The sequence below is a fragment of the Lytechinus pictus genome, chromosome 5, assembly GCF_037042905.1.
Source record: "Lytechinus pictus isolate F3 Inbred chromosome 5, Lp3.0, whole genome shotgun sequence".
Classification (NCBI taxonomy): domain Eukaryota; kingdom Metazoa; phylum Echinodermata; class Echinoidea; order Temnopleuroida; family Toxopneustidae; genus Lytechinus; species Lytechinus pictus.
This window is the reverse complement of record NC_087249.1, coordinates 42,873,066-42,939,426: the sequence shown is the minus strand read 5'-3', so window position 1 is coordinate 42,939,426 and position 66,361 is coordinate 42,873,066. Positions and strand designations below refer to the sequence as shown.

Here is a 66,361-nt window from a genome sequence, read left to right as displayed (position 1 = left end):
AATACTAAGGGGCAAAATTATTCTCCCGATAGATATTCCATTCAAACGATCACGTTCACGTTTGTACAATCTGTACAAGAAACATACGATATAAGGTTGGTATAAAACAAAAACATGACAAACCAAAAAAAATGCTTTATCCTCTATCCAAATTTATCCAAAATGCTGTGTCCAAATTTTTGTGTCAATTGTCGATTATGATGTTTTAGATTCTAATCATTCTGCCTTCAAGCAATATATTTTGCTTGAAGGCAGAATGATTAGAATCTAAAACATCATAATCGACAATTGACACAAAAATTTGGACACAGCATTTTGGATAAATTTGGATAGAGGATAAAGCATTTTAGAATGATATTCTAACAATGATATATCTTTTAATGGGATGGAGAAAATAGCCTGATGTCCAGTCTCGCTAGACCAATGTGTGATCCTCCGACACAAAATTTCAAAAATTCACAGGGGCGCGCGGCGCAATTTGGTTATATTGGGGATGGGGGCAGAACGACCTAGAGATGGCGTTATAATTCCCCCACCCCAGTGAGTTTTAGGGGTAAAAGAGATATTAGAGAATTACACGGTCCGCCAGACCTCCCCCTTTCATACTTTTCTTTCGTTCATTTTTTTCTTAATAATCCCCCTTCGCCCCCCCCCCCCCCCCGCTTGAAAATCATGGGAGTAATTTCCCCCAGGCCTGCCCCCTCATCTGTGGCACAGTCAACGACTATTGGATGCATTATCAATGTTTAAAATAATGTGATCTTACTTCACCCAGTGAATATATACATATATATATGTGTGAGATATCATACATGTACAACATCTTTGGCAACTCTTGTTTTAAATATGTTGTAAAAGAAATGGATGAAGAGAACAATGGTAGGCGTAGCTTAAATCAAGGTTCCCCAGAGCTTTGGAACCATTGGAAAAACTGGTGATGCCGAAAAATGCCTCTGCCTGGAATCGAACCCGGGCCCCAGCTTAGAACGTCGGTGCCTTAACCACTAGACCAAATAGACGAGTTAGTGGCTAGGGCGACCCCTATCCGATTGACCGTCAGATAAACAGATTTTCGACACCGCCAATTAAATTTATTTTGTCGGGTGTAGGTGAGATTTGAACAATGGCAAGCCGCCATGCCTCAGCTGGATCAAAGCTATTGCTGAGACAAATTATTCATGTACAACAGCTTTGGCAACTCTTGTATTTAAATATGTTGTATATATATATATAGATATATAAACAAGGTATGATAATTTTTATCAATATTTTTCGCGAGATCGTCAAGTCATGGAAGGATTAATTTTATAAATTTATAGAATATACATTTCACTTCGAATTTGATTATTTTAATAATTTTCTGTAATAATCCATGATTAGGATACTGTATTACAAAATCGTTTATTATCGAGTTTGTAAGTAATGTTTATCACGTTATCTATTTTACTAAATTATCTCAGTGGCGCATACATGAATCGAACAGAAAAGGCGAATGAAGCATTTAGAGTTTCATCGAAGCTAAAATTTTGACCTTTTTAGCATAAAATTACATTTTTTGATAGATTTTGCCATAATATTTAGAAAAATTATATATATCACTCGTTTCTTTGCTTTTTTTTTTTCTCTTATCATTTCTTGTTCGTGAAACTAAGTATGGGCAATGCCCCCGAGCCCCCCCCCCCCCCCTATATACGACATTGAATGGCTTTCTGGTCTTGCTTACTATATTTTAAGGGACATGATTAGGATATAGATGGAATCAGACATGACAAAATATTGTATGCCAATGTGGTATTAAACTCTCTAAATGCCTTTATTACTAAGCATTAAGGCTTCATTGGTTACTTACCTTCTCCCTCAAAGGCACCCTTGAGAGTCGTAGGATCCTCACGAAAACCAAACCAACCAAACTCTATAGTTTGAGATGTGAGTGTATACTTTTCTAGATGAATCCGACAGCAAAGGCTAGAATTAAACGCGATGTGATACCAAGTTGAGTTTTTTACCACCCATTCAAAATTGAATTTGTGCATGATGTGCCGCAGTCACAAAGGCAAAACGGACTCCCGATGAATAGAGGGTATTACGTTATGTCAAATGACGTACGATCGGTGGGTTACGAGTGGGTTGCGTTGGTGGAACTGTAGCAGTAAAGATGGCGGAACGTGCTCACGTCACGCGAGTGCTCCATTGATCTGTATATGCATTAACTGGATTGCCGGCCCCGATGCGCGGAATGAAGCCAGGTCAGCCATCTTAGGATCATGAACACGGCGAACATTTAGCAAATAGTGTACATCTTCCAATAAACTTGTTCCCCTTTCTTCTGTCGTTGAATGTGTCCTCTAAATTCTCTCTCCACACTCTCGTTGGTTTCTTTGTTTTGTTTTTCACTTTTTTTTTTAAATACGATAAAAGATATTTCACATAGGCGTGATGTCTGTATCACATGCTCAATAGTGATTTATAAATCTAAATATGAATCTGAATAAATATCTAAACTGCGATTTAACAATACTTAGATCTGACTTGTCAATTACTCAATACTGAAGAAAAAAAAGTCAAATATGACATAAAATAAGGTTTCTTAAATAATCTGAGGCTAAAAAGGCACTCAATATTTATTCATCTTTTTTAAATGATAGCATAGATGCGGCAATTCAGAGTACCGTAATAGGATATGCCTATGTGAAATGTGAAAAAGAGGGAGGGCAATGATTACAAATAACCTTGTATGCATGGAAATGTTGATGTTGTTGATGCACAAAGTTGTCAGATAATCATCCTTGTCCGTGTTGTGTACCATGTGACCAATCCTATAGCACCTGCAGTCATATATATATATATTTACTGATTCCTCTATAGTACTCCCATGACACTTTGCAAACAGTGTGTAGATACATGTTCATATAAGAATGCGAGAACCATTCGCCTCTGGTGCAGACAAGCATGCTGAATAAAAAAAAATCCGCAACCATTCCCACGGAAGCTTAAAGTGCCATTGACTTGTCAAGACGGCGAGACAATTTATCTCGCAAAGTCGACATAAACATGCTTATGTCAAAATAGGAAAAATTGTATGTCAACGTGGCGAGATCTCGCCACAATGACAGTTCAAAAGTTGTATGTTAAAATTGCGGGACATGTTATCTTGCCAAGTCGACAAAGAGTTGTATGTTAACAAAGCAAGACACGTTATCTCGCCAAGTCGACTTACGAAAAGTTGTAGGTCAGCCTTGCGAGATACGTGATCTCACCACAGCGGCGTACCGTGGGTCACGGCATTGGGGGGGGGGCACCAGCAAAAGTTTTGAGTCACTTAGTGAGCGCGCGAAGCGCGCTCAGTTGCCAGGTATACTGACCCAAGTGAGATATTTTAAGAACAGTGCCATTAAACGGATATGTATCTCACTGATCACATAATGCGAGCGCGATGCGCGAGCTGAAATTTTTTTATATTCAGACCTTAAAAGGGACATTATAAGCAATTTTTTGTAATCATGATACGTACCTGTCTTGCTAAACAAACAATGCGAGCGCGAAGCGCGGGCTGAAATTTGTGTATATATTGACCCCAAACAGTGGCATTTTAAGGACTATATTTTAGGAATCCATTAAGAGTATACATCTCACCATTGTCATCTAATGCGAGTGCCAACCGCTTGCTGATTTTGTTAGAATTATGTACATCTAAACACATGAAGCACCTTTTGTAGTCAATGTAATCATGATTATCACGCATCTCACAAATCAAATATTGCGAGCGCGAAGCGCGAGCTGAAAATTTAGGAACTTTAGACCTGAAGAGGGGCATTATAAGGCTTGTTTGTAGGAATTCTCGAAGACCATGCGTATTTCACTAACCAAATGATGCGAGCGCGAAGCGCAAGCTGAAATTTATGATATTCAGATTAGAAAAAGGGGCATTTCAAGGACTGATTTTAGGAATTCATGAAGAGCAGACATATCTCACCAATCCACTAATGCGAACGTAAGCACGGACAGGAAATGTTTTATATTAAGACCTTAAAATGGGGCAATCACTTTAAGTAGTCATGAAAAAAAGCATATGTCACTACATAAAACAATAATAATTCGAAGTGCGAGGATATATATATTTGGTGTATATTGACTTGAAATCGGGAGGTTTTAGTACAACAGGATTATATATCTCGTTAAACAGACAAAGCGGGCACCAGGAAAAATGAAGACATGGGCCCTGAGCAAATTATGTTTCATAAAGTTATGATTTTTTTTAATGTAATATAACATTATAATGAATAATAATTTCTTCTTTCCCACTACGCTTTTCCCCCTTTCTCCCCTCTTTTCCTCCTTTTCCCCGGTTTTTTTTTTTTGGCCAGCCGATTGGGGGGGGGGGCACGTGCTATGCCCCCCATGCCCCCCTCCCCCCCCCCCCCCGTAGTTACGCCACTGTCTCGCCAAGTTGACTTACAACTTTTACATCATGTTAACATGATAACGTTATCATGTCGGTTTGGCGAGATGAATCTATCTCGAATTACCTCGCCATTTCTTCAAGTCAATGGCACTTTAACGCTTCCAAACCATGAGTAACACAAATGATACCTTCCCCACAACGACAAAAGCTAATGCGTTTTTTAGCTATACCAATTCCATCGGTCGGTGAAATATAATTTGTATGTACCGCCTATACACATTATTTCATTAATAACAGGCATTTTAGGCACGTTAGGGGTCCTATAAAGGGCAGCAGAATATATACTTTATGGAATAGTTTCTACGCTCTATAAATTTATTATTATTACAGTGAAAATGAATAATATCAATCATTTATGTTGATCGTTCAGTTCATTTGATTTCTTCAAATGAATTGTCATTGAATCAAATTTGGATTGGCACTTTCTTTCGGTGTTGACGTATAATGATAACAAAGTATACTTTTGTTCATGATTCCATGTAGGCATCGTAGAAGGTTGGAATTTGAGAGAATTAGACTGCTCATGATATCAGACTTTTTCGTAAAAAAATTCTTTTTGAACATTTTAGGTATTACATGTTAGTAATTAGGTTGTCATTTTCATTCATTATATAGTTAAGTTTATGTATGTTCACCGACCATGCTCACATCTTAGTCTATAAGAAGGCTACCTCTTGTAATATTATAAAAATTCACGATGTAGGAAACATATTCGAATAAATCAAATAACGATTAGAAATAAATCTGATCATCTGGACTTACTGTTTTAAACGGATCGAGAGAACAGTTTCACGTCCGATCTGGGACGCTTCTTCAGCTCGTCTGAACTGGCTGAACTGGCGAGCTGAAGAAGCGTTCCGGATCGGACGGACTTTAAACCGGATCGGACGTGATACTGTTCTCTCCGTTTCAAACAGTAAGTCCAGATGATCAGATTTATTTTTAATCGTTATTTGTTTTTCTTGCTGGACGAATAAAAAAACCCAGTTTATTCGAATGAATAGTCTATTTTGAGATTTTAGTATTTTTAGTATTAAAACAAAGCTTGTTTATTTGTGACTTTTGATTTTGAAAGAAGACAATTTTATTTTAAAAAATCCATTTGCATATCTTTTGATTTCTGAAGTAAAAATTAAATGCACATGTACGGTGTTTTTAGAAGTGAGTTAACAAATTATAGTGAAACATGTAAAAGCCTCTGTATATATAAAGTTCCATGGACATATGAAAAAGTTTGAAGGCAGCGATTAACAAGAAACGCTAGGGTATTGATTCTCGCCAAGCCTTGTACAACATTTGGTGTTCTCAAACCCCCATTTTTTTAATTACATCTGATTCATTTCATATGTAAAACCCTGATTGTGTCCTTTTAATTGAACTATCTAACCATGCTAATAGTATTCAGATTAAAATCGTACTTTCAATATTCCCCATATTTAGCATATAAATTTGTTGTCAGAATTCAAATCGAAAGCGAACTTTTGGATTTGACAGAAACTATTTCCCCTCTCCACTCTTAAAAATGTTGGGCAACATACGGTCCACACAACAATTGGTTAAAACTTTATCCAATTCTGGGTAGTTTTACACCAATACTGTGTAGTTTTCACCCAAAGCACACATTATTGGTGTAAAACTACCCAGAATTGGATAAAGTTTTAACCAATTGTTGTGTGGACCGTATGTTGCCCAACATTTTTAAGAGTGTCCTTTATCTTTGATTGGATAAAAGATAAGTAGATTTAATAAACTGTCTTACTATATAATTTCATATTTACAATATCAAGAATGTCTGTACATACCCAGTGCTCCAAATAGAAAATTTGTTTTTTTATGTTTATTTGTTTTGGTCAGTAAATACTGCTGAATAAAGCTTCAAGCTTGATACAGAAAGCCCATTTTGCAGTATATTCCCAAACCATTAAATTTTAGAAAGATGTGTGTTTGTGGACCTCTCACTTTCCTTTTCGAATTTGAGAACATGTGATTTCGCTCTAAAACTAAAGTGACAGAGAAACTTGAAAATTCAATCGAATATTTTAATGATTGTTTTCAGTTTCTTATACTTTAGAGGTTTTTTTTATACATAACTTTTACCACAACAAATTATATTTTATCCCAATTTACTCGGTCCAAGTTTATCTGTTTTAAATTCATACTTCTTCTTTTCCATTATTCATAACCAAGATAACTTCATTATCTTTCTGTTATTTTCAATTAAATGATTTTGATATTTTAAGAAAAAATTTCTGTATTTTGCATTCTATTTCGTCCGTGTTAATTCCCCCTACTTTTTGATACAAAGCTTGTTATCATATTTTGTTAAAAGCGTCTTATGCACTAAAAAGATAGGGGGAAATTAATTTCGTGGGAAAATGAGCAGATCGATTTTTGCCGCGTTTTTCGGGCAATAGATACCTCTCATGGCCATTTATAGGCTCGATGAACAGATGCACTGTTGCAAGTTTTAAAAACGTGTAGTGTAAAACGAGCTCGTCTTTGGATATATGGGATATATATCGGTAAAGGATGATCATTTCATTAAGGTTGTTATAAAAATGCTGACATGCAGACAAAGAAAACTGATGACGTCACACGTTGGTCTTAGAAGAGGTCAAGATTTGGTTTTGACTAATGTGCAGCTAAGAACATGAGTGTGTGCGTGCGTGGGGTGGGTTGCGAGCGTGTGCGTGAGTTTTTCATGAACTGCTTTTGGGGTGTTTTTTTTTCTGTTTGTTTGTTTTAACATATAACCCATCAACCGGTGACGTCCCCGGTTAGGATAACCATGCCAATGAATTCATCATCTCATTGCAAACCGTTTCATATAAAAGTAAAATCATGATTTGAAATGATCCGAATCGGCCAATTAAACTCAAGTTGTGTGAGCAGGGGGTAGGAAGTATCTTCTACTACCGGACTATATGCTCACGTTGTATCCAAAAAAATATTGAGTGTATGCGACCGCACACGTCCCCTATATGCCGAATGATATTATTACAAATGTGTGTGGGCGGCATGTGTGCGTGGCCGAGTGGTCTTAGGCGCCTGACTAGAAAACATTAGAAAGTCCGAGGTTCGATCCCTGGCTACGGCACCTATGCCCGTGAGCAAGGCGTTTCATCGACAGTGCTCTTTTATCCTTCATTCTAATAAATAGAAATACTGTACTGTGTGCACTTGGTGTTTTTTTTTTTGGAGGGGTATGTGAGGGTGTGTGGGAAGGTGCATATGTATTATGTGAGTGTATCATGCATGCTTGATTGTATGCGCTGCATAGATTTGTGATCGAGGGCAAGAGGGTGATGACATTGCGCAACGTGCATCTTGCAGAAAGATATATGTACATATAAAACTATGTGTGTGTATGTGTGTGTCTAATGAATCGTGATCATCATCAATGGCATACAGGGGGCATTGCCGGGACATTTAAATGGGGGGGGGGGGGGAATGGGGGCTAAACAGCATAAATGTGACGTTATTTTTTCTCAATTAATTTCTATAGGAGTATAAGAGTGTGACCTGGCCCTGTCCTGATCACTCCTTTTTATACTAATCTTCGTTCTGCTTTTTGTGTATACTTGAAAAAAAAATCATCATGGGGGGGGGGGGGTCACACCCTACAAGCCTTCTAGCGTCCCGGTATTGCGTTGGATAATGTAGGGGAGCGAAACAACCAAATATGAAAACAGTGTAAATTCTCTCCAACTATTTTTGTGACTTTTATTATTATGAGAGAGAAGGTATTAGATGATCACAGGCAAATGCAGGATTAGACGGAACTATCATCAACCGGCGTTCAACTTGGAACGTCAAAATCACTTCAAAGCACGGGTATGTTAAAAAATATTCATGGAACGTTCTATACAAAACGTTTTTAAAAATTTACCGGACGTTCGAAAATGAAACGTGCTTTTCACACCTATTTAAAAAAAAACGTTATTAGACTTAAGTAAAGACTCTCTTGCTACTACATAAAAAATACCTTAATATCTACTTTCACAAAACTACTTTTAAACAAAATAAATATAAGAAATGGTAAGTCTTTGAAATAATCATTTTTTTTCATCTACATGATGCTTTTGTTATTTATGCTACTCCTTATATTTTAGTAAACAAACAACTTTGTGAATTTTTAATTGCTAATGATGTTTTAACAGAAGTACAGTTCGGGTTCAGACCATGTCACGCTCAAAAGCCAGTCTGCAAATAAAGACCTTTGTGAGATTTTTGAATAACAAGTTTTATATGGGACTAGTCTAGCACAAACATACGAATTGATAGGTGAAATTTAAAAAATTATTTTGAAGTTTTAAGTCCCTGTTCTGTTTGATGTGGATATAATGGTTATCGGATATTTCAAAGGCCACTTATAACCAATAACGCAGACATAGCTTGATATTACAGTCTATTTAGATAATTCCCGAACTTCCATTTAATTTTCATGTTCATTTCTCTTATTTCATTTCCAACAAAATACAAATCAGGAAAATACAGTTAGGTCAAAAGAATGAAGTCATTGCAATAAACAAAATATGTATCATCATTACACTTCAAACAGCTCAGTAGCATTATAAGAATAATATACAATCAATAACAAAAGGAGTATGACACTAAAATACAAACTTATATTTTGTGAAACTTTCGTGTGCGTTGTATGATATCGTTCATGGATTAAACAAAAACAAGGAAGAAATAAAATTCTTATTCGTGCAGACACTTTCATCATAATGCGACCGAAAATTATCTTTTGATTAATCTCCTATATTATTGTATCTCGTTGTAGTCTATGGAATAAAATTGGGACGATGTTTTCGGTCACTTTACTTTTAAATTTTTGAAGCACGTATAGTAATGGTTTTCGGGTGCAATTTTGTCAGGGCTTTACTTTAAAAAAAATTACAGGCTCTCGCGACAAAGAGGACCCTGCAGCTCAGATTTTTAAAACCAATTGTTACCAATGCCTTTAAATTTTAGGAACAGTTTAGGAGAACCAATATATAAATATACTAAAGGATTCCATGACTTTACCCCAAGCAATGGTCGATAACAACAACAACATCACATTTTACATGAGAGAATCCATTTCGAATGGATTCCAGCTCAAGTTGGATAAAGCGGAAATGATTTAAAGTGGACTACTTAGCCACAAAGATCGAGGTTATGTTGCTGAATAAACATGATGAATCAGTTACAGGGGAAGTTCACTGTGAAGAAAAGTTTGTTGTAAAATAGCAGAAAAGATGATAATAAATATTGATGAAGGTTTGAGGAAAATCGATTAAAGGTTAAGAGAGTTTTTAGAATATTAAGTTTTGGATTTGTGGCTTCCATTCTATTTTTCACTAATACTAACAAATCTGGAGGTTCTTCAACTTGATTTTGAGCTATAAACTTTTAAACTATTGGTTTATGTGTGTATCATCTTTTCACAAATCCCGATAAGTAGGGAAGAAAGACAGGAAAACCGTTCTTTTTGGAGGATCCCAATTTTCGCTCGCTCGCAACTTTGTATATAATTATTTCCACCATATGCTGTGCTGTGCCCCTCGTTTTTTGGCTCATTTCACCTCTGATATAAAAAAAAATACGTATGTGAACATACGTAAAATATTGTAAGTACAAGGTACAGTAATTAAGTAAAACAAAAAAAAAGCTTTATGAAAATACATAAAAGAAAAAGAGTTTTAAAGATTTGACTTTGTATCATATGCGAGCAGCTCTCATATACAGTGTGGCTGTAGTGAGGTCGACGAACAAATCAGGCAAATCAAAGGCTTCTACAGGATTTCAGGAAGTTTATTCTTTGATCCGATATCAGTAAATCCAATTAATCTGTTTTTAATGAATCCGTATACATAATCCGACCCCATTAATCCGTAAAAACTGTGGAATTAATGACAAAGAAAAAGACCCATAAATACTAGAGAAATGAAATATCATGAGTACTTTATCATATAGAGGCAACGTTAAATCTCTGCAATATATGCTCCACTTAAAAAGGATTTCTCAACATCTCTATTAAACATAGCCTTGCTTGTTTTAAACCAAAGATCACCAAATGAATTCACTTTTGTTCTTATTACAATTATAGAAATACAAGTTTAAGTAAAAAATCATTCTTAATGTGATATATATGTATATATATATCTTAAAGTTTCACGTGTTGGCTTCTGTAAGGTAACAAAATAATGCTGACGATAATGATTTGGTTGCCAATGAAGTTTTTATTGTTCACTCGAATTTTCGACGGTCCTCCGTCTTCTTCAGGAGTTTACAAAAACTCCTGAAGAAGACGGAGGACCGTCGAAAATTCGAGTGAACAATAAAAATATAACAATATGCTCTCCTTATACTAGGAGAGCATATTTCGCCTTTCTTAAAAAAAGACTTATTACTCTCTGTATAAGAATTCTTTTTAAACCCAGTTTAAATTGTATTCTTACAGAGAGCAATATGGCTTTTTTTTTTTGGGGGGGGGTCTTATATCATGTCATTTTTATAGTCCTTCGAGCGTGAAACCTTGCCGTGGATATCAGATTCATGTAAAAGAAAGATATATTGTGAAAATAAATGAAGGATATTTAATGAAAAAGGCCCACAGATTGCTAAGAGTTTATAGATATTTGCCTTATTCTCTTTCTACAGTGCGTATAAAAAAAAAGTTTACACTCAGAAAAAAATCCTGTAAAATTATCCATTTGTAATATCCTGAAAATTTTTCCACATTTTAACATTGATACAGATCCATTTAAGCAAATGACGATATAACTGTAGAAAAATATTTCCGCTTGAGTGAGCACCACTTACTTTTGAAAAGTTAGTGAAAAATGAATTGCGCAGAACTTTGAAATAGTTATGCAAATAAAAGTAGACCTTAATCATGAAGAACAGTTCGAATTTAGCTAGTAAAATTGATTTGAAGATATCTTTTACCTTTTTAACTTGTTTCCTTGCCCAAAACACTTCGAAGAGTGCATTGCGCCCCACCCCACTCCCCCACACACCAAGGCCATCGTGACGATATTTGCTTTACACTGAGCTGTGAATTACATGAAATGGCTTAGGCTTGATTTTCACTTTTTTTAATCATTGTCAAGCTTGGAAAAGGTGTGGAGAAACAAGTATTAAATAGAAAATGAAATGTAAACCCACTTTAAATGATAAAAACTTAGTGAAAAAATGCTGGATATGTCTGATATAAACTTTTGTTCAGATTTAGTTATGTCATCAGATCCAGCTGGCACAAAAAGGGTAAAGGTTGTGCTTACTAAGTGTTGAAATTTCAATTTGGGTGGCAAAATTGTTACAAAATGCTTAAATGAATCTGTTTTATTTCAATTGACTAAAAGTGCAAAGGAAATGTATGAAAAATGTTTCGCAGGGTATATTTGATTTTGCCCTTTCCCTTGACACAGCGTGAAAACTAGCATTTCTGCGCAGAGATTTCTGCGAGCTTTACAAAAATGAACAGTGCTCACTCAAGTGTAACATTCTGTCAAAACTTTTACTTTCATTGGATAGATGAGACCCAAACCTAAGATTATATGTGAAAAAATTACCCACATGTTGTACAATTTTTAATTCCCAGGGCTTTTTCAAAGTGTAAACTTTTTTTTGATACGCACTGTATATAGTATAACCGCTGGATCCAGTTCCTCTTGATTCCCCGTGTGTCATCTGTTGGGCATCATGGTTAAAGAAAAGATTCATATCAGCATCATGGGCGTCAATCGGTGGGGGACGGGGGGGACGTGTCCCCCCCCCCATGATTTTTTCAGGGGGGACACAATATCATATGTCCCCCCATGTTTTTGTCACAAAAGAAGTGTGACCATCTGGGGGGAATATGTGCATACCTTCTCAAGGAAATGAGAGTTGATTCCCCTTAAAAAATATAAAGAAAAAAAAAACTGTCATGTAACTTTTCGATGCAATTAACGGTGGGTAAATTCGCATTCAAAAGCAGCGCAGCTAGCCGTCTTTGAGCCGTTCCTGTACGTACGACGCCGGGGTACACGCGAGCACCCACATGGAGACCTGCACGTGCGTGGTGGGTTTTTTTTTTCATGTGAGTATGCACGGCATGACAGCATAGGAGGATCCAAGGGGGCCCGAGGGGCCCGGGCCCCCCCTATTGGCGGAGCAAAAAAAAAGAAAAAAAAGGGAAAGAAAGAAAAAAAGAGAAGAAGAAGGGAAAGGAGAGGAGAAAAAAAGAAAGGGAAACATAAAAGAAGGAAGACGAGTGAATAAGATAAGGGGAAGACTTGGAAAGTAATAATAAAAAATCTCTCATGCAGGGATATAAAATTTTTGCTCGCGCTTCGCGCTCGCAACGCCTTTTAGGTGATTTACATATCTTGCTCAATATGGAGCTTAAATATCAAATATTAAATATCAAAGTCAATATACAAAACATATTTCAGCTCGAAAATTTTACTTTCATTATTTTTTTTTATTTGCAAATTTGATTTTTTTAAAGTGTTCTGTAATTTTTTTTGTTTTATGGTCTGAATATTAACATTTTCTGCTTGCGCTGCGCGCTCGTAAAATTTGATTTGTAAGGTACCTATTATTTTCCTGTATTCCATAAAGTTATCAAAATATCCCTATTCAGGTCAGATTGTGAAAACGTATCAGCTAGCGCTGCATGCTCGCATTTTGATTGGTGAGTTATGTTGATCTCAATATTAATTCTAAAACAAACTACTTAAAATCCCCATTTGATCACATGCCGTTTATCAGAAATTTCGGCTCGCGATTTCCGCTCGCATTGATTGTTGAAATATATCAACTCATGCATCTTATTCATAATTACAAAAATGCTTTAAATGTCCAGTTTTCAGGCCATAATATTAAGAGATTTCGCGCTCTCATGCTTAGGAAGAGAAATAGGAAGATAGTCATCATTATCATATGATGACATAATGTCCCGGTTCTATATCAAAACTCAAAGTAATAATAATGAAACTTATCAGCTCTTTTTAACTGTGATCCATATCCACCTCACAATTTTCCCACAAAGTGCTTGAAAAACAGAGCTTAAATTGACCCTTTTCAGAGGGGAATATCACATATTTTTAGCTCGCGCTTTGCGCTCGCTTTATTGATTTTCATGATAAGAAATGTATTTAAATTACCCTAATTCTACATGTTCTAGGTCGAAATCTGAAACACGCGTTTATTTAGATACGCAGCTTGTTTTCTCTTTAAATCATTATCCTGTTTCAGATCACAATATAAAAATTGTCTGCTCGCGCTTTGCGCTCGCATTATTAATGTAGGAAAATTTCCAATTACTCATTTTCATGATTTACAAATCATGAATAGAGTGTCCAGAATTTTTCCCGCTTCTCGCTCGCATCAATTGTTTGGTTATATACTTATCCTTTTCACGATTACAAAAAGTGCTTGGAATTTCCATTCTTGGGGTAGAAATTTCAAAATTTCCAGCTCGCGCTTCGCGCTCGCATTATTTGGTAGTTAAAATATGTAACCTCATCATGGCTAACACGCAGCCGTTAACAGATCAGATCAAAGCGTATATCAAAAATGAATAAAACAATTTGTAGGAAGCCGATTTCTAATTACTCATCATTTTCATGATTTACAAAATATGAATAGAGTGTCCAATTTTTAGGTTTGAATCTCGAATTTTTCAGCTCGCGCTTCGCGCTCGCATTAATTATTTAGTTATATACTTAAACTTTTTCATTCTTCAGGTAAAAATGTCAAAATTTTAAGCTCGCGCTTCGCATTATTTGATAGTTGAAATATGTAACGTCTTCATGGCTAACAAGCTGCCGGTAACAGATCATTTTTTATCAGATGAAAACCTATATTAAAAATTTCTGCTCGCGCTTCGCGCTCGCAGCAATTATTTAGTTAGATACACATCTCCTTTAGGATCATAAACATTGTCCAAAATATTTGAATTTTACAACAAAATACATAAAATAAACAAAAAGCTCACACTTTTTAAATAAGGCTTATGATATAATATATTATATATAATATATTATATCATAGCGGCCGATCGGGGAAAATGTGGGTGAAAAAAAATTCCGGGCCCCCCCCCCCCCCCTCCCTATTGGCGAAGGCTGGATCCGCCCCTGTGACATACGGTACATGTAGCGGTGGAGTATGACGAAAGTGTAATGGATCTGGAAAGTATACCTATAAAAGTGACATGCTTGCATGTTGCTATTGTGTCCCCCCCCCCCCCCCATGCTCAAGTTTGGATTGACGCCCATGATCAGCATCGTGGTTGTCGGCCACGTCGACTCCGGGAAATTTACCACTACCGGTCATCTCATCTACAAATGTGGTGGAATCGACAAACGTTCCATTGAAAAGTTTGAGAAGGAAGCTGCCGAGGTATTTACCTGATTTACCTCGTTCAGTATGAAACTAGTCTTTGTACACAATGGAAAGTGTTATTACATTCAAGTTTTTTCCATTTTGTTTTATTTCTATTCAACATTCCATGTACAAATAAGTAATAATAGCAATGAAAAAAAAATGAGTAACAACATCCAAATCTAGGCTGCATGCTATTTGGGGAGCATAAAAAACTCAAATAAAACCAAATTATTTTTTGTCAATATGTCGTGTTTTATTTATACTTACACGCACATACCATCCCTCACCCACACGCACTCACCTTTATACACTTTTTTTTTCAATACGTTTTTATTAAGGATCTCATTCAAATATAACCTCCAGATAAATACAAAAAAATTGAAAATCTTCATTTTATATCAACAAGGATATGCAAAAAAAATACATATATATTTACCAAAAACTGAAGCAAATAAGGACGGAATGAAATTCCTTAAAATTATACTTTTATATCTAAAAAAAAAACTTACATAACTGAGCCCCCAACCCTCTATGTATTTTAATAATAATTAATATTAAATGACTAAATGATTTGCAGGAGAACAGAAATCAACCTACATTTATTATCATTGTATCCCATTTTACATCAAGCTTCAACATAACTTTACATAATTATACACACATACACACACCCACCCTAACACCCATACACACATGCACATACCATGCATACGTAAACAAACATATATACAAATCTGCATATGAACGTTTAACATTTAGCGAGATAGGGTACAGAAAGAAAAGAACCTGCAAATCATATTGATACAAGGGAAGGGGAAATTGAAAGGAACTAGTAAAAAGAAAAAAGAAAATAGAAAATCATCAACATTCACACCAGGATTCACACTCGCACCACACTAGACACATCCCACCTGTTCACATTCAAATCTCTTTTCACTTTCAGTTCATCCCATTTCTGTAAATGTAAACTTAACTTGCCTGACTTCGTTGCCAGGCGACTTTCTTCTTCTATACAACCCGTAATATATTTGTGTATTTTAATGAATGAAGGTACCCGGCCTTCAGCTCTGGAATTAAAAATTGCATATTTGATAAAAAGAATAACAGAATTGACACATTTAATTCTACAAGAATTTCCAGGTAATCCTAAGAATATTTCCCTCCAATTCAAAGTTCTTAATTCAGCTAAACAAAAATGATCAATACAAAATTGCCACAGAGGTTTAACTTTTAAGCAATACATGAGTATATGAAAGTACGATTCAGTGTTTGTACAACAAAACGAGCAGTAATTATCTCCCACGAAACCAAATCTTATCAAATGTTCTTTTGTATATATTGCTCCATGTAAAAGCATAAACTGAAATTCCCTTTTGTTTTCTTATAAGAGTTGTACTCCTGATATATCCAAATAATTTACAAATTTCTACATCAGTAAAATTAAAATCACTGTGACCATCCTTGAGTGTTAATTTGTATAGTTCTTGTAGATTGGTAATAAACAAGTTATAAATTGTTTTTTATTTAATTACTTCAAAAGCTGTTTCCTGTTTTCCAATATTCATACTTATCCCAAAGTCTACGAAATCCATTTTTTTAAACTTTATTGAACCATTAAAATTTTTCCAACTTGCTGGTATAACGTGTACAATATCTATTATTTGGAGAAGTTGATTTGCGGTAATACTGAGATTTTGAAAAAAAGTCACAGGCTTCAAGTGGCCACTATCAAAGATTTGATCAACGCTAAATATTCCTTTATTGAAAAGATCATTGTTAAAAATTGTTTTACCTTTTATACAAATATGTTGATTATTGAATATAATAGGGTTAACCTCCTCTTCAGAATAACGATATTTCCTTAAGTCTTGCCAAGCCTTCATCATTTCTGAATAAAATTGGGGGAATTTTATATTTAATTTTGAAGTGTCAAAGTCACATAGAAACAGAAATCTCCCCCAACTGATCGAAAACAAAAATCAAAATACAACTTTCATCCTGCATCCCGTTCTCCGTAAAGTAATCGTTTAAGCCACATTAAACGTTGAGACTTTACAAACAACTTAAAATTCATCATTTTTAAACCTCCTTGTGAGTAATCCTGGTACATTATAATTCTCTTTATCCGATCTTTTCCTGACCATAAAAATTCAAATGTGATCTTTTCAACCTCAGCATACAACCACTGAGGAACCACTATTAGTGACGAAACAAAGTTTGACCTTGACAATGCATATGTTTTTAACAAGTGAATTTTCCCCATGTGTGAGATCCCTTTGTTTCCACCATCCCAACAGTCTTTTTATTTTACTAAGTATTTCTTTGTAATTCATGTCCTCTTTTATTATAACATTAAGAGAAAAGTAAACACCTAAAATTTTAATATGCTGAACAAAATTCCCAAACAACTGTGTCTGAGGTCTGTCATTATCCCGACCCATCCACAAAATATTAGTTTTTCCTTTGTTTATTTTTAGACCACTAATTTTCTCGAATTCTTCAAAAAGGTATTGAAGACGTTCTAAAGAGTGTGTATTTTTTTTTACAAACAATGATATATCATCAGCATACAAAATTTGCTTTATTTCATGGTTCTGAAATTGAATTCCTTCAACCTTTTTGTCTTTCCTTATTGCCAGAGCAAGTATTTCAATACATAGCAGAAACAATTATGGGGAGAGGGGATCCCCCTGTCTTACCCCTCGCTTTATATTAAATTAACCGGAACACACATATACACTCTCCCTCACATACACCCACATATATATACATACACACACATATTTATATATATATATGCAATGAATGAATACAAATGTCCATGAATTAGTAATCGTAGATGGGTTGCAGCAAACGTCATTGCAAAATTACTTGATCAATTACATAAATTTACTTGAGAAATCAACTACCATGTAAAAAAAAGAAGGGGGGTATATGATACAATGAAGTTTCATGGCATGCAATATTTTTGAGGGGGTAAAGTTGACGTCATTATATTCCTAAGTATTATATGAGGTACACAATAAATTTGAAGAAAAAAAAATTCCCTTCCTCCTTATTTTCGTCTTCCTAGTTTTTACCCCCCCCCCCCCCCAACCACAACTTGAAAAATCAAGGGGGATGCCCCCCATGACGACGCCCGTGAACACGTTGAATGTAATAGACATTCCGAAAAAAAAACATTCAAGGATTTCGATTTATACCTCGGTGACTCGGTCACATTTGCTCTACGGCGGCCTTAAGGCGAGTCGAAAACAGCCGCTTTATTAATTTTTATTCAAACCACCTATGTTTAGCTGGTACAAACAATGTTAAAACGGCAGTTTTCGACTCGCCGTACGGCCGCCGTAGAGCAAATGTGACCGAGCTATTACATGACACAAGTTTTCTCGATTTTTTTTGTACTCTTAAGAATTGAAAAGTAGTTCAACCGTTCGGTAAGCTGCAGGTTATACAAGCATGGTTAGGAGATGAATAGCTTGTTGTTACAACACTTGCAGCTGAATGGAAATAAAAAAAAAAAGACTTGTATAACGAATGAAAAACTCCATACTAATGAGGATAATGGGGATGCGTACTTGACACTTCATACGCTTTCTTTCTTTCTTTGTTTTCGTCAATAACGTTTTTATAATGTGTGTCCTATCAGCACAGTTGTTATATATACATACAATACATATATATATCGCTATATGCAGATATATATATATAATCACAAAAGGTTTAGTAAATGCCGTAGAAATAAAATCGTAGATTTTAAAAGGAGCATAGCTCTCAAAAATGAAAGGTAAAGTCACACTCTTCGTCAGTGCCCATGATGTGACAAAAAAAGAGAATTCAAAATCCGTTTCTGAAACAGTCGTGAAAAACACGTATGTTTATATACCGGTATATACATATATACATAAATATATATATATATATATGTGTGTATATATATATATATATATAAATGTGTAAAGTTATACATGTACAACAGCTTTGGCAACTCTTTTATTTAAATATTGTAAAGAAATGGATGAAGAGAACAATGGTAGGCGTAGCTTAAATCAAGGTTCCCCAGAGCTATCTACCCTTTGGAAAAATTGGTGATGCCGAAAAATGTCTCTGCCGGGAATCGAACCCGGGCCCCCAGCTTTGAACGCCGGTGCCTTAACCACTAGACCACAGAGACGGGTTAGTGGCTAGGGCGACCCCGATCCGATTGACCGTCAGATAGACAGATTTTCGACACTATACCAATTATATATATATATATATATATATATACCGGTATATATATAATAAAGTCTAATGATCTGCTCGGAGATTATAAGTAGGTTCAAACAAAGAAAAGTATAAAAACTCCGTGGACAATAATTTTTTACCGAATTTTCGTCCATAGGGCTTTGTCCAGTTATGACAAATTTATTAGATTGCGTCAAAATAATGCATCATGAAGATGCGCGTATCCAAAACAGTGAGCAAAAGGAAAGAAAAGGAAAGAAAGACAAGGAAAAAAAATTAAAAGAAAAATAAAAGTAAAAGAAAAAGAAAAGAAATATCTACGTCAGACGAAATGAGTGGAAAGAAACATTTAGTCCATTGGGTTGGAGGCATCCAACTTTTCTTTTACTTTATACTTTTCTTTGTTTGAACCTATATATATATATATATATATATATACGCAGTTCCGAAATCACGCAATATTTTGTAAGCGCATGTTGGTACCAAAATTGCTCAAAATCGTGATTACGTGTACAAAGTCAATGCAAATTGTGTTTTTCAACCAAAAACCATAAATGTTAAGATTATGTTTACTTTTGTTGGTTTAGTATGTATGTATGGGTGTACGTATGTATGTATGAGCACCAACACAAACACGCCATCACCATCAACATCATCTTTCATCATCATCTTAATCATCTTAATCATCATCATCATCATCATCATCAATATCCAAAATCTTCATCACCATCACAATCATCTATCATCACCATCATCATCGTCATCATCATCATCATCTATCATCATCACAAATATCATCATCCTCACCATTATCATCATTGTCTTCATCATCATCATCACCAGTATCATCTTCATTAAACATTCCAAGTATCACCATACATACATGTATATACCAGTAATCCTAATTTCACGACATGCTATCAACATCATCAGACACCAGCACTCAGTCACCCTTATACTTATCATCAGAAATCCTTCACTACACAAATGACACATGATAACAACATTATTCTTATACATTTTTTGGAAGAAAATTATTTAAATAGGCAAACAAAATATAAATCACATAAATCACATTGCTAGTGAATATTCGAAAATACATGTAGTAAAACCTGCCCCCAAAAAATACAAATGGGATGTACATAAGTATCTTAAACAAAAAACATAGGCTTTTCAGTGGGTATTGTTTGTATGAGCCATATATACTGGACTGTACTATCTAAATATTTATTCTTTCAGATCTAAAGTAAACATTAAGAATATTTATTTGAGTAAATGAATTAAAGAATCCATTACTTCAGGCAGATATCCAAGATGCAATCCGAGTATTGGAATAACAAAAGATAATGACTTATCATTGTACAAAAAACGAAACCGAGATTTATCGATGATTTATTATAACTTAATCACAAATACAATAGACAAATTACCTACCATTTTAAAGCTTAGAATCTCCTCTCTCATCTGAAATTATCTAGATTATTTCTCATTCATGCATGATTGAGCAAAAATAATTTGAAGAGGGGATTCCAATAAGTCACTTGGCGAGCTGTATCTGGGTTTAAGAAAGAAAACCACATTTTTTTAAAGTTCGATATCTGCTAATTGATACCTCAATTACAAAAAATAGTCAAGAACTAACAAAGTTCTGGATATTTGAAATAAGGCTTGAATTTCAATACTTTCATATAATGAAGAGGTTTACAGGCTAACGTCCAGACTCACTCGACACTGTTGCAGGGTTTTAAACCATGGATAATGCTGAGAAACCACACTTACATCTAATTTAGCATATTCATCGACAAAAGATCCAAATAATGGACACTTTTGTCAGTCTTGAATTCCTTGAGCCCACAATTTTTTAATATTAAATAAACAATAATGAATCCACTATTTTCAATATAAATTAACTCAAACTTCTAGGGGTCCAGCAAAATTTACCAGCGGTCATCGCTCAACTGTCAGAAGCAGTAGGCATAATTGACCAATCACAAGAAGAAAATCTCATCCATATCTGGGTATTCAAGATACCCAATTTTTTTGTCCAGATTTGATATCCTTATAATCAAGTTCAACAATTGGCAGATATCATTATAGGACTATTCTTCATTTCTTTGTGATGTCATTCACAACTTAGACATATTTTATCAGGGAAGGTTGATTTTGACCATTCCCAAACAAATGTCAGTCATTAAAAAATTGAAAAGATCATTCAAGATACATCACATGCATATAAATCCTATACTCTGTGCTTACTTGTACCCCCTTTCCACTTTTAAGCAAGGACAAGTCTTATTCAGATTAGTACAATAAATTGCATATTACTTAAGCATGTGATTGGAATATATCAACATAATCTTTATATCCTGTTCATGATCCATTCTGCATTTTGACAATTAGTTATCACTGTCACCACACACAACCTTCTTTCAAATGCTACATAAAGTTAGCTATGTACAATTACTTCCTACAGCATAACTTAATCCTACAACATATCTTTTATCGTATTCATCATTTCAGTGTCACTTTGCAAGAACTAACAAAAACTCATGAGTATTCATTCTGCCAATCACATTTTTTTTATCATCAATATCACTTCTTTGCAAAATTAGGACTGGTAAAGCAAACTGTAACAAAAGTATTCCACCTTCATGTATCATGCCATTTCGTACTGATGGCATGGCATAATACCTCACAAACGGAAAAGTTGGTTGTTATCATCGATGATATCGGTCGCATCGCATATTTATCTTTCAAATTCCCTGGGGTCTACACAGGTTTATCAATACTGAACGGTTGCTATAAACATCAGGGGGGTGTTTCACAAAGATTTAAGTATGACTGAAGTCGCACTTAAATTCCGACGCGGACATGATATGCAACGCGCGATCTTATTGATAGGCACGCATTCGTGCGTGTACTCATGACGCGATCTGACCAATGCGGTCAAGCCTTTCATACCGTAAGCAACTCGGTATTTAAGTGCGACTCTAAGTCATACTTAAATCTTTGTGAAACACCCCACTGGGCCCCATCTCACTGATTGGTCACAACTATGGAAAGCCAGGAATGCCAACATGTAGAATGTCTATGTCTCTTGAATATACTGTACTCTTGTTTGAAGTCATGTGTAGTCATGTATCCATCACTGATTAAACCAGACAGTGTGCTCATTTGTTCCCAAATAACAGTACATTGTATATATATGTGCATTTCCTTTTATGAATTATGACATGCATGTAGATGGATTTCCATAGTAAAAGTTCTTTTTAAGATGGGGACCTGGGGAGTTTTTCATGAAAGGACGTTTTGACTGACAAGTCACATTTTATCTGACAGTTACCATGGTAACATTGCTTCTCGGCCAATCAAAATCAGGGAAAGATGTCAGATCTGACAACTTGTCGGATGAAAATGTTGATGAAACGCTCCCCAGGTAAATCCTAAGATCTCTTTAAATCTTCATGTATTCCTGAATTAAACGTACAAAATTCAATGCCCAATGCCTAGAATACTGATTAGTTATATGCTAAGACTAATGTGCATACATACACACACACAAATTATTGAAGTGTGAGGTGAGAGAGGCTAATTGGTAAACCACTCAGCACTAAATGCATGAGGCAAACTGCAATAAATTAGAACTGGGGCCACCTTCATGTACTTCCAACCAATAAAAGCAGAATCAAATTTACACTTCTAAGTTGTTTGTTTTTCTTTGAAAATTGCATGAACTACCAATAGACTCTTATGACAGAAATGTGCTTATCTCAGAAAGTTAAAAACCAAAACATGTAGGCATGTGTGAAACCTCTGTTGCACATGATAAAGTTGTCAGAACTATGTAACTTCTATAAGTACAAGGGCCATGGCAAGTACCATGGTACCAGAGCTCAGCAGCCATCTACAATCAATTTCTCCATGTTAGTTACAATGATGGCAAAATTACCATACAATAGTCTTCATGAAACAGACCTTAGGTCTGTAATTGGGCATGCTCTATCTACGAAACTAAATCATGTTAATGTACATGTAAATATGCTAATAGTGTTATGTAGAAAAAAGGAAAGAAAGTACCCCAAATTCTTGTGTAGCATTTAATTTCTTCTGTCATGAGTTCTTCCTTTACTAAGCACAACAGATATCAATGAATAAGGGCAAACAGACTTGCAGAAAATGCAAAAACTAGCACATACAAAGAGATAGACCTGTTAATCTGATATGATGGAGTGAGTGAACTGGTAAATGTAAAACTACAAAGTAAAAAGTAACATACAAAAATCATTTAGCAGTATCAAAGAGGGAAGGGATATATACAACTGATTATAAAATATATACAACATCTATCTATGTTAAGATGGATTAAGGCAGAGCTAAGCTCATCCCATCTGGCCTCCATCAATGCTCCCATTCCATCAATTCTTCTTCTGGTCCTTCCGTATCTCCCTCAAATGCTCCTCATTTCCGCAATCCACAGACTTATCTCCATAAAACTGCCAATGACATCATCGGCAATCTAATTTCCCATGGATCTCTGGTGACCTTTGACACTTAGAGAAGTAACATAAGCACCTCCAGAGTAGAGCTGTATAGCCATTTCAAATAAGCTGTGTTGGATTCAAGGTTGTGGAACAAGCTGGCCACTGCAAAAGATCACTATCTAGGGGTGTGATCATCACAGTTTGGAATTATTCTGAAGTCTCTTTCAGTTAATGTATTGTTGTATGGCATTTCTCAATCAGAGCCATTTATGAGTATTACAAACTGGTCTCTTAATCTCTCAAGGAATCTCCAGCTTGTCCTTAAGTTCAAGATGAAGATCGTTCCAAGAATGCGGGAGTAGCACTACACATGGGACATTGAACCACTTTCCTCTTCTTCACAAGCATTCTTTTCATGGCCATCTCGGAGTCACAACTATGAGGCTCTCTCTGAGGAACTAGCTATTCAACAGCGCCCTCGATGTCATTGGGTTTACAGTTTCAAAAGATCAGATCCACGAGATGGCCCAAGAGTCCAAGCGCGAGCCCGATGAAAAGGAAAAAGAGAACAGGCGAGAGACGCCCCCATGGACCCCAGGGCCAGAGGGCTGAGGCGATGGAGCGGGAGAATGGTAGTCAGGAGGGGATGTTGGTCATGCGTGTGAGACTGCGTTGGAGGACCTGGAGCCGCTCCTTCAGGCTGGTCTTGGAGAGGATGGAGAGCTGGACCCTCGGGTGGAGCGGGAGGATGGCGAGGAGCCACCAGTGCCACTGTGGACCATTGAAACTTGCCTAAAGGTACAAAAGGAAATGAGGAGTATTACAAGACTGAACAATCAAGAATTATGCATTCAGTGGCTATACAAATGTCTCTTTCTTAACTTGAGAAAATGATTTGCGTAACATATACTGAGAATGAAGATTTCAACATTATCACCATTTGCTTAGGATGGAGAACCTTACAGTAGACTATCCACCATAACACACCAATGCTATTCATTGGCAACTAAGTTCACTACTCCGAAGAAATTACCTTACAGAGAAACAGCAAACTTCAATGAACACAAGAACATTGAAGTATGAATTGAACATAGTTGATTCTTAAGAGTGATATCAGGGGGTGCATTTCATGAAACAAATAATGGTTTTTCACTGACTATTTGTTATAAGCTACTGAAATCCTTGCATCTTATTAGCTCATCGCAAAATTGTCAGTGAAAATCACAGACAAGAGGCTGCATGAAACACTCCCCTGTCAATCCTACTTCAATCTGATCTTCTTAGATTTTGTATTCAAACAAATAAAAAGAATTGTTCACACTGTTTTACTTTCTGTTTTTTAATCATAAGAGAACTACTGTTGCAACTTAGCTTACCTGAGGCTCACTGGCTTGTTGAGGCATGGGACCAAAATGATCAACAATGCGGGTCTGATGGTAGATGGGCAGATTGACAAACCATGTACGAGCCTGTTGGTAAACCGAATTATTCAAAGCCCGCAACTCGCTTCCGCCTTCACCTAGAATGCAAATAATATGAACAGGTATAAATGTGATTAGATGATAGAACAGAATGCATATCGAGAATAGAACTAATCAGGCACTGCAGCCTCTATATTTCAGCTAAGATTTGAGAGTAACTTTTGTTGATGACTGAGTGAAACTCCCACAGAGCTTCACATTGAATTTGAACACAGAAATTGTTGTAAGACTGTTCTAGTGACGTAAATGATCGGCAAATTTTACTTGAGAATATCAATTAATTGGTGGTTTGCTTGGGAGAATAAAACTTTTGTTGAAATAATTGCAACAACATAGAGTAAAAACTATAACATGAAAATTCATGTGCATTCAGATTAATGAAATTCTCACTGAGGCAACACTTCACAGTTTACTTTCCATCAAAATCTTGCTATCAGAACAAGCTTCTGAACACAGAGTAGGTGAAAGTTGTCCGATCTTCATGACATACGTTTTCAGCTCTCCCAATTTCAGTGAAATCTACAGTTTGATTGGTCAAGAAGCACTGGTCACTCACTGTTACATTGGTAAGAGTTTCAATGGGTTAGGAGAATGCCATCTTAAGGGCAAAAAGAACAGCAGTGGGCCAATCACCGAGCCCTGGGAAACCCCAAATACTGACTGTTGGAATGGGAATTGCCAGTGAAATAGTGAAATACAACCTGTCAGTGCTGACAGGCTTCATGAAAAGATGCCCTTGTAAACGTAATTCTTCTACGCTCCTTCCCATCCATCCCTGCTTCCGAACACCTTACCTTCTGCTATGGTATCCTTCAAGAACTCCACCTTGGCGGTGTTGTAGCCGTCCCTCATTCCTCGCTCCAGGACCTTGAACCTCCTACCTCCGACTGTCCCCAAGACACACCTGCCATCGGGAAGGTACTCCAGCTGGTTGATCTCCAACATGCAGCCGTATTCCGCAAATCTGGAGGATGGGAAGATGGTAAGATTCAAGGTAATGCATGAAGGCTGATTGTTTACAGTGGTTGATGCATCTGGGTCCTGGCTTGCAATATTTTGCAACTCTTCATAGGACAGGGCCCAGGGACTCATTGATTACAGAGTAACTCTTAAATGCAACACAATAAAATTAATATATTCCCCATATATGGATGTCTGATTGGTTGGAAATAAAGTTGTGATTTATTTCTTTTTTTAGTTGTGTTTGTTTGCAACAATATCTAAATTGTGTGGTCTCAGTCATTGGTTGATTGCATTAATAGTATTTTGCACAATCAATCATACAAATAGCTGCATGATCAGTCACTATACTTTGTGCACTAGGGCCCTGCAATAACTCTAGAAAGAAACCTTATTGCAATTAACATGCTTATCGCAAAATGATAAAATATTTCTCAAAAAAGAAATTCAAATCTATTTTCCTTACTCATTTTCATCATCAGAGATGCACATCCCAAACTGTCTTGCTCCAGACTCCATAGCTTGACGTATCATCAGACGGTACCGTGGCTCGAATACATGGAGAGGACAGGGAATTGTGGGTAAGGCAATGGTGCACACAAATACAGGAATTGTGCCGCCATCTTGGAATGCATGACTGTAGTTTGAAAAAAATCAAAGAAAAAACAAAAAGTTTGATTTTTGTTAAATCATGAAAATAATAATTGTGTATATTTGTATTGCATATTTGAACTGAAATAATGGGTCCACCTGAGCACTCAACCAATTTTGATGAATTTCCACCAAAAATTTGATTTAATTCAATAAAACAAAGGATTTGCTCTTTCACTTCAATTTTATACATGATAAAGTTGATTGATTATGCTAACAAGCTGGGAATGTTAACCTTGTATCTGTTGGATTGCTGTTTTCATCAATAATTCAATTCATTTCAGTCAACCCAATCAATCAAACAGTCTCTCCACTAGCAAAAAAAAAATATCAAAAGAGAAAGAGAAATATTACATAAAGGCCTACATGTACTGATCAATTATGGCTTCATCTTTTAATTAGCACGAGAGCTCCAATTCTAATTGGTGCTTGTAAGGACCCCTACATGTACATTTACTTTAGGCTTGTAAGGACAGATTCATTAAAAGAAACTGATTTCAGCAAATTGTCTTGATAAAGAATGCTCTCAAAATAATTCACAGAATAGATGATACAAAACAAAGCCTCCTTGATTCTTTTTTGTAAATGCACATGAACTTACATAACTCAACCTTACATCATCATGTTAAGCAGGGCCTTTTGGGAGAACAGTTTTCAGAATTGCTGAATTGGTTACCCTCGGTGATATAAGAAACTATTATAAACCTTTATGTTATTGTTGTTAGCAGTGGTAGGAACTGAAATCGCTACCCTCAGTCAAATATGACATTATTATTATTCTTTGTAGTAGTAGTAGAGTCATATTCACCTGCTATCCTAAGAATGTTTTCAGAATAGACAATGCAAACATGTTTACATCCTCTACATCGAATATTATTAAAAGTCAAACCGATTGCTGTGGTTCCAAAGACCATATGTATGATACAAAAAAAAAATCCTACTTGATTTAATTGTTTTCCATGAGATGATTTAAGCTCACCTGGCTACTTGGTCGAGTTCTTTTCTATGGATCTGTTGCCTCTCAGCATAATCTGACGATAGGAAGGACTCCATAAGCTCTTGCAAGATGTATGTTACTTTCTTATCTCGATTAATTGCTTGGTACTGGTGGGAGAAAAAAAAATGTATTTCTTTCATGAGGCTTGAAATATTATGTTAATGAAAAATGAATGTATATTTCGTAATACGTCTTTTTCTCATGTGCTTGACTCGTATTAGTGGAAGAAGAAAAAAAAAATATTTCTTCCATATATCTTATTATTTTGTGGGAGAAAATGTAATGATTACGGGGATTAAGTCATAATAATCTGTATTTCATTACATATTATATAATTTGTGTTTTTGCTTGATTGGCACCTTGCTTTTCAAAAAATAATAGGATTTTTAATTCTTAAAAAAAAAAATTTCTAAATCATTTCACATTTTTTATTTGTTTTTCTTTACATAAAAAAAAATAAGATAAAGAAGTAATATGAATTCAAATGTATCCCATAACATTACTTTATTTTTGTTCTACCTTCCAAGACAAATTAAGAATAAAAAAATATCAAAAAAGAAATACATATATAACTTTAAAGTCACATCGGGCAGCCTATTTCAATCCGAAGATTAAATGTACCTCATATATTTTAAACAAACCAAAAAGAAGAGAGAAACATGTTAATGAAAGTTTGACAAAAATTTGTGAAAGAATGACAGAATTAGAACTTTTCATGATTTAAGATTTTGTGATATAATATTGCATTTACATCATGCGATCTAGGAAACAATATGGCATTATCAAAACTCAACAAAAGCTTACCTCAGTTAAAGACTGCTTACAAAGAGGACAAGACTGGCTGTAGTCAAGGCAACGATCCAAACATCCTCGGCAGAAAGTATGGCCGCATGGAGTAGTAGTAGGTTGATAGAACAACCTGGAAAGATATATGAAGGGATTGTTTATTCATTCAAAGTTTAACCACAAGGGATGAAGTTTGCTGATATGGTCTATTGCTAATGAAAAATATGTACCAATGAGATTTTTTTTTAAATACTGAACACATGTACAATATCTCGGTATGACAAAAAATGATCAAAGAAAGTCGAGGCAAGTTGATGGAACAATATGCATATGAGACAGAATAGAACCATATTTTAAAAACATTTCAAAGTATAGATAATTAGTTTTCTGTTATATCATACACACATCTGCGTTCATGCTTCGGTTGTCACATGGTGCAACAGGCGTGCATACATGTGTATTACCATGGAGGTAGATGGCATTACTGAATTCTTACATTCCAATGCCAATTATTTTTAGTATTATTGTTGGGGTTTCACTTAAGTTTCCTTATGTATTGCGCAAGAGCGTTTTCAAACGAGTGCGATATACTTCATTTTGAAATGTGATTTCAAAATATCTGTGGTCCATAGAGATTCAAATTTAAGGCAGGGTCACCTGTACTCTAAATTGCCAATTCGTCCACTCACCACATGGTCTACTTTCATCTAGTCTAATGCCATTCTGTCCATCAACATTTCGTCTAACTCCCATTCGGTCCATCAGCCATTTGGTTCAATTATCACTACGTCAAATCATCATTTCGTCTATGACCATTTCGTTTACAACCAATTGGTCTTATATCCATTTCATTTTAATTCAATTTAACACTTAGTCCAATTAGACCAAATGGTTAATGGACTAAATGACTATTGGACCAACTGTTGATTACAGGTAGATGGAAGGGCATTAGACTAAATGAAAGTGGACCATGTGGTGAGTGGACGAACTGATGGTAGAACAAATGATAGTAGACGAATTGGCAATTGGACGAATTGGCATTAGGCGAATCAGAAATAAACCACCTGTACATGTGTATTTTTTCATAGTTTAAACACCGATAAGGAACATGGGGCTGTAACAAAGATAATACACTCCGTTTTCACAGAAGCCGATTGTAAATTTATTTTTCCATAGACTCAGTTACGCTCAAATCAACAGTTGACTGTATATTTTACTTTACATGTTACTGGTATTATGATACATCCCACATAAAAAGTTCACATTGATGGAACAAATATGACCCATCATGAGATAAAAATAATAACCATTGAAGTCCAAAGTCTTACGAGTTATCAGGTCAATTCAATTGAATGCAGACTCGTAAAATTATACAAGCTGTATTAAGAATAGGTCAATGTTAGATTAAACCCTGATTACGTTATCAGAATAGAGAGCCCAGCCATTATTTAATGAGCAGGAACTGTATATATCTTTATACCATAGATATACACCGTATATAAACAATGTAAAAGTCCAAGTTTCTGTTATCACAAAAATGCCAATGAAGCCCTAAGCCAACATGTCATGCTATGCTCCCGTGTGAATGGGTGTGATAAGTGTGCTCACATTTTCCATTTATTTTTTCCAAAAATTCTAGTGATGATAACTTTGCATATATGCCATGCCATGTAAATATCGATAACCCAGCAATTACTAGCATGTATATCAAAGTTTCCACAGATGTTACCATTTCATCATTTGATGACTTTGAACTGATGTTAAGATCACAATCGATAGCGATAACATTGACCACTCGACAACCAACCATACCATCATTTCTAGTGAAATTATCATTGATCATAGAATGGCAAAGTCTGTCGTTACCTTGACCATCAGGGCCGTGTTACATCAAGCTAACAATCGATCGTAGAGATGATTTTAATGATTGATTTCATCTGTTAATAAGTATGATCAATCGTAGAAATTATCCAAAGATCATCAATCGCTAAATTTTGTGCAATGGGATCCAGGGCCCTGTTCCATAACATTTACCATTAAGGTAACTCTGCCATCCGAAAGCCAGCAACATCAACATCTATTATGCATGTTTATATAAAATATTTTCTAACTATGATGCATATTCATGCATTCACTGTGAAAATTCACTGTGTTTCTCTTTGTTTACAAAGGACATTGTGCAAATTTCCAGTAGAAAAAATTATGACACTGATGGATTTCCATAGAGTTACGGTTGATTGGATCAATGGTAACTCTTTGTAAGACAGGGCCCAGAAGTCATAATAATAGAGACTTCAAGGGTTTATATTTACCTTAGACACAGACTGCATTCAAAGTCTGTTTTCTCAATCATGTCAGTGGGTATAGTATATCCTGGCCCCGGTTTCACAACTATTCCATGGAGGAAAAAAAAAACAGAATAAGAAAAGATTGATAATAAAATTATCATTGATAAACTGTATACTAGTATATCCTGGCCCCGGTTTCACAACTACTCCATAGACAAAAAAAAACAGAGAAGATTGATAATAAAATTATTATCAATAATCTGTAGATTAGAAAAAGGTCATAATGACAATAACAAATACTAACTTACGAATGATATAAGATCTATTTAAATAGTTTTTGCTAACTATATGCATATACTCTCCTAGTACTTGGTATATTATTATTACCCCGGCTGATGCTGAGCCACCACATGGTGGGCGCGAGAGCATTCAGGGGATAAATCTCACAGGGGTAGCATGCAGCCAATGTGGATAAATTTCTTACTGAAGCGCATTAATAGCTAAAGAGGATTTGACCCCATGACCCACTGATTAATAGGTACAAGTCAGAACCACTAGACCACGATGCTCTCACTCATGCATTATTCAAGCACTGTTACTACACATAGAAATGCCCTTATCTGGACTACTTCAAATACATGCATGTGCATATACGAGTATGGATGATTTGGAAGAAAAGAAATAGGAATACTTTGAAGCATGTTGCACTACATACCTTGTTCCCTCTCCCCGCATCCCTTGTTCCCAAGCATACTTAAGGGACACTTCTTGAACCGTTTACTCTGGTTTTTGGCATCAGGAGACGAGCCGTCTGTGAAAGGGTGAATTTGCTCTGTAAAAGAAAAAAACAGGGGGGAGAATGGAGGATACAATGAAAATTGCAACAGACTGAATCTCAACTAACGAGCAAAGTCGTAAGTCAGAACCATGTCCACTTCTACATTTTGTTGCCTTCCCGCACAAAGGCCGTTAGTGCTTTGCCTTCCAGCAAAAGGGCTGTTAGCGCGGATTGCGTGTCGCCTTACCGCACAAAGGCCGTTAGCGCGTACTGTTCACTGCAGGAAGGTGACGTGCAGTGCGCGCTAACGGCCTTTGTGCAGGAAGGCGACATGCAGGGCGCGCTAACGGCCTTCGTGCGGGAAGGCGACGATCTGCTGTAAAAATTACACAATAGCTAAGCTGCAGAATGACTCTAGGACATTGCATTTGCAAAAGATGAGGGATTTCATTAATAAAATTAGCATAATTAAATCCTAACAAATAAAATTTATGAATGAAGTGAAATTAACCCACACAATCACATACATTAATCTATTCTCTACCATTGTGCAAAGTTCGATTGCGATCTGCTGCCAAGATCTTGTGGGGGCGATATTGCCCCCCCCCCCCCTGTGGTGAGAAGTAACAAAATACCCCACCCCAGGAGTTAAAGGAGGATTAAAGAACGCACAATAGCTGCAGGTTTTTGTCTCCATAAACTAAATACACCACATCCCTAGCGTATGTACATGTATGAGACCATACAGATTTTGAGGCAATGCTATAATTGCCTAGCTATATTTTAGAATCAACTTCAACTCGGCTGTTACACATTTAGCTTATCTCCAGGGCACTACATGAACACTTACAAGATGAAAAGCTTCCAATTACATGTAGGTGGGAATAACTCTCTCTTTAAATTTTGCAGGGGTCTAGTCTCTACATACATCATTATCAACCCTAAAATAGTTGAATAACAAGCCGTACTTTGAACTATCATTTCAAAGAGATTATTTGATACAAAGCGATACAACACTGCCCTGATACTGTTGTAATGAATGGAAAGAATCCTTATTAACAGAGTATGATACAAACTTCAATCAGTGAGAACAAAGCAAGAAAAAATCACCACCATGTATTATTACAATCCACTGTATGATAGAATCAATTTCTTTATTATTCTAAAAGATACTTAGGATCTTGAAAGATGCATGGGAGTGTAATTATCAATATTTCAAGAATTCAATGAGTAGGTATCATCTACTGTTATATGTAATGTGATGACATATCACATACATGTACTAGTAATATGCACTTTGATAGATACAGTATTTGTTGTTATCAAGAGGACTAATCTTATGTAATCATATGACCAACGAGAAATCATAACTGAAGTACGAGCAATATGCTACTGGCAAAATCATTATTTTCAATCCTGAACATACCCCTCCTTGTGTTAAGAAACAGATATCGTAATATTTGCTTCTTTGTCTGACTACAGTAAAATTGACAGAAAAGGGTTCTCTGATTACATAACACTTCAAAATGTTCACCATACTGTACAGCTGACTTACCATCCGTTTGACTTGGTAGGCGCTTTTTGGTATATTTTCTTTCCACCGGTGAGAATTTCCTCCGGTCGAGGGTTGTGCCTGTATTTACATTATGCTGTGAAGAGAGATATGAAAAGTCTGATAGAAGTACAATCCAGACAAATGCAAAGTCAAACAAAAATATCCCAAGGGGAGTTATACCCTTTAATCCCGTGATCTATCGGCACCCAATATTTAAATGTTGCTAACGTCAGGACGCTGGTGTCTTACTTTTTAGAGAGACAACGTCTTGTGTTAACTGTCCTGTACTGTCTTGTTCTGTGCTGTTTTGTGCTGTAATGTTGTCTTGTATTGTGACCCTGTGTTATGTCGTTTGATGTAAATTATGTATACCTTTGTACTTTTTCATGAAGATCTTTGTAAAAACGTTATATTCAATAAATACATAAATACACCAAAAAAAATTGGTAGCGTAATATTTAAACCTAGCACCGACTTTGAATGAAATGCATTAGAAAAATCAATATGTACACAAAGTCACAAACAGAGATGTTCTGAATTTGTTTTTCTCATCAACATTGCTGTTGAAAGGATCTATCGTTGGTATGGTTAATATTGATTCAAACATAGGCTCATGTTTTCAGTGAGTTACATAAAAACACTTTCCTTTGGTGTAAAATTGTAACTCAATGGTGTGCACAATAGAATCATATTGTTCTTAAACATCACAGGAAAGATTGGATAAGGAATTAAAACAATACAGTATTTCTATATATCATTATTATTATATTGATCTTTGCTAATGTGATCCTGGAAATGAAAATAATTGATTAATTAATGAATGGATGGGTGGATGAATCAAGACATGAATGAATGGAATGAATGAAAGAATGAATGGAGAATGAATAAATGAATGGATGGATGGATAGATGAATGAATGAATTGATGGATGGATGGATGAATGTACATGTATGGATGGATGAATGATTGAATGAATGGATGAATGAATGGATGGATGAATGAACAAACTCACCTTGACGGGACTCTCCTGTCTCTTCCCATCTTCTCTCTCCTCTCCTGGTCCCATTCTACCACTCAGTTCTTCCACTCTGTTCACCTCCTCCAACCCGTCATCGAATGCCTCATTGACGTACAGCTTACTCAGAGACGGGGACCGTTGCATCTCGTTGGCTTTCACACTGCTCGCATCGACAGGCTGAAGTAGTGTGTGGAGGACCTGTGTACAAACAAAAGGAAACTTGGTTACATCAGGGGGGAAGTGAGGGGGGGTGCATCATAACATGTATACATCAGAATTTACAACTGGTGGTATCTTTTTGTCTGAGACTGACAGATACGATTAATAGTATGATTGTACACCCTATCAGTTGTTCATAAACAAGAGGCTTTATATAAAGCAGTACATGTAGTTAAATGGTTATTTCATTTTGTCTTCATTTTGTTCTCTCCCTTCAGATTGTTCTAATGCTGTTGAGCTTTGTGGTGGTAGTAGTGGGGGGGGGGGGGGGCAGGGGTAGCCTCCTACCACAAGGAGGCAAATGTTGTGTTGAGTCTACCATAGACTGTGTGCAATTGCACACACACGTACATGTAGAGAGATAAGGTGAGCTTTACAAGAAATCACAGGTCTAGAAACAAGATTTTGCTATGTATACATGTACATGTATATGGATGTACTTCATCAGCACAAGGGGCTTGTGTCACAAACTTTACTATTATAACTACCGTAGAAACCTCGATTGTGATTGGCTGATGAGCCCTGTTGCCATGGGAATAAATTTAAAACTGAGAGATAAATACCTTGGTGAGGGAGACCTTTGCAGAATGAAAAGATGGATCCAACGTGAGACACCTGGAGAAAGCTTCTAGTCCTTCTTCTTGCCGGCCTAGGCCTACTAATGCTGTTCCTTTCCTGTAGAAGCCCTGTTCACATGCAAAAAAAAGGCTTGTCTCCAAAAATGTTTCAACTTCTGGGTTACATCAGCAACATACATATAATCACAATTGTGATTGATACCATTTATATTCACTTTTGGGGTGTGCCCAAGAAGATCACATCGAAAGCTGGTTTTCTGGTCAGACTGTTTTTTATGGTAACTGTCTAAAACTGACTTTGTCAAATTAATTATCGACAACTCTTTTTATGAAATGCAATAATACATATAAGCTTCACCTTCATCCCCACAAGTATTTTTTATTATTTATTCATCAAGATGTTTAATGAAAAACTTTTTAGGAGGTTAATTTTTGAGCAATATATTCAAAGTACACATCTTTTCAAATATAAAAAAATATATAGAAACTTGCTGATTGTTTCCCCATTATTTTCACACTTTAGCACTCTCATAAAGGATTTATATCATGATATTAACATGCAGTTTATGAAGTTACATACACACTGCATACAGTACAAGATGTTTATCAAAATTTCAAAATACACTGATTTAGATGAAAATTATCCAAATACCGGTACATGTAATAAGGAAATACTGGCATACTTCATAGCATGAATCACATTTCATATTGCATATATACATTGACCTCATTATGATGTACATGTACATGTAATGCACTCCAGATACATGTACATGTAGATACATGTATGTAACTGAGACATACCTTTGCCCAGTCAGGTCTCATCTGACATACTGTAGTGGCGTCTTGCAAGGCTTTACTGAAGAGACCTTGGACGTTGTAAGTGTGGGACCTGTTGCTGAGACACAGGTGATCGCCCGGTGCTATTAACAACAGAAAAAAAATAATGTTTTAGTTTATTGCATAAAATCTTTACATTTCAATAATCCAGATCTACTGCATAATATAATTATATAAGAAAATAAACAAACATGTACTGTACATGCATTGAAAGTCCATTAATCAATTTATCTCTGTTAGGGAGAAATACATGATGTAAATGTACATGTACAGGTAGGCCTACCGATTGATGCAAATCAATGTCAATAATTTAAAAACACAAAGGGATTGATTATTGGATTTCTACTTGATCTAATTATTTGATTAGAACAGTGTTACATGTAAGTAGGTTATTAAAGTACTAGTACAGTGTAATTTACACAAAAGTCACAATGGACTAGGAATTTGCAACAGGTAACAAAAATCTACAAATACTCTGTACAACCACGTACATGTACAAACATATGAAAAAATAAATACATAGGCCTATTGATAAAACTACTGTTAATGAATAGGTCTTATTGCAGAAAGTAATTTGAAAAAATGCCCACACAGGTACATGTGTTTTCATACTTGATTTCATTTTTTTCTGTGTCATTAAAAAACAATACAATGGATCCAACCAACTACTTTTCAATTAAACAATAACAAGCACAGGCCCTGACCCCCCCCCCTCCACTGTACAACTGAACAATAAACAGATACATGTAATCATTTGCATATCAGAAATTCATGTACATGTATATGTACATGTAGGCCTGTATCTCAAGAAACACTATTACATCATGTCTATACTCATGTATGGGGCCTACTGAATTCAACATTAAAAAAAAAAAATAGGGGGGACCCTTCAAACATGTTCACCTGTTTTATTTGGCTGTCTAGGGAAAATCCCAACTTTCCTGAAGCTCATTTGACATCTTCCCAGCTGACAGTCAATCAGGGAGTACAATGTACACGTATGTATGCATTTATTACACAACACAAACCCATAATCTGTCCCTTTCATAAAGCACAGTTAACCTCATGATGTAACGAGCACAGTTTCATAACCCGTGCATTCTGGTATGGACTAGCCTTCTCTTTCAGACCCTATCTCTGCCCTTTATGTGTTGTACAACATTTGGGGAGTGCGTCTGTTTGCCCAGTACCATTAGTCTGCTATGCAGACTCTGAATGGCTCGTGAAGGGCGAGCGGAGCGAGCCATTTCAGTAGACCTAGTCTGCTATGCAGACTCGTTGAATCAGCTGAGGTACACACACTGCAGATGTGGGTCTACATTTGTAGACTACAGTACCAGTGGGGCTGTGTTTTGAAGCATGGAGTTGAGAATAGGTGAACATCAAACTGGGCCAATATGAGGGAATGCACATTATGTATGTACATGTGCATTATAAACCAAAGTTCATGTGTTCGTGTACAGCAACCCAAGTAATAAAGAAGATGTTATTCATACTCGCTACATACTGTATGTACATGTACATGGAATACAGCTACAGATAAACATATCTCTATTTCTAATACAGGAAACTGCAATGATACCATAAAATATGCTTACAGCCGGTACATGTACAAATTCCCTGCTTTACACTAAACAGTTTCAATAAAAACCATAATATTTTTACATATCAGCTTCATGATTTTAAAAAAGTTCCTTTTTTTTACAACTATACTGGGAGTCCAGATCACAATGATATGCATGAAGTGACATTTATTGGGGGTCTTTTCAGACTTTCTCATGAAATTGGTGTTTTCTCCAACTACAGTAAGTGTTAAATTATATGAAATCTTGAGAATTTAATTTTTCACAGACCTTGCGAGCAAAGAACTGCCCCAGTAACAGAAATGTTTATTCCACATAATTCAACAGGGGGTGGAATCTACAAACTGAGCATGAAAAATTGATAATGACTGTCCAAGCCATACCAGTAATTCAAACTCCATGATCAGATATTTTAGTGTACCTCATTTATTTTTGTCTCTTCTTGAGTTTCTTTATTTTGTAATCAGAAAAAAGGGAAGATCATTCTGATTCCTGACAAAACTCTTTTTTTTTCAAATAGCAGGAAAAAATATTAATATTGGTGAGGGTTTGAGGGAACTAACTAAATAAATAATATACTGATTGGAAATGACAGTGTACATGTGACGTGTGCATATACTTGCACTGCACACATGTGCTTGTAGCTATTATTAGACAGCGCAAGACGATCTTACGTAAGAGTCCATGGGGGGCATGGTTGAGTAGGCATGCAAACAATACAAGTACACACAGACAATGGGAATAGAATCCCCATTTGTCATCAACTGGACTGTTACAAAACTTCCTTTTGGGTAATACCTATACCGAACTGTGACCCATTTTCTGGTTTGATTCTGGGACATGCCAAGGATCTTAATCATGTAATCTCAATCCCTTGTGAAGTGGTTTAGTAATAGTGGATGCTAATTGGCCTTCAACAGAAATACTAAAAAATGCAAGGTTTGTAGCATACTCTGAAAAAATGTAATAATTTTTTATTTTTAGATTTACATCATTGATTGTTTTTACATAATACCAGCTCTTGCAATTTAAAGGGGATCTAAACTTTGATTATTTTCAGGCACCAAGCAGGGAAGTTTCCCCACGCCAAGCTAGCAATACCAATATCTCACAATGACCAATATGATTTCCCGATAGACCTATCACTGATGCAACTTTTCATATGCATGTATGTCCATAGACTTGCATGTATGTCCATAGACTTGCAGTTATGCCTCATTGTACAATTGTTAGTATCTGAATTGTCACTAGTCCCAGGGATTGCTTCACAATTTTTAGGAGTGAAACTTTCAATTCAAATTCCCAATCCTTTTAGTTTCAGAGGCAGAAAGAAGAAATTCCTGTAGGACCTTGGATTTTGTTCAAAGACAGATCACTCTTGAGTTTGTATGTACCTGTATATGTATCCAGAATCATCAAAGCATATAACTTCAAGTGCGGGTTCATAAGATAAATGAATATATTCAAGTTTTGAGAATGTTTATATTCAACCAGTTAACATCAAAAGGTCATATACACTGCAGTAATAATTCTATAGGACTATACCGTACCTCTTGTACACTTCAGACTTTAAGAATGCTGTGACCTAGAGTATGCAAGATGGTACAAGATGTAACTTATAGTGCCATAACTGCCATTATCCAGTCATCATTCATCATCATCATCATGTTATGAGGCGAGATACATGTACACATTATCCTGTTGACCTCCATCATTTCATCTGAATACATTCTTCCATCTCCATAAACAAATGCAAAAACTTGCATATATATGAAGGGTAAAGACAGTTTTGATCATTGAAGATTGAAACGCCCAGACCACCAAACGTTATCGAGTCTTAATTTGAATACATCGATAGAGCCTGAGTCATTAACTTGATGTACATATACATGTAGTATCTGTTTCTTTCCTCTTTTTTCTGTTTTATATTTTAAACTTTGTCTGTTACATTTATTTCAAGTTTGTCATTAGTTGGGTTTATAATTTTATTTTATATTTTTACTTTTTACTAGGTGTGATAAATGTCAGGATAAATATAACTAGACAATGCAACGTTCAATTATCAATTTCAAACAGCAAACAAAGTTACTTTGGGCATCACAAATATCTACATGTATAGTGTATTCTACACTGCACTACAGCCATCATTTGAAAAATAATTCTGAACTTAAGTAGTCTTAGTTATAATACAGATTAGTACTTTATACATATAGCTACGAAATGAGTTTGAAGTTAGTCTTTACCTGTTTTTATTGCGAAGCTGTATTTCTCCATTGCCTCTGAATGTCTGCCCAGCTTGAATAATTCATTACCAGCTGATTTGATTTCCTGAGACTTTACTTCATGGGGAAAGTACTTCAAAATAAGATCACTAAGAGTAACATTTAGAGTCAGTTTTTTACATTTACTGCCATTAGAACTGTATGGGAACTTACATATAACACAAGAACGTTTTGATTGGTGTTCGATACAAGTTTTACAAAATGTGTGTCCGCAAAGGAGAGTTGTTGGTTTGGAAAGAAGACCACGGCACACAGAACAGGAAAACTTTCCAAGATCTTTTGAGATGTCACGCCCGGCATTTTGGCTAAGATTTTTCACCAAAGCATTAACAAATCCATGAAGTTTATCACTGCTGATGTCTCCCATGCGAAACGCATGGGAGTACACGCTCAACGCTTCATTCAGCCTCCCCATATTGGCAAGAGAATCGCCCTTCATGAGAAGAAATTCTATATTATGTCCCTGTTTTTCCAAAAGCCGATCAATTAGGTCACTGGCAAGCTCAAAATTTGATCGCCTGAATGCTTCTGTAGCTAAATCTTCCAGTTCCATTGTGTAGAAAAATTGTATCGCTTAAACAAGCGACCATACAACATATTCAAATGAATTCAATTGCACAGCACAGATTCCCCATCGCATTAATCAATTTCGTCAGAGTAGGCTACTCCGTCTTCTTGGTCTTGACTTGAGACTTGGTCGAAACAAACGTGTGTTGTTTTGTAGAATGTACCGGTGGCGGTAGACTGTCTGTACCGTAGTTGTAGTTGTACTGTAGATCAGTTGACTCGTGGAAACAAGACTCAAGAGCAAGTTATTCTCATCAAGAGTGAAAAATAAGGATGACTGAAATCTAGAACAAGCTCACTAAGAATGATGCGATGCCAATTAATGTAGAAATGCATGAAGAGGTCTAAGTATGTATGATCACACGTCACGGGACTGGATAGCTGCTAGTGGCTCCGAGCTCCGCAGATGGATTAGCGACGCACACCATAGACCGCTCGCCCTGCCCGGCCGACCCGACGAGCTTGATCAGTGTTATGAAACGAATCCTTATGAAACATGGCTGTGTAAACGACTGTTAGTGTTATGAACCTCTAACAATTAACATGTTCACTTGAAGTCCACACGAATTGTATGGATTCACTTTATCTGTCGATTGACACTCCAATCCTGCGGAGAAAAGCACATTTCTATGACTATGAGTATGAGCCTAGCATAGGACTAGTCTAGGTTAAGATTGTTATTGCCTCTATCTATAATTAATTTACGTAATTGCACATACGAGCGCTCACACAACGCGCGCAGTGTATGTTGTAAGAATTATAAAAGATTTACATAGCGCAAAGCTACAATCTAGGTTCGTGCGTACAACCTGGTACAACATATGTCGTATACCTATTTCGAGGTTCCCAGTTTCATAATACGACGTTCTGCGCGAGTGAATCCCTGCCGGGGTCAAGTCACTCGTTATGTCATATCATTTGGTTTGTGTAATGATTAATAATTAAAAAAATCGAGAGAGAGGGTATTACAGTATTCTTATATGAATATAGATGCGAAGGCATGTTTGCCAGCGAAAGAAGCCTCATCATTGTAATACTAATATGGGCTTTTATTGATATTTATTGAGAAAAATACTAAGAAAGGGCCTTAATTTAGACAATAGTGCGGGCAAATTATCTGCAGAATTATAAAAAAAAAGGGGGGGGGGAGGGGGGAAGCCATTCAAAATACGTATCGATTTCGTTGTTTTATGTTATTTTTCATATTACTTTCTAAATAGAAAACTCATTGACCCTTAACGCATACTGCAGTAAAGATGTAATATTAATCAGCACGTTATGAAACCGTCATGAACATGTCCTTAGTTTGATCATGGACCTATTACGAATAGGTCCATGGTTTGATAAGAGGCTGTCTTGGCGTGAACCTTGGAAGACCTTTTTCCAAATTGGGTCAATGGGCCTTTTCAGTAATCAGCCTTCAACGCGGAACTGAACGTTACACAAACCGGATCTTATGTATGGCTCGGGTCATGAGACCGTGCCGGGGGGCAGCTCGGGTGCCGGTTGCTAATGATTTATGCAAGCATCCCGGGGGGGCCACTTCCATTCACGAGTGGATACCATGCGCGACCATGGGGTCTCGAAAAGCACCCTAAACACGTAATTTCCATATTCTGAAAATGCACCCCTTAACAAGTATTGGCGTGTGAAACCCTACCCTTAACAAGTATTGGAAACAAAACGATACTCTTGGCAAATGTTCCCTGAAATGAACCCCTAAACAAGTACAGGAATGTTTTATTGTTACGGATCCTTCGGTCGTCGGCTTTACCTTATTTGGTTTAGTACGACCCCACCTTCTACACCTCGTGCAAATCGGACTCTAAACACGAAGTATTGGGGCAAAAAGGACATCCTTTTTAAAACATTTTAATTTTGTTTTATCATCCCCGCGAATTCGAACCTAAACACGTAATTTTCCTAGCGAAATAGATACCCTTTTTTCATTATTTTTGTGTTTTTGACACCCTTATCACGTTACGTACGTAACGTGCCCTATCGTGAAAAAGACATCCTTTTTACGTGTTTTTTTGGTCGCGCATGGTATCCACTCGTCAATGTAAGTGGCCCCCCCGGGGCAAGCATGTATACGAAAATATAGGTCCATATAGTAAACGTTATGTCAAATAAATTGTACCAAGACAACTCAGGAGAATCTGTCTATGTTGTGCAAATTATGATCAACATGTGGCATGAAGATAAGAGAATATGTTAATTTTTTTGTAATTGTGGCCTATACAGATCAGATCATCCTTAGATTAATTATATAATGACAAAACTGCATCTATATTATCTCGAGAATATTATCATAAAATGCTGCCTGGTAAAACGACAAATACCACGAGCAGGCTGATTAGTGATTGGGAGAAAATAGCTCTTTTCTCATGTGATATAACATATTACATAGCATGGCCCTCGATCTACCCATATTGTTCACGGGGGGGGGGGGGGTGGGGCGAACGCATGAATATTCATTCATTCATTCATATGCATTTATTTCGTTCATATGTTATAGTAAAAATAACATTTACAAAACGTATTGATACCCAGAAGGAAAAACCGGCCAGTAAGACCAGTAAGAATTTTTACTGGTTTCCAGTAGACTTTTTACTGGTTTCCAGTATATTTTTACTGGGCCAGTTTATTTTTAACTGGACCAGTAAAAATCAACTCGAGACCAGTTCCAACAATTGCATTCCAGTTGAAACAAAGTAGTAATACCAGCCTGTTTTTCATCAAACTGGTGTTACTGGTCCAATAAATGGTTTCCAGTATATGTTTCCTGGACCAGTTGATTTTTAACTGGACCAGTAAAAATCAACTGGAGACCAGTTCAAACAATTGCATTCCAGTTGAAGCAGAATAGTAATATCAAACTGGTGTTACTGGTCCAATAAATAATGACTTTATTTCAAGTCAGATCATTTGACGAATTATGGAAAATGAATCTTGCAATTCAGAGAAAGTTATTATCGTTATCATTTATCATTGTTATCATCATTCTTCTTATAATTATCATTATTATTATAATTATTATTATGATCATTGTTGTTATGATTATTATTACTGTTATCATTGTTATTGATATTGTAATTATTATTATTATCATAATTATCAAGTATTAATATCATCATTAAAATAATTATTTCCTTTAATTATGATTAAGATCAAAGCAAGATATAGTCAACTGGTCTAAAGTAATTCATTGTTTGAATTGAACTGGTTAAGACCAGTAATTCTGATGATGCTGATCACGTGGTTTACCTCATTTGCATATTTCCTATTTAAAAAAAAATCAGGATTTAGAATAGAATATCCTTGCAATGGCACTCATTGTTGTTTAAAAACTTTCTAAATAAGTGTGTGAACTAATTCACAATGAAAATGTGTAATTTCATATATCACATTTAAAATAACAGCAAAAAGATTAATTTACTAACCATCTTTTCCATCACATTTCACTGACCATGGTATATAACAAACCAAATGCATGTAATAAATTGACCCAGTAAGACCAGTACGAGGACCAGTTCGACCAGTTCGAGGACCAGTCAGACCAGTAGAAAATACCAGTAAAGAACAGCTTGAATTGGATACCAGCATGAAGACCAGACCAGTTAAACAACAAAACCAGTATAAAATTCCAGTAATTCAAGACAAGTTTAATTTTTTAATGGACCATGCAGTACAATTTTAACTGGACCAGTATGACCAATTAGACCAGTAAACCGATGTTCCGATTTCCAGAGTTACAAGTTAAAATTCTACTGGTCTGGTCCAGTGGAACTGGTTTTTCCTTCTGGGTATAGGAATATACAAGAAATAGAAATAATTTATGAAACGAGGAGACAGCTTATTGAAGGCAGAGAAGCCTTATTTGTGCTGCCCCTTCTTGATAACTGTAACAGTCTCTTGTACGGAACCCCGCACAAAGATATAGCAAAGCTCCAACGCCAGTATGATTTACTGTTTAATTGTGCCACCACAAGTGGCTTACCATACATGTATGCGATGATCATGACTCTGCGCTGCCACGGCCAATAAATGTCTCAACACCTACTTAAATCGTCTGTAGTTTTCCCTTTATTTACTGGCGTGGTGGCTTACGGTGTGATCAGAATTCCGCGGCTAACTTTCGCTACCAGGATCAAAGAATCCGGATTGCGGGAAATCTTGCTCGAAAACTTGGGGACAGGCGCTCACCAGGACTAAATTTGGTGTGATAGTTTGGGTAGGCTTACAGAGTTGAGTATTTATAAAGCGTACGTAGTCCCATATATAGTATGTACTGTACTGCAATGCGCGCCGCATCGACGAAGCGATGCACGGTCGTGGCGGGGCCCACCCGCGTCGGGCTTGCATCTATACAGAGATGTGTAGCCGTCGCTGAGGCACCTCAGCGTAGGTGTCCTCCTGCTGTAGAGCATGAGTCTATCGTGACTCGTAGTAAATCTAAGAATGACACCCCATTTTTCCCTGCCAGTGTCCGGGGAACCTCCGAACAGTTGACAGTGGAATTGCATAGTGGTTCTCCTTTGAATTTGATAAGTGAGTCTACTGCTGATTTCTTTGGCCTTGAAGTTGTAATCGATTCGTTTGGTTACAGTGACTATGTTGACCCCGAAGTGTCGTTTGCCTTACCATCTGGCATTGTCGGCATTACATCTTTTTCTCTTTTCCATGATGGATGTGAGTTGTATTATGATGGTTTCGTGGTTGAAGATGGTGTGGTGAACTTTGACGTGATGGCTGGGGCTCCATTTATGGAGAAGAATGATGTTTCCATTCGACCTTCTAAACACCAAATCATGTTTGGGGACTACCATACTTTTTCTTACATGTCACCATCTGATCAATTCCCCAAATCTAGTCCCGCTAGTATGAATGAGTTAGATGAGCTGGATTGTGCAGTGGGTATGATAATGCAAGGATCTGAGAATGAGTGCAAACACACTAATCCTGGAGTTGACAGCGAGTGTAAACACACTCTCCCACTAAATGAATGTTCTCAAGTATACAGAGAGATCATGGATGTTGGGTGTAATGTTCGGTTGAATGAGACTGAAGCTGAGCATCCACACATTCACAAGTCCAATGACATTAATAACATACACAGTGAGGTCATTGATATTGAGTGTAGTGTAGAGGTGAATGAGACTGAAGCTGACCATCCACACATTCACAAGTCCATTGACAATAATAACATGCACAGTGAGATCGGATTGATGACCAGTGTGGAGACTGAAAGTACACGTATTATGACTGAGTGTAATGTTGGTAACACAGACTTGGGATTTGCGTTGCCACAACGTGGGTCGAAGATGGATGGTGAGATTCGTGAGACCTTGAGTGAAAGTGTTGAGAAAGTCACACAATCCGAAAGCTGTAAGCCTGCTGTGAGTACTGATAATAATAGCGGTGACCGTGCTAAGCCATGCATAAGCACAGTAGGTGAAGTTGGGACACATTACAATTGTCAAGTAAAACATGAACATGATATTAGTTGTGACAGTGACCTATCGTGTGTAAAGGTTGTAGGTGAAATTAGGCTACATAACAACAATCAGGTAAAGTACGAATATACACAATTTGATGGTGTTCCCAACACTGAGCCTAGCTCATGTGTTTCTGATACTGAGCCTAGCTCTGGTGTTCCTGATACTGAGCCTAGCTCTGGTGTTCCTGATACTGGGCCTAGCTCTGGCATTCCTGATACTGAGCTTAGCTCTGTTGTTCCCGATACTGAGCCTAGCTCTGGTGTTCTTGATACTGAGCCTAGCTCTGGTGTTCCCGGTACTGAGCATAGCTCTGGCATTCCCGGTAATGAGCCTAGCTTTGGCATTCCTGATACTGAGCCTAGCTCTAATACTAAGCCTTCCCATATAGTGTCTTGGTAATGAGCCTTACGTTAGCTCTCTTGTGTCTTGTAGTGAACATAGCTCTAGTGGTAGTATGCTCTTGTTTCATTGCTACTCATCATGTTTCGGAAGCTGAGCCTAGCCTTGCTGTTGCAGGTTATGTACACAATGCTGACTTCACTTCAATAGTGCATTGCGCCGGCATACGATCGTTTTCGCGTGACCTTTATTCTCCTTTCGCTACAGTGGAGAACCGTATTCGCGAAATCCACGATCTTCTTGAAAACCGAACCGCTGACTACCTGTCGGACGTAGAGTACATCGATGAGAGTACCCGTAGTACAGATCGTTGTTATTTCGGTTTCGTTCTTTGTACACGTGATCATGATATCGATGAGAGTACCCGTAGTACAGATCGTTGTCATTTCGGTTTCGTTCTTTGTACACGTGATCATGATATGCCCAGGCATGTACGTGGTGTCCGCAAGACAGATCGTTTTCGGCATTTCGGCTTTGTTCGTTATACACGTGATCTTGATATGCCCAGGCATGTTTGTGATGAGCCGTGTCACTGCACAGACGCTTACCTTGATATTGCGCTGTGTTCCTCTCTCATCTCTCACCATCACTTTACGAATATCTTTGAGGTGTTCTATGTATGCACAGCTCACATGCCTTCTGTAGCTACTATCATCTGGTCACCCTACATGGACTGTATAGCTTTTAGTACAATAGACAAGGATTTGGCACCTTGCCTTAGTCCCGAGACGCATACTCTTCTTCAGAATCCTTCTGATCGATTGATCTTGCCCGATATCCATCATGCTACGGATTCTGATGTAATTTTCCTAATATCTTGCCTGTGTGCCTGCATCAGTTCTGCTGACCAGTCCTCTGCATATGATGTCATGATTAGTCTTCCCACCACACAGCTCTTTGAGGACATGAAAGAGGTCATCAGTAGCACACCCCTATTCCATTTTCATGGTAGTTCTTCACACATTGTATTTCTGGTGGCCAACCCAGTCAGTTCCCCTGCAGTTGTTGATCAGCCCTTGAGGATCCAACCCCCCGTTGGATCTTGGCCTAGATGCGTTGGGACCGTCGAACACCATGATTGGCTTCTCTGGACTTGTGGACCTCGCCCACCGTCGCCCTTTTCTGATCGAACTCGCATGATCCTCAATTTCCATGATGGACCTCGCATGATTCCCTACCCCCCTGATGGAACTCACTTTTCTGGTCCCAGTGTGGTTGTCATGCGACCTTGGCCTTCTGGACTCTTTCAGGCTCATACAGTGATGTCATCACACGCTACAACAGTTTCTGCTGCTTTCTGATAACTGCCCTGTGTGCTTAAAGTTTCTGCGCGCTTCGGCATTCACGGTGGCCCACACCCCCCCCCCCCATGGTCATATCTGCAGGAGTGACATTTATGTTTAAAGAGTGTATACATTTTACCACTGTTGTTGTATCACGTTTTTTTTATTATTCATTTCCTATATTGTTACTCATGTTTTGCTTTGTGATACATGTATGATTTGGCCCCTTTTTTATCTACAGATTTATACAAGTATTAGGTTGCAGTTGGTTTTCAATTTTTATGGTTTTACCAGAACACAAATATAAATGTGTTACTACACAGATTGGGTGCGGAACATTGGTTACGTTTTGTATTAATGCATGCTATAGTTTTTGTTTAGTTTTTGAGTGATATTTTTTATGTCATGTGTGCATACATTTCGGCCGTTTCAGATTGTTAGTAGTGTACTGACCAAATTTGGAAACATGCCTTATTTTCTGAGTTTTTTATGTCCAGTAGTAACTACACATGACTTATCTCATTTGTTCACATTTTTTAAGAATTTGTTTATATGGTAGTGATTAAAGAGTGCTCTTGTGGTATTATTTATACCTTTGCTTTGTTGGATAGAAGTGGCATGTAGGCATGCTGTTGTACATTATGTACATACTTTGACCGGACAGTGAATTTTATTTTATCGTTCTAAGCATGTTGCATTTTACTTGTAAAGTAAGCAAGGGTAATTGGGATTAGTGCATTGTTGTAATATATTTTGAGGTTTGCTATCAACGACTCGTATAGCGGAATTGTTACATGTTCTTCATCCATGCTCTACGTATATGGCTATTATTTGAGGTCTGTTATTAATGACTTGTATAGTGGAATGCTTTATGTCCTTCATACATGCTTTACTTATATATTGCCTATTATTGGAGGTGTGGATTTGATCCTTATCATTTGCACATTCATATTTAGATTGAAATAATTATGGCCAGTTTTGGTGTACCAATTGTTTAGTTGTTTACGTATGTTACCCTGTTACTCAAATATTTTTGTTGGTGTTCATGCGTTTACAAATAAAGGATTTCGTACCAGAAAAAATTTGACAAGCAAAAAAAAAAAAAAAAAAAAAAAGGTCTTCAAGCTCGTCAGGGGGGCATTGAAGGTCTTAAATCTCGTCAGGGGGGCAAAAAAGGTTTTTCAAGCCCGTCAGGGGGGGGCAAAGATACGTTTTTGCATGGGTTGTGACTCGTCAGGGGGGGCAGAGTGCCCCCCCTGCCCCCCCCCCCCCCCCCCCGTAGGTACGCTAGTGTGATACAGTCAAATTGAATATGCTTGGTTTTGGATCTGTTAAAGAAAAAGAGAGAAATGAAAGAAACATAATCACGCCAGTATGATTTACTGTTTAATTGTGCCACCACAAGTGGCTTACCATACATGTATGCGATGACTCTGCCACGGCCAATAAATGTCTCAACACCTACTTAAATCGTCTGTAGTTTTCCCTTTATTTACTGGCGCAAAGAATCCAAAATTCAGCCGCAAGACTTGTCTCCAGATCCAAGAAACACAACCACATCACCCCAATCCTTAACCCAGAGAGCTCCCGCCCGCTGCGCGGGCGGGAGCCCAGAAGCTTACCGTGTATTTGACCATATTCACCGGACTAGGGTGATTTATGGTCTAAATATTTCTCCAAATGAATTGTGAAAACAGAAAGTATACAATTACCACGATTATATGGATGAAGGTCTAATATCACTAGCGCTTCCTTTTGAGTGATATTCCAAATTTCAAATTAATGGGACAAAACAGGATAGGAGATTAATGTGCAGCGATATGGAATAAAGTTTAATCTTATACTTATGCGTATATAGAAAGCCACGTGTTTTTGTCCCTTTGCCTGTCCTTAGAGTATAGATACTTGCCAAAATTGCTTGCTGAAAATAAAGATATAGCACATGGGGACATGGCGGTAGTGTTTATCCATTCCGACCAGAAGAGCGGAAATATTGTGTCAATGCAATTAAAAAATAATACTTTTCATATACTTTACACCAATCAGTGGCGTAACAGGGGTCAGGGGGGGGGGGGCAAGAGCCAAAAATTTCCCGGTCATATCAATGGAACAGGCAATGGCGTCATAAGGCAAAAATTTTGAGGGGGCGATATAGCGTATCGGGCAAATATATATATATATATATACATATGTAAATGCGAGCGAGCGAGCAAAATTTTTTGACATTTTTATTGCAAAAATCCAATTTTGTGATAGATTTTGACATGTTAAAAAGATGATATCATATTTCACCCTCCTCTCTTTCCTTTTTTCTCTCTTTTTTGTACGCCACGGTGAATAGGATTTTTGTTATGATTGTGAGCATCAGGGCGAAGCTCTATATGTTCGAGGGGGCCGAGTATGGCGCTTGTGGCAAGAAGTAGCTTAATATAGGTCCCGTGTGAGCGAAGCGAGCGAGATAAAAAAATCACCTTTTCATGAGAATCTAACATGAAGATAGATTTTAACGTGATATTCAGAAAAATATAATACACTTCCCTTTCTTTCCTAATTTTTTTCTGCTTGGTTGTAGAATTTTGGGAGGCCATGGTCCAAACTCATCCATATACATGTAACAGTGCTTTATGTGTGGGGTCCAGGGCAGAGCCCCGGAACCTCTTGATATCAAAGCCATTTTAAACCTTACAGATGGCCACTTATTTTAATCAAATTGCGTGTTTATTTATATAGCTTTCACACAACACATAAATTCAGTGCAATTGTGTATCGTAATCATCCAAATATTGTGAGGGGCACACCATATAGAAAATGTGGGAAAATTTGTAAAAAGTCGCCAGCGAGCGAAGCGAGCCAGAAAGAAAAATGGCCTGTTAAAATGAAATTCTAATTATGTGATAGATTTTTACGTCATAGCAAATATCATGTCATATATTTTTTTCATTCATGTCATTTCGTACGCCAGTGCTTCAACGCAAAGCTTAATGCAGGAAGGGTCCATATAGGGGCCCGTTATACATGTAGAACTCATTAAAGGTTTCAGATGAAGAGCCCCCACTGCACGGGGTCTTGACTCTTGGACAGAGCCCCCGGTAGCTTTGGAGATTTAGCAAGTTTATGATAGACTTTCATATGACATGTACGACATTATGCTATGTACCATCCATCTTTCTTCCCGCTCGTTATCTTCAATCCTCGGCAGCCCGGTAGTTTACGTTATCTTGTCCCTTTTCTTTATTTTCCAATTTAGATTTTGGCTAATTCCATTCTGCCTTCATTTCCCGCTTTTGTTTGCCTTTTTGTCATCTTTAATTTATTTCCCTATGTTACTGATCATGCTATGTATTTGTATATCATGTATATCGGGGAGAATTGTTTTTTCTGACCTGTTCTTTTCCCTTTCCTTTTCCCCCTTTCCTCTTTTTTCTTTCCTTTCCCTTTCCCTTTCTTCCCCCCTTTTTTCTTTTCCCGCTTTTTTTATTTTCCCGGTGAGCTCCGCCAGGGGGGGGGGGCAGCTTGCCCCCCTGCCCCCCGCCTGTTACGCCACTGACACCAATGTGTTTTTTAATGATTTCTGGATGGAAATACACGAGTTCCATAGCCAGGGAGGGGGAAAATGGTGTGGGGGAAGCAATTATATAGAGGAAACGCAATTTATACAATATTTTCCGCGCATATAGCGCGGAAGCGAAATTCTGTATGAAGAGAGAGAATTAAGAACTTCCCATTTAGGCTTTTATTCTTTTGACAAAAATAAGGGGGGGGGGAGGGAAAACAATAAAGCTATGCCCTTCTTTTCTATTCTCCCTTTTCCCCTCCTTTTTATTTTGGGGGGGGGGGCTTTTGGGGGGAAAGGGCGACCGCCCCCCTGGCTATACGCCTGCTGCATGCATGCGGAGCAAAAGGTCGCATGTGAAATATTCCAATTAAATGAGATAATCTAGTAGTGGGCGACGAAAACATAATTATTTTAAGATTATTTTTCTTCAACCTCCTTCTTTTCGTCTCCCCCCATTTCTTCTCCTCCCCTACTTTTGGTTATTTGCCTCACTTCTGGAGTCCCTGTGGTCATATGCATTTCATTCTCAGTATCACATCTATCCATGTGACATACTATTTGGATCGCCCAAAATGAATAAAATAAAATTTCAACAAACATACACGAGATAAATAATATAACAATTATAAATGGATGACACGAAGGAAGTGCATTCCCTTTCAACATTAATCTTTGAGACAATTATATGAACTTGCCCAGCACTATTGTTTTCTCTGGGAAGATCATAACAATGAAGTAGATATAAACCTATAATTGGTATATAGTGACGACACCAGTAGAGGACAATGAAAGTGTTATAGGGGGCAGGTCTTATAGGTCCAGCATGGTCTTATTTACGAGGATTGGTCGGGGGACAGTGTCATGAAAGTTGTCAACACTGACAAGTTGTCTTTCTCCGACAGTTACCATTGTAACAGTCAGAGGCCAGAGATTCTCAGCCAATCAAAAGCAAGAATTTCACTGAAATAGTCAGCACTGACAATTTAGTCATTTGCTGACATCTTTCATGAAACACCACCCAGGTTACCGGCAAAAAAGTTTGTCTGCGTGTCTTTTGTTTCCATGCACTATAGGAACCAAAGCTATATAAGACACCCTCCATCAAAAAAAAATATATAGATCAATATAACAGAGAGGACTATAGTATGTTCATGGCCTCTACGGTGCGTATAAAAAAACGGGACTGATTTGAAAAGTCTATAAAAATTTTTTTTCAAATTATGATGTCTATATTTTGGTATTAATAGATGCTCTGAGGTCTTATCTTTCAAAGGCCATTCAAAAAAAATAGTTTCGTTCATGCTTGGGCGAACACGGAATGTTTTTGTCTGGGGTTAAAAAGGAGGCTTGCGCCAAAATGGCATGAATATTATAAATATGATTATCGGACTTCTTGCTAATCAGCAGACTTCCTCTTAACCTTTTCATTATCTTTGCCATAATTTTTTAATTATGCGGTCAAAGATCATTTTCAAATCTATCTATTTGCTTGAATTGTTCTGTTGTATCTTTTTAATATGTTATCTCTTTCTTATAGCTTTGGATATTCCTTCATTAAACAAAAACAATCTTTTTTCAAATCCTTTCATTGTGTGATACAAATGTTATGGTGCCTTTGAACAGTGGCATACTGCAGATGGGCGGGGGCTCGGGGATGCTCCTCCCCCCCCCCCCCCATAAAAAAAATAATGACCAAGAAAAAAAGTGAAAAGGAAATAAAAGGAAAGATAGAAAGTAAAATATGATATTATTTTCTGAATATTATGCCAAAAAGCTATCACAAAATTTGATATTTTAATTAAAAAGTGGAAATTTTTGCTTGCTCGCTTCGCTCGCTCACAACTTTTTAATACATTTTATCCGATCTGCCATATCTAGCTCTTTCAAAATTGACTCGATACACCATTACCATCGAAGGACATGAATACTTTCCTGTTTGTCCTGTCAAGCATAATTAAACCTGGTCAATGAATCAATAACCCCTTAAAAATGGATTCATGTCTTTTAAAGGTACTATAACATAATTCGTTTCACATAATAAAAGGATTTCAATAATTACAAGTTCTCTCAATTAATAATACAAATCTTCTTGCTTGGGTTGACAAAAAGTCTTCTTTTCTTATTTATGAAGGGAAATTCAAAGGTAAAAAGGTTTAAATGAAAAAACTAAATAATTCAAGTTAATAAATAAATTTGTAAATAAAATTTGACAACATAATTCGAAAATTGTGGCAAAGATAATGAAAATGTTAAGAGGAAGTCTGCTGATTAGCAACAAGTCTGATCATCAAATTTCTCATTTCTGCCATTTTGGCGCAAGCCTCTTTTTAAACCTCCGACAAAAACGACCCGTGTTCGATCAAGCATGAACAAAATTTAATTTTTATAATGGCATTTTAAAGATAAGATTTCAGATCATCTATTAACATCAAAATATCAATATCATAATTTGAAACAATTTTTTTATAGACTTTTTCAAAACTGTCCCGTTTTTTTGGTATACGCACTGTATAGATAGGGGAAAGGGGGCAGGGGTTTAATAATAGGTCCATGGATAGGCCAAGGAAATATTAGATTACAATCTCTAGATCTCATGAGGTAAACAAACCAAATACTAGTACATGTAACGTAAAGGCCTACGTCACAATCGTCTCAGCGAAGAAATCGTAAACAATGACTCATCATTTGGATTTATGTATTACATGGAAGCGCGATCGTTTCCGCTTTGCGCACGGTTAAAAAATACCGACAGTATAGTAGTGGCCATAGAGTTAAAGGGGAATCCAACCCAAATAAAAACTTGTTTTTATAAGGAAAAGAAAAATCAGACAAGTTGATAGGTGAAAGTTTGAACAATATTGGACAAACAACAAGAAAGTTATGAATTTTTAAAAGTTGTAAATATTGGTAATCACTATACCCTTGGAGACTTCAAATTGGCCGCATATGGGATGTCATAGTGATGTAAGGCACGGACTACTCTTCCTTGTACTCCGATACATATTATGGCTAAAATGTCATTTTTCCCAAAAGTTTCAAATTTAAAATTATATTTTTCTTTCATGAGGACATATAACAATATACTACCTGGGATATATTTAGATTACTACCCCAGGGGAATGGGTACTTAAGAGAAAACCACACATCCCTGTTAATAAAGTACATGGCCTATGGGAAAGTTGTCCTTGCCCCTTGTCATAATTTACTTACACAGTTGCCAATTTGAAATCTACATAGTAACAGTGATCTCAATTTTAAAGCAGCTATAACTTTCTCATTGCTTATCCGATTTCTTTCAAACTTTCACCATTCTGTTTAATTTGATTTTCTCCTTCCCAACACAACAAATTAATGGCCAAGGCTGGATTCCCCTTTAAATACGTTTAGTAACTCTTTGGTAGTGGCATAGTCATGCCAAGGGAAGACCAATATATTATGCATGCGCGCGCAGTACAACGTTGCCAGAACTGGCATAATCATGCTTTCTGGCATAATTTCGACCCTTTCAGCATAATTTGGGGCATAATTAGACTTTTTTAAGCAAAGAATCTTGCATAATAATAGCATATTTAGCATAATTTTGATCTATTTGAAGATTGAAGACCTTTTTTTTTTTTTTTTTTGCTCGTCAATTTTTTTTCTGGTACGAAATCCTTTATTTGTGATTGAAGTCCTTTTTTTTTTTTTTTTTTGCTTGTCAAATTTTTTTGGCTTACGGTTTTGCCTAAATCCTAGTGTCCAAACATAGAGATGTATACTAATAACTAGTATAATCAGTGGTCCAAAACGGTTTGGCATAATTTTTCGCGATTTAGCATAATTTCGCTGCTCCTCTGGCATAATTGGATTTTTTTCACTGGCCACGCTGGCGCAGTACCGGTACGATATAGGTACCGTACGGTAGGATGGGGGATCGGGTGTCCGGACACTTTATATTTTTGAAGCCTTCTTTTTTGTCATTGGATTACACTACAAATACGAAATCAATAGTTGTAATCATCTTCTATTTTGTTCTCTGTAATATTTCCTGACATTTTGTACTAAAAATTGATAAAACTTTCCTTGTAAATTTTTCCAAATGACTTTCTAAAATTGATCGTCCGGACACACAACCTGTCCGGACACACAACAACTGGGTATACATGAAAAAAAAAAGTTTGCCACGTGCACAGTGTCTGTCGATGTCTAGCTCAGCGCAGCGTGCATTGCAATTTGCATTATTATGAATGCGCATTATCGATTTTTTTTTTAAACCAATCCATTTTATTACCGAATGTAGGCCCTACTGGAGAAATGCAGAAAGCTGCAGCCAAGTTTCCAGGTCTAGCTGTCGTCCAAGCTTAATCTTCTTCTTAATCTTTATCTTGGATCTGGCTTCTGTGTCGGCTAAATACTATAGTCGTCTTTTGGAAGTCTTATGCATAGGAACATTTGAATATTCTGTGCTGTTCTCCAACTCCAAGCGTCTCAGTCAAGTCAAGACTCAAGAGCGAAAGTTTCGAAACTAAAAAAAGGTAAGGTAGATTCGGCTAAATAATCGTCTTTTGGACAGTCTGTTATGGCTATGCCTGCATAGGAGGAACATTTGAATATTCTGTGTTGTTCTCCAAGCCTCTCAAGTCAAGAGCGAAACTGAAAAAAGGGTAAGGTAGATTTAAGCCTAACGTTAGATCTAATCAAGACTAATGTAATTGTAAGACGCACCCCCGACCCCCGGGAATGCATGCGTCATGGTAGGGTCATGTAATTTACCAACAAATTAGTGACGCAGGGTACCGTCATGTAAACATTTGGTCCGTCACAGTTTGAGGATTGGGGTGCGTCAATGTCAGTCATTTTACCTGGTCCTGGGTGCGCCATGATGCCTCAGTGATACAAAAATTAAAATATATTTTAGGCCTAGGCCCTATATATTTTTCGTTATGAACTCCTGTTCTCCTAACCCAGGGAGCTCCGGCCCGCGCGGGCCGGAGCTCCCTGGGTTACTGTTCTCCCAGAAGAAATATAATTGACGAATTATTCCAACAACGTCGGAAAGGAAAATAAAACAGAATTGAAGTTGGTATCATCTCAGATTTACGTTAGATCTAACTCACTTCACTGTAGTGTAGATCTACCGTACCGGTACTTAACGTTAGTGTTACTGTTATTACTGTATAAAAACAGTATCAGTAAACTCTTCCTGCCTGGCACGCCACTGCACTGGCCTCTCTTTTCTCCAGGCCAGACACTCAGCAACGAGTGCAGTCACCCCGAACTAGGTATAGGGCTAGGCCGTCTAGGGCCTTCTAGTTAGCCCTACTACTAGACCTAGATCTATATCTAGTAAGGCCTAAATCTAGATCTATTCTAGATCTAGACTAGGTCTATCTAGATCTAGATTATAGGCCTAGAACTAGATTCTAGACCTAACAAGTTAACGTTAGAGTCTAGATCTAGCCTAGGCCTACACTGCAAAAACGCCAGTGTCAATTTAACACCAGCCTGGGTAACCCAGAGAGCTCCCGCCCGCGCAGCGGGCCGCTGCGCGGGCGGGAGCTCTCTGGGTTACAGCCTGGGGAGCGTTTCATGAAAGGACTTGTCGGACGTTTTATCCGACAAGATCCATTTTATCCGACAGTTACCATAGTAACAGTACCTCTCAGCCAATCAACATCAGAGAAAGATGTCAGATCTGACAACTTGTCGGATGAAAATGTTGATGAAACACTCCCCTGGGGAGCGTTTCATGAAAGGACTTGTCGGACGTTTTGTCCGACAAGTACTGTTTAATCCGACAATTACTATGGTAACAGTGCCTCTCAGCCAATCATAATCAAGGAAAGTTGTCAGACCTGACAACTTGTCGGACGAAAATATTGATGAAACGCTCCCCTGGTCTGCTGGTATCTAGAATCTAGATGATCTATTATCGGTCCACACCAGAGGCAGAGAGGTGTTGAAACAACACCGGCTTGGCATTAGCCTTATTATAATTAGGCTAACAGTACACCAATTTTGTATTTAAGCAACGCCAATTGGTGTTAAACCAAGTAGATCTAGGTCTAGATCTAGTATCATGCCCGGGTATCATGTCTATCGGTTTGATTCTTAACTGGTGTTACTGTTGTTTTAACGCTTCTCTGGTGTGGACCAAGTCCAATACAGATACCAGTCGGGTACCAGGCTGGTGTTAAATTAACACCGGCGTTTTTTGCAGTGTACTCGGCAAACCCACCGTCCTAGCCCATCTAGATCTATCATCTATCAAATCTATTTAAAAAAATGAAATATTGTATAATTCAAACAATAAAAAACAAAAGAAATGGTGAGTAGGGACATCATCGACTGTCTCATTTGCATGTCACTGAATTGCGCATATCACTGTTTTGTGAAAAATAAGTGAAACTTTAGAATGTTATAACTTTCTTATTTTACATCCGATTTTGATGAAATTTTCAGGGTTATTCAAATCAACATTTTTCTTGGGTGGACTTGGCCTTTAACACATTTGATTTTGTAGACTGAATGCTCCAGATCTCTGCTTCGTCTTTTGTTCCGCTGGATTAAGTCTTGCTTCAGAAAAGTATTTAAAACAGAACTCCACCAGACAGACAGCTGTCTACTGATTTTGATGAAATCTTCAGTGTTTATACTTTTATTAGATTTTCTCTTCTCGTTCAATCTTTTTTGTTGGAGTAACAATTAAACATGCCCTCTATCCAGCAAATTATTACAACATGTGCAGATTAAATGGATGATTAATAGAAATATAGTCTATAGACAACCGACGAATCTGAGACTGAAGCTTTCGGTCTACAAAAGCTGATGGTATTTAGATCTAGATCTAAATAAGAAAGTTAAGAAAATTTAGAATTTATCTAGATCTAATTGTCATAAAACAGATAGGGGTCTAGGTCTATGCACATTCTTGTCTGTATGAAAATCAGTGTTTGGATGATTAATAGAGATATAGATGTTATATTTGTAATCGTCATCTTTCCATACAACAAGGAAATTCTACTTATTAATATTTACTGTCAGTCTTCATTCTACTACAAGTGAAACTTTGCCAAATAAATCTGGCTGTGGTGAGGAGCGACACACCCCTATCCCCTAATCTACCGCCCCCCCCCCCCTTTCCAGTTACGAACTGCCCAGCGAATCCCTACTTAAATCAGGGACGTGGGGATGGTCCAGGCTGGAGATATCTATATCTCAATAAATAGCGTAAAATTCACAAAGCAAAATGCAGAAAATTTGATCAAAATCGGATAACAAATAACGAAGTTATTGAATTTTAAAGATTTGCATTATTCCGGTGAAACAGTTCTAGGCATGTCTTTATGAATATTCATTAGGTTGGCTGATGATGTCATATCCCCACTTGTTCTTTTGTATTTTATTATATGAAATTAGGTTTATTCAAAAATTTTCTACCAAGAACTAAAACCATTGGATTGACAACTGATTAAGTGCATTAGTTATTTATTGCTGCAACTTATTTCATTATAATGGAGACACATCATTTACACATGTATGAAAAATGAAACATTTACGATTTCATGTAATAAAATAAGAAAAAGGAAAGTGGAGATGTGACATAATCAGCCGACCTAATGAATATTCATGACGATGTGCATATAACTGATTCCACAAAATATTGCTAAACTTTAAAATTCAATAACTTCGTTATTTGTTATCCGATATTGATGAAATTTTCAGCATTTTGCTCAGTGAATTTTACTCTATTTATTTAGATGTAAATATTTTCAGCCCGGACCATCCCTTTAAAGGTCAAGTCCACCCCAGAAAAATGTTGATGTTGATCAATAGAGAAAAATCAAATAAGCATAACACTGAAAATTTCATCAAACTCGGATGTAAAATAAGAAAGTTACGACAATTAAAAGTATCGCCTTTTTTAACAAAACAGTTTGTATGCACAACTCAGTGACATAAAAATTAAGTTGATGATATCCCGCAATCACTTCTTCTTTTTATTGTTTGACTTACACACAATATTTCATTTTTTACAGATTAACTTAACTGAACCATAAAATGTACAATAGTAATACATCCGATTTGGATGAAATTTTCAGGTTAATTTTTGTGCTTGTTGGATTTTTCTCTTTTTATGAAAATCAAGTTTTTGTTGGGGTGGACTTGTCATTTGATATGCATGAAAAAAAATATATCCAATTAAATCTCACAAGCTAAGAATTCCAAAGGTATATGAGGCTCATTCTGCCTACGAAACCATACAAGCATAATCATGATTATGCAAGTTCGGATATTGGCGCGCAGTCTATCTCGTATGGCATGCTAAAGGAGGGTGGGGGGGGGGGTTGAAAGACTGGTCAATGGTCAATTGCGGGGTCAAACGTATTTAGTGTATTTTTTTCCAAAGCTTTATTTTTAAAAACTAGCCAAATGTGTTTAGGGTACGTTGTCGCCCAAGCTTTTTCCCCGGGGCTTTATTTTCTTAAAAGTGTTCGGGTTCTTCCCGGTTGTACAAAACTTGTTTAGGGGATAAAATGTGTAAATGAAGCCCGCGAAAAACTTGTTTAGGGGGTTATTTTGCACACAGAGAATAACTCGTTGAGGGGGTGTTTGGAATTTTTTTCGTCACGCCTGTGTACAACAATACATTTGACTGCCCCCCCCCCCATTTTCCAGTTACGAACTGCCCAGCGAATCCCTACTTAAATCAGGGACGTGGGGATGGTCCAGGCTGGAGATATCTATATCTCAATAAATAGCGTAAAATTCACAAAGCAAAATGCAGAAAATTTGATCAAAATCGGATAACAAATAACGAAGTTATTGAATTTTAAAGATTTGCATTATTCCGGTGAAACAGTTCTAGGCATGTCTTTATGAATATTCATTAGGTTGGCTGATGATGTCATATCCCCACTTGTTCTTTTGTATTTTATTATATGAAATTAGGTTTATTCAAAATTTTTCTACCAAGAACTAAAACCATTGGATTGACAACTGATTAAGTGCATTAGTTATTTATTGCTGCAACTTATTTCATTATAATGGAGACACATCATTTACACATGTATGAAAAAATGAAACATTTACGATTTCATGTAATAAAATAAGAAAAAGGAAAGTGGAGATGTGACATAATCAGCCGACCTAATGAATATTCATGACGATGTGCATATAACTGATTCCACAAAATATTGCTAAACTTTAAAATTCAATAACTTCGTTATTTGTTATCCGATATTGATGAAATTTTCAGCATTTTGCTCAGTGAATTTTACTCTATTTATTTAGATGTAAGTATTTTCAGCCCGGACCATCCCTTTAAAGGTCAAGTCCACCCCAGAAAAATGTTGATGTTGATCAATAGAGAAAAATCAAATAAGCATAACACTGAAAATTTCATCAAACTCGGATGTAAAATAAGAAAGTTACGACAATTAAAAGTATCGCCTTTTTTAACAAAACAGTTTGTATGCACAACTCAGTGACATAAAAATTAAGTTGATGATATCCCGCAATCACTTCTTCTTTTTATTGTTTGAATTACACATAATATTTCATTTTTTACAGATTAACTTAACTGAATCATAAAATGTTAAAACAATAGTAATACATCCGATTTGGATGAAATTTTCAGGTTAATTTTTGTGCTTGTTGGATTTTCTCTTTTTATGAAAATCAAGTTTTTGTTGGGGTGGACTTGTCATTTGATATGCATGAAAAAAAAATATCTCCAATTAAATCTCACAAGCTAAGAATTCCAAAGGTATATGAGGGACATTCTGCCTACGAAACCATACAAGCATAATCATGATTATGCAAGTTCGGATATTGGCGCGCAGTCTATCTCGTATGGCATGCTAAAGGAGGGTGGGGGGGGGGGTTGAAAGACTGGTCAATGGTCAATTGCGGGGTCAAACGTATATAGTGTATTTTTTTCCAAAGCTTTATTTTTAAAAACTAGCCAAATGTGTTTAGGGTACGTTGTCGCCCAAGCTTTTTCCCCGGGGCTTTATTTTCTTAAAAGTGTTCGGGTTCTTCCCGGTTGTACAAAACTTGTTTAGGGGATAAAATGTGTAAATGAAGCCCGCGAAAAACTTGTTTAGGGGGTTATTTTGCACACAGAGAATAACTCGTTGAGGGGGTGTTTGGAATTTTTTTCGTCACGCCTGTGTACAACAATACATTTGACTGCCCCCCCCCCCCTATCCCTGGGGGTGTAACTAGGCCTAGCGAATGCTTTCTCCTGATGTAACTTTCACAAAACATAAAGATCCCTTGACCTTGTATGCCATTTTTTAATGGTGAACTTTTGTTTGATTGTTCGTTGTTTCTTCAGCGAAATCGGTATTCGCGAGTTTTCTCAGTTACAACGGAGACAGGTTCTACAACATAGTGAATCTATTGAAAATGGCTATCAAATCACATTGGACCGCTGAGAAGTCTTTGTCGAATATTGGTGAACCAGGACTGCTGATCGTCGTAAGTTCCGGAGCTGTTAAAAAAAGATGAAAATTTGGTCAGAGTCAAGGACGACACTGCTGTTTTGATTCACAGATTCTCGAAAAAGTCTGCCTTGTCATGAAGGGCTTTTGACAATAGATGCTCTACGTTCCAGAAAGCGTCCGCGTAGACCGTAGTGGTTGTGTAATCTCCCTAGTTTACAACACAGGCACCCGTACCCCTTATCAAATAGATGATGTACCCCCTCTGTGTTACTGAGCAGTATAGTGTATATGGTACAGACATTTTGTCTATTTTTTTTATTTATTATTTTATTCAATACAGATGTGATCTTTGAATAGTCATGAATTACTCATGTGTCAGCTCTCACAATTTACTAAACTAAAATCCTTGAGTTGGTCTTTTGATTTGCTTGAAAGAACTACTCTCTTATACCCCTTTCATAAACCCAATTATGCGGCTAATAGTAGGAGTGGGCTATAAATGGGTGTTTTTTTGTTTTACTGTGGGAACAGTTTTTTTGTGTTCCTTTTACCTTATCTCAACATGAAATGACAATATTTTTTGTCTCGGGTCCGAGAAAAAAGTGTGCCGGGCCAAAATCCAAAATGGCCGCCAAAACCCCCCAAAATCACAGTTTTGGCCACAACTTTTTTATTTGGTGGACAATTTTTCTGGTTTTGGTGTCTATTCATATGTTTTGGGGGGCAGGCAATTTGTTTTTCCTATAATTAGTACTTTTAAACCATTATTTGTAGAGTTAAAAGGTAATTATACCTAAATTTTCCCATTTTTGTAGCCTTTTTTCAGCCAAAAAGTGGGTTTTATCATCCTGGGGTTCTGGGATATTAGATGGTACGAGGTCAACAATAGCAAGCAGCTTCATATAGCTATATTGCTTTTATTCCTCCACTTTGGGTATTATGGATATTTGTAAAAGAAAATGTCATTTATCCATAGGGGCTATACGGTGTACAACTACAATGCACTGTACATACTACACTGCATATATCCATGCATTGACCACCATGGCATATGACAAGGCCTGTATATAAACTATAGTGTCATAGAAATGAGCTTCAAATGTTTAGAATTAGATTGTGAATGTGATTCCTTGTCAGCTGATGTACATGATGAAACCAGCAACGTAAATTGCACTTAAATATCACATACATGTGTATCATATACGTACATCACATTTTTAGCCATATCTTCTTCATTTGGAGGCTTTTTTTACCTGGTTCTGGTGTCTAACTCGCCTATGTTTATGTGGTCAGGTAACTACTAGTATCATGGTAACGCTGATCAACAGCCAATCAGAATCAAGGATTGCATGCAAGTTACCTTTAAGTTAATTTAACATAATGGTAAATTTTTATGCAACGGGGCCCAGAATAGCTACAGTGTAAATTACCTCTCTCTGCCCCCTGAATTAGCATATTTGACAAAACATGTCCTCAATTTCTGAGACAAAACATATCTTCAATTTCTGAGGCATCTAATTCTAAACCTGAGAGCTCATTTCTATGACACTATAGTTTATATACAGGCCTTGTCATATGCCATGGTGGTCAATGCATGGATATATGCAGTGTAGTATGTACAGTGCATTGTACACCGTATAGCCCCAATGGATAATTGACATTTTTTTATTTAATAAGATATATTTCACAAATATCCGTAAAACCCAAAGTGGAGGAATAAAAGCAATATAGCTATATGAAGCTGCTTGCTATTGTTGACCTCGTACCATCTAATATCCCAGAACCCCAGAATGATAAAACCCACTTTTTGGCTGAAAAAATGCTACAAAAATGGGGAAATTTATGTATAAATACCTTTTAACTCTACAAATAATGGTTTAAAAGTACTAATTATAGGAAAAACAAATTGCCTGCCCCCCAAAACATATAAATAGACACCAAAACCAGAGAAATTGACCACCAAATAAAAAAGTTGTGGCCAAAACTGTGATTTTGGGGGGTTTTGGCGGCCATTTTGGATTTTGGCCCGGCACACTTTTTTCTCGGACCCGAGACAAAAAATATTGTCATTTCATGTTGAGATACATTACAAGGAATAAAAAAAAACTGTTGTCATATTGAAATTACAAAAAAAGTATTTTTGACCCATGTATAGCCCACTCCTACTAATAGCAGCATAATTTGGTCGTAAAATCGGAGGAGGACCAGAGTTATCCGCATTATGTTGATGCTGCAATTATCCGCATAATAGCGGCATCGGGACCAGATTTTGACTTTATGAACGCTTTCCAAAGTAATGCGGATAATTGCCATGGTGCGGAAATAGTGCGGATTATTTTCGGAGTTTGTGAACGCAATTTTTATTGAATTATCCGCATTACTCTTAGGCGGCTAATTGGAGGATGGGTTTATGAAAGGGGTATTACTATTTCTGCGGTAACAACGAACAAGATAAATTCAGTATTCTAAACAAGGGATGGTGTCGGATGTATATATCACTATCATCTTCACGCGTCTTTTTTTATTTATAATTAAAAAACGAGTTCGATAGTAAAAATGTGACATGGTATTTCAAAAATTATTTTCACTCTCATAAGCCATGATAAGAGACGTGTAGCTTCTTATGGATTAGAAAGTGAAAAACTTCTGCAGTCGAACTGTCATTTGTGAATAAACGTCACCAAATTAATGATGGTAAAACTATGGCAGCGGTCGTACATGCCAATTTTTTACGCTACATATACATGTATATGTAATGAATATCACGCCACTGCCTAGAAACACGCAATTCGCTCCTAAAAAGTAAACAAGAAAAGAAAAAAGAAACACTTAAAAAACGGGGACCACTTAAAAGAAAGGGGGCGTAACCCATCCCCCCAAAAAAAAAACAAAAAAAAACAAAAAAAAACTTTCGAGCAGGGATGGGGTGCCCATAAAGCCTAAATCCGCACCTGATTATCCACAATGTGTTATGAACATTTAACATCTTGATGCCAGACTAAATGTATGGCAGAGAAAAATGGGGGTAAAAGTTGAAAGGTCAAATGGTTAATGAAAGCCTCCTGTCTATTCCAAGTCCAGCAGAACGACAACAAACGACGACTTTCACATATATCGATTTCATTTCCCCAGTCTCACTTAGACGAATTTACAGACCTTCTGCGCCTCTGCTCACATCACGCCCGTCATTCAATCTTTCCTCAATCAAGATATCTTGTAAAGCAAAGTTTAGCGATTAATTGTACAATAGCGTATTAATTGGTTGCAATGATCATTTATTATCAATCACCAAGTTCCTTGTTACAAGCCCCTTTCAATTTCAGTGAGGCCAATCAAAAGCGTAAATAACATACAATTATTTTCATCATTTTAATTGCATTTTATTGATTCCTGCATCTTTTTCATTTATGAATTAGTAAAGAAATGACAAGGAATAGAGAACGTAAAAAAAAAATCTGGCAATTAAAAGAAAGAACGAAATTGTATTTTCTATATAACTACAAAGGACTTCTAAGCAATAATGAATCTTAATAAGCAGTAATTTAGGTTTATTCAATTTAAATCTAAATTTTGTTCTTTTATGAAATTAGAGAACCAAACGATTTCCATAAGAAAAAGTTTTTATCAAAACTACTTCTTATGCTTTTGATTAGTATGATGACGAAATCGTAGAGACGAGCACCAAAAGTCGAAAGTCAGGCAGGTTCCTTTCCAACCTGCAACAAGTGAAAAAGCGCCCTCTTATTGCCAAGAAGCATAGACAAATTGTGGACAAGTTATTTATCATCAACCTATATGTTCAGATAGCCTCAAAAATTATTCACATTCCTTGATAATGACACAGTGAATAACGGCTCGCATACTAGTAAAAATCATTAGGGTCTTTAGAAATTTAAAAAATTAATCATGTTTAATGAATTTTAAAAGACGGCCCTTTAAAAAGATCAATTCATAAATCTGGACACATTTTCATTTCATTTCGTTTATTTCCATTTTCAACAATTACAGTTTATTTTGTACATTTTAACATATAAATAACAAAACATATTTCAAGTATTCCTGTACAAAAATTATATTCAAGATTATTACATATCAGGTTGGAAATGGAGGAGGCTGCTAAAAAGCGGAGCTTGTAGAATGCAGCCTCCTAATAAATATTCTTGTAGTTGCATAACATATAAAAATCAAAATAACAACTAGAGCATGAACCAGTTAAATTAAAAGGAAATAGGGGAAATTAAAATAGAAAAGGAAATAAGAAAAAGAGAGATTAAAGGTCTCCAGAATCCAGCCCCAGCACTCACAGACGGACCTCGTTGATCAACAGGAAAACGAAAGAGATGTAAAAGCGTACGTGACATGATAATCATGTTTGATTAAAAAAAAAATACAAGAGTTTGAGTGATGAAGAGTTAAATTCAATGGTTATCTTGGAGAAATTTTTTGAACTTATATTTGAAAGAATTAAGGCTTGGTGATTCTTTGATGTTTTTATTAATAGTTCCCCAGAGTCTAGGGCCTTCAAAAGTAAAAATAGATTTTGCAAGGATGGTCCGGGGTAGTGGTAAATGGAATTCATCTGATTGACGTGTGGGATATTTGTGAAGAGTTTTGTTTTTGTTAAATGAAGAATTAAATATGAATGGTAACATATTATTGTTTAACTGATACATGAATTGACCTAAGTTATATTGGTACAGTGTTTTTATTTTTAGAATGTTGTTGTTAAAAAACAACTCATCTGTGTGAGATCTCCAGGACAAGTTGAAAATAACACGCAATGCCTTCTTTTGTAAAAGTAATATTCTATCAAGGTAGGTTGAGTGTGTATTTCCCCAAACAATTGCTCCATAATTTAAATATGGTAAAATTAATGTTGAATAAAGCATTTTTAGGGAGGAAGTTGGAAGAAAAAAATATGAATATTAGTTGGTGTGGGTTTCTTTCTAAAGAGGATTTCAGGAGCGTTTTCAGTTGTAAAGGGAAAATTATCAATTCAAGTGCAAAATGTAAAGAACCCTTTATATGAAAGCCCCAAATTTTTAAAATTCCAACTTGTTCGTTCAAAATGTTAAAT

At 36.6% G+C, this 66,361-nt stretch overlaps 2 protein-coding genes across 2 annotated transcripts; one reads left to right on the top strand and one right to left on the bottom strand.

Annotated features, from left to right (window-relative positions):
• Positions 1 to 20,063: 20,063 nt before the first annotated feature.
• LOC129261973 (LON peptidase N-terminal domain and RING finger protein 3-like) lies at positions 20,064 to 40,846 on the bottom strand. Its single transcript, XM_064099036.1, has 13 exons — positions 39,510 to 40,846; positions 35,648 to 35,766; positions 34,829 to 34,951; positions 34,041 to 34,244; positions 33,029 to 33,122; positions 31,411 to 31,527; positions 30,720 to 30,798; positions 28,426 to 28,540; positions 27,604 to 27,728; positions 26,440 to 26,610; positions 25,808 to 25,977; positions 24,909 to 25,051; positions 20,064 to 24,324 (listed from the first exon to the last, which is right to left on the bottom strand). The coding sequence occupies exons 1-13, from the start codon at positions 40,099 to 40,101 to the stop codon at positions 24,169 to 24,171; spliced, it is 2,208 nt and encodes a 735-aa protein (XP_063955106.1). The 5' UTR covers positions 40,102 to 40,846; the 3' UTR covers positions 20,064 to 24,168.
• A 3,300-nt stretch (positions 40,847 to 44,146) lies between these two features.
• LOC135154043 (uncharacterized) lies at positions 44,147 to 48,765 on the top strand. The gene is made up of 2 exons (XM_064099035.1): positions 44,147 to 48,367; positions 48,590 to 48,765. Exon 1 carries the CDS (start codon positions 44,402 to 44,404, stop codon positions 46,013 to 46,015), a length of 1,614 nt encoding a protein of 537 aa, XP_063955105.1. The 5' UTR covers positions 44,147 to 44,401; the 3' UTR covers positions 46,016 to 48,367; positions 48,590 to 48,765.
• Positions 48,766 to 66,361: the final 17,596 nt, after the last annotated feature.

Excerpts from the sequence above, each read along its gene's own strand:
- LOC129261973 (XM_064099036.1), bottom strand. The coding sequence starts at position 40,101 with ATGGAACTGGAAGATTTAGCTACAGAAGCATTCAGGCGATCAAATTTT. Across the intron at positions 31,528-33,028 it reads CCTACCAAGTCAAACGGATG|AGCAAATTCACCCTTTCACA; the intron begins GTAAGTCAGCTG and ends TTTCTTTTACAG. Across the intron at positions 30,799-31,410 it reads ATGCGGGGAGAGGGAACAAG|TTGTGAAACCGGGGCCAGGA; the intron begins GTATGTAGTGCA and ends TCCATGGAATAG.
- LOC135154043 (XM_064099035.1), top strand. The coding sequence starts at position 44,402 with ATGTACTGTACTGCAATGCGCGCCGCATCGACGAAGCGATGCACGGTC.